A 72,089-nucleotide genomic window follows, 5' to 3' on the forward strand; every position below is an offset into this window, starting at 1 on the left:
AGGCCGGCTGGCCAGCAACCTCAGGAACCCTTCTCTCTTAGCCTTCCCAGCACTGGATTACAAGTATGTACCATCAAGCTTTTTACATGGGTACTAGGAACCCAGAGTCATGCTTTCATAGCAAGAACATTACTGCACCACCTCACCACATGTAAGCAGGAATCCCATCCTAGCCGAACCTTCTCTTGCAGCAGTTGTTACAGGGCCTCACACTTTTCACGCCCTGTGTCATTGATTACTACCAGCAGTTCCAGGGGAAAGGAGAGCAAACCAGAGAAAAGAAACTGGGCTTGTCCATTTGTTTGTTGTTCTATTATTTTATTTTACTGTGGAGTGGGCGCTTGAACCCAGGACCTAGCAACTTATACTAGTTATACTAGGCAAACACTCCATTACTGAGCAATATCCCTAGGGTACTGGTTGGTTATTTTGAATGATTGTTTTGTGCCTGACTATGGAAAATGCAGACTGTCATTTGCTAAAAAGACTAGTATGAACTCCCCGAGCTTTGCAGGTAGAAGAAGTAGGCTCCACATTCAGCTCTTGTACAGGCTGCCTAACACTGGCTACACCATGGACCTCACCTCCAGAGACACTCAGAAACACAAGGGAAGGTGCTCCTTAGAAACAGGGACCTATCTGGGTCCTTCCAGCACCCGTTCTACAGCCCACGAAGTAAAATCACACAGCTTGTTGGAAATAGTCTTACATCAATGCTGGGAAAACTACATGTTACAGGCCTGGATTTCTCAGACAGAATGTAAGTTTTTGATAAAGAAGTCTAAATCGGATTTAATAATAATAATAACCCTGTAAAACCCAAAAGGCTAAACCAGCAGTTACTTTTTTTGAGTTAGTCAAAATTGGGTCCAGGTTTAAACAGGTCTTTCAAGATGAAGCAGCCTTACCTGTGTATATCCCAGCCATGATAATAGATTCTTCCCCCTATGTTTTCTTGGAGTTCACAGGAGGAAGCAATGCATAAAAACAATAGTTAAACAAACAAGTAAAGTGTATATAATATAATAAATACATTTTTGTTTCTGTAAGATATAATATTTTTATTAAGAAATTATTAAATTAGTAATTTTATTAGATTTGTTCACTTAAGTTGTAAATTAACTCTCTGGCTTTTGAAATTCAATCCACCACTCTGCACATTGCATAAGTTTTCATGCCGGTCAGAAAAATCAAAGATCCCTGGGTTTATTCCTCTTGAGGTTTGTTAGGGACAGTAAACAAAAAGCCTCTCTGGCAAACTTTAATCCAAGCATATTAAAAATTCCCTTTTCTCTGAATGCTGTTAATCATCATTTTTGAGTTAAATTTGACCCTGGTGTTAGAGCTGTCCCAGGGAGGGATGGCAAGTTTTGTACAATTTCCAGTTGTTATTCTTCCTACCATGCTAACATCTCTGGGTATAACTAAATTATACAAAGTGGATAGTTATTTATTAATCCTATTCATGAGTAATGGGTATTAGTTAGCAATTTTGTGTGAAATAACCTGTCATTCCCAAGTTTACTTGTGTATACTTGTAAGATTTGTGTGGGCATAGGGGTGTGGAACAGGGTTTCACTACCCAGCTCTCCTTGTCCTAGAACTCACTATGCAGACCAGGCTTGTTTTTGCTTCCAGAGTGCTGGAATTAAAGGAGTATGCCACCACAACTGGTTTTTTTTTTCTTTGTATTAGATTTGTTGCTTTTCAATTGGGATCTACACAAAGACTGTTTCATGCTTTCCTTTTGGTGTCTTGGATAAATAGACTCTAGTAATGGGTGTCTACCAAGTAAAGAACACAGTTTACACAGAATTTCTCATCTGAACATCAGAGTCTTATCTGGGGGCTTTCACCCCATATTTCAGAGGGAAAAACTGAAGCTCTGGAAGGATAATCTTCATAGGGAGATAGCTCAGTTAGTGTGCCTGCTGGACAAGCAAGGGAACTTGAATTGAGTTCTCAGGCACCCACCTAAATAGCTGGGTGTAATGTGTCTGTCACCCAAGGACTGGGGAAGTAGAGACAACAAGATACATGGTCGATGAGTCTAGCCTAAATAGTGAGGTTCAGTGAGAGACCCTTAGAATATACTATAAGGTGGCTCTTGACAGAGGAAGACACCTAGAGTTGACATCTGGCCTCACATGACATGGGTAGGGGTAGGGGAGTGAGAGAGTGAGAATATGAATCAGCTAGTGATTTCATGAAAACAGAGAGCCATGCCTTTGGCCATAGTACCCTTTAACATGAATGACATCCATTTGAGAACAGAGCTTCTCCCCTTCTCCAGCAAGTGGCTCTATCTACTACCACACTGGGCAGCTATGTTGGAAAGCTTAGGACTTCTCTCACCCATTTTTGATGTGGCCTCTTGGAGTGAGACACAAAATATGGCATTTCGACTCTGAGATCTACACTTGTGAAAAGCATTTTCTTCTTGCAGGGAGACACTGAACCAAGATCTGGTTAACATTTACAAACAGTTGTAGGAAACTCATCAGCTGGAAAGGGACATGACTATGGCAATCACTCTGCAAAGGAAGGGGAGGTGTTAATTACTGACAGAGACTGCCCAAAGATACAAATAGAATCGTTAAGAGAGCTCTGGGGAATACCTAGTTAAAATGAACAGAGCCCTGGAGCAGAGAAAGGTATTGCATCTCTTGCAAGCATTCACAGCTCTCCAACAAAGGCCTCAGTGAGAACAAACAATTTGTTATTCTCATTCGGTTATGATTACAATGTTTGTTAAAATGGTAGAACCTGAGGTGAGGAAAGGTGCCTGTCACACAAGCATGAGGACCCGAGTTCAGTCCTCAGAACCCAGGTGAAACCCTGGTATCAGTGCATGCTTGTAAACTCCATGCTGAGTAAAGACAGGTAGTGTTCTCCAGCCAGCCTGGCCTTCTGGGTAGGCTCCAGGCCAGTGAGAATCCAAATCAATAAACAAGGTGGATAGCTTCAGAGGTGTCACAACTCCAGGCTATCCTCTGGCCTCTTCCATCCACCCACAGACACATGTGGAACCACATACATGTGAATACACATACCTCCCAAAACAAACCACACACACACACACACACACACACACACACACACACACACACACACACCACACACCACACACCACACACCACACACACACACACACACACACACACACACACACACACACACACACACACACACACACACACACACACACACACAGGTACATTCATGGTTAAGGTGCCACATTTTTCCATTCAACAAATTCAATTTGTCTTTGCAAAGTGCCCATGACAGGCCAGTTCTGATCCACATTCTTGGAGAACTTGTAAGAGGAAGGTGCAGAGCTGCTTCAGAGTCCACAGTCCGAAGAACACAACAAAATGGACTTCTCTGAGGGCAGGAATAGACAATGCCTGACTAACTGGTTGAGAATTAAGAACAAAAGTGAACACTCTGGAGTTCCTTACACCTACCAAGAAATATACCAAGCATTCAGTGTTACTTAATGAAATCTTTGATGTTCAGCTGCTCTAGGAATTGGGTTATTCTCTATTTTTAACAGACCGACAACCTGAGGTGTGGTGGATGCACTGACTTCCCCATAGTCATGTGGGCAAGTGGCCCAGCCAGGACCCCAACCCCACCAGATCCACTCTGTCCCTGCAGAGTGATGGATGGAAACAGGAAGGAGACAGCAAAGCACTCCACACGGGATTTAGGAAGAGACAAAGGAAGATCACAGGTTGGTACATACTGCAGAGAAGAGTAAATGTTTGCTTTGGGGATTTGTGCTTTACTTGGCAAATAATAAGGGCTTTTGCATATCAGACCATCTCTCCACAGAGGATTGGGATGTGTTAGCCTCATCTAGAACCCAAGTGTCTGGGGCTTTTTGCTGTTCTCTGACAGGGTATCCTGTAGAAAAACTGGCCTCAAAGGTGCTGTGTAACCAAGGATGAATTCGAACTCCTGGTCCTCCTGCCTCTATTCCTCAACTACTAAAATTTCAGGCATATGCTACCACACCAGACTTTAGAATTCAAGGTTTTTCTAAGAATATTTGACACAAAAGTTCAGGAAGATAAGGTTCAACAATGACTAAACTGAAATGATCCAGATTCAATAACAATGCAATAATCAATTGCAAGCCTTCTGTCATAATCAAGGGTATCATTTACAGGTTCTTGTCACAGTCGGTTAAAACAAACTGTCATGAAAGGAGCCAGGCATTCCAAGACCATCTCAGGCATCCACAGCATCATTTCCATGGATGGACATTTTCTTTTCACCACAAAATCTTTGCAAGAATGTATTGTTACAAGGCTGTGAATAAAACACTGATTGACCAATAGCCAGGCAGGAAGCATAGGCAGGGCTACCAGACCAGGAGAAGACTGGAGAGAGGAAGGCAGAGGGAGGTGGGGAGAAGAGATGCCATGCTGCCCAAGGAGTAACATGCCAGATTACGAGTAAGCCACAGCCTTGTGACTATACATAGATTAATAGAAATGGTAATGATAAAGACAGAGCTAGCCAACAAGAATCCCTAGCCATCAACTAACAGTTTATAAATTAACATAAATCCTTGAGTGTTTATTTGGGGCAAAGCAGCTGTAGGACCAGGTGGAATAGAAACCTCCATCTTCACAAGAATTTTATGATTATAAAAGTAATACATATTCACCACAGAAAACCTGGGATACTGAATAAAATCACAAATATATATCTTATGTCACTAGTTCCTAGTCATCCCTGACAGCCTGTGGTAGTTTGAATGTAATTGGCCTCATAATTTCATAGAGAGTGGCACTATTAGCAGGTGTGGCTTTGTTGGAGTGGGTATGGCCTTGTTGGAGGAAGTGTGTCACTGCGGAGGTGGACTTTGAGGTTTCCTAGGCTCAGGATACTGCCCAGTGTTTCAGTTGACTTCCTGTTTCATGAAAGCCAAGCCTCTGCCTGCATGCTGCCATGCTCCCTGACATGAGGATAATGGACTGAACTTCTGAAACTGTAAGTGAGCCACCCCCAATTAAATGTTTTCTTTATAAGAGTTGCTGTTACCATGGTATGATGTGGGATGCCCTTGTATGCTGTGAATTTATCTTATTACCATTGGTTAATAAAGAAACTAATTTGGGCAATATCCAGACAGAATAGAGCTAGATGGAAAAGCCAAACTGAATACAGGGAAGAAGGCTGAGTCAGCAAAGACTTGAGCAGCTGCCAGGGAAGCGAGATGTGAGGTAGCATGCCATGAGACTCATGGTAAAATACAAATATTTATACATAAGTGCTAGTTAATAATAAGCCTGGGCTATTAGACCAAACAGTTCATAATTAATATTAAGCCTCAGAATGGTTTTTTGAGAAATGGTGGGCAGGAAAGAAACTCATGCTAAAATGGTGTCCCTTCACAGATTAGAAAGCCCTAAGCCACAACCCATGCTGCCTTCTTACACGCACTACACTGATTTTAATAAAGTGTGAGGCATCTCCCTGTCTAATGACTCTGTTGCCTGGAGCCCCTCAGGCTTCTATTCATTCATACAAATTCATCCATCAGGTTCCCAGCTTCCTTTGAAATCTCTCATACTCTTTAAGAATGAACCATCTTGCAAGCTTTCTTTCTTTCCAAACTGAAGCAGGGTCTACGCTTTCCTTGTAGCTCTATCCATGTAGCACTTTGTGTGACAACAACTTGACATCCTATTTCCCTTCACTTATTCAACTGCTCTGTATATAAGGTTAAGAAGGAAGAAATTACAAAACACAACCTTTAAGCTGGACCTCAAATCACTAGGCATTGTATTAGTTGTGTTTCTCACTGCTGTGACAAAATACTCAAGACAAACAACTTAAAGGAGGAAAAGTTTCAGGTCATTCTGAAAGAGGATACTTCCACTTGGTATTTCCACTGAGTGAGGCTGACACCATGGCAGTATAAGTACATAGCAAGGAAGACTGCTTACTTCATAGAAGTCAGAAAACAAAGAGACAAATGCTGATACCCAGCTGGCTTCCTCCTTTCCCCTATTTTGGTTCCAGCTGGGATCTCAGTGAGTGGAATGGAAATCTGAGTACCTCAGGATGGGTTTTCCCAGTTAGCCCTTTCTGGAAATGCTCCCACACAGGTGTGTTTTCTAGGTGATCCAGTCAGGTGGACAGTGAAAACGAACCATCACAGGCATCTTGTGAACTAGGGGACATTTGAGATAACCTGGAGAATCCTTATAAGAAAGAGAGTGATGACCCTCCTTTGTCAAAGTGGGCTCTCTCAAGAAAGAACCACAGCTTCAGATGATTTTTCCCCTCTCCCTGATCATCATTTGTGTCCTGAGCACTTCTGTTGTGAGAGTTACAGAACCGACAAAACAAATGGCAAGGAGACTTTCTTGGTTCTATTGCTATGTGAAAGACTGGAACTATCAATTGTTTGATTCCTTATTCTCAGTTCTACAACATGTATGAGCCTGATGGAGATGGCTCCTTGTCTTCCTGTGGTGTCAGTCAAGAAAGCACGAAGAACTGGGGTGTGAATGGACCATTCAGCTTGTGTCCTGGTTCTGGGTCTCAGACATTGCTGTGGGCTGGATTCCCATCTCTCCCCAAGGTGATCTCAGGGATTTGTGGTTAATGTGTCTTAGGCAGAGGCTGGCCTTCTGCAAAAGAGGAAGCTGCCAGGGCTTCTAGAATGGGCACAGTGTACTTTCACCATATTCTGATGGGTAAAGCATGTCTCAGTATGAACATAGATTCAAGAACAGAAAGCTACACAGGGCATGGCTACGACGGGGAATTCATTGGGTATAGTAACAATGGGCTACTACAGAAACTCAGCATCGAATATCAACTGAGGGACATTAGCGACATTATCTTTCCTACTGCAGAGCATGCAACCCCACAGCCATTTCTGAATCTCATCAAAATTCAGTTGCTTCTCATGCCACTTGCTGATCATTAAACAGCTATCATTAAACAGCACTAGCTTCAAAACCTATCTAGCAGCCTTATCAATCCAGTATCTGGGGAAGAAAAGAGCTCATGACTCAGATCCATGGCACCTGCTGTTCAGTGTAAGTCGCTGCTTACAATTCCTGCTGTCACAAGCTACAGGACTGGAAGGAGGAAACCCTAGTGGTTCTTGGCACCTGCTATCACTTCTGCCTTCTCTGCATGCATTCTTTCTCTTCCAGGACACCCTCATCTCTACATTTCTTGGGGACAGCACAGAAACTGCTCTCCCAGTTCTGAGAATGGCTCTTCAGACCCCTCAGTGTTTTAATAACCTCTTGTGTTCTCTATCTCTGTTGATCTTTCCAGTTCCCAAACTGAACACAGTGTTCCAGGAGTGACTGTGCACAGTGAGGGCAACAGAACTGTGGTGAGAGAAGCCTGGGAAGTAAACTGGTTAGTAGGAAGGAGGAACTGAACAATTCATTCTTGAAAAAGATTGCTTTGATATGGAGACAACATACTACCCAGGCCAGTCTTGAACTCATGCCATTAAGTGATCTTTCCACTTCATTCTTCCAAATAGCCAGGACTAGAAATATGCATATTATTGCACCTGGATGCAATTTTTTATAAGAGTGATAATGTTGAGGATGGGTCACCAAAACATCAGTCAATAATTGATTAATAAAATTGTATATTTGGTTCAAACAATTAACTATAGATTTGGAATGGATGTATAGGTGAATGCCAGTGGCCATATCAGAGGAGTTGCAGACAATGGAGCTTGTGGAACAGAGCTCAGAGGATGACAAAGCCACTCTGGGTACATCATGGAGAGGCAAAGCCCCAGGAGAATTGTCTCCAGAATGCCCCTTGCTTCCACTATGCTTCCTCCTGCTTGCTGCTGCCATGTTCCTGCTATATTTGGCAAGGTGTGATTACTATGTGAAAGGATTCCCACTGTATCCAGTATAGTGTGATGGTTTCATGGGAAAATCCCACTCCTCGTTGGGCAATTTACTTGCAGATCATAATGAAGATCAGTTTTGTAAGAGCAATGACGGTTGGTTAGATCTATGATTTAATTGGTCTTTCTGAATTAGCCCAAGATACAAGTGGTTAGGACAGTTAGTAATTGTTCTGCCAATTGTTCCAATAAGAGACACAAAAAAGGCAAAAAAAAAATAGGCTAGAAGTCACCTTCCCCTTTGTTAGATATGAGATTTTCAGAGAATGAAAAATATGAACAAGGGGGTTTCGTGCATTATAGACCCATGAATCCTACCTGTGGAAAAAACTAAAGAGAACAATTATTTCCCTACACCCAAGCAAGGTTAGGCCTAGATCCTTGGTCTTATAATTTACAGAATTGATCACAGGCCCCAGTATGTACCTTGAAAAAAACAAAGTTATTAAAATTAAATGACCCTATTGTGTGTAAAGGAAAACAGATGGTGAACTGACCATTGGTTTAAAGTTTCTCTAGAGAAACTTCTAAGAATAGAAATTCTATAATTCTATTTCTTAGAATAGAAATCTGTTACACTGAACTGCAACAGCTGTCTTCTGGTAACAAAAAAAAAAAAAACAAAATAAAACAAAACAAAATACTTAGCTTGCTTAAAACTTTGTTAATTAATTATAAAGAAATCATTGCTTTGTGGACTTTTAAGAAAAAACATGTGCCTTATTATCTTCATGTGATTTCTGTGTGAAGATTTTAGTTTGTTTTTGGAGAATATGTAACTTGTGGTTGTGAAGTAATCTTTTCTTGCATAGAAATCTTTGTATTAGGAAGTATAAAAGGAATAAAAAAAACAAGAGATAGAAGAAGGAAAGATGCAGGAGAAAACCATCAAGGAAGAAATAGAAGGAAGACATCAGAAAAGAGTTAAAAGGAGAACATCAGGAAAGATGTAGAATGAGAGCAACTGGCAAGGAAAAATCTAAAAAAAACCCAACAGGGTAAAACTCAAAACAGAAAAAAAAAGTAAAAAGAACAACTGGCCGAGAGAAAAATAAAATCAAGAATTAAGCTTCAGCCCTCAGATAAAGTTCCTTTGTGTGTCTGTGCATCTGTCCCAATAGCTTTCCTGGTCCACACCTCTCTCCAGTCTCTCTGACCTGCTACAAGCTGGCCTTTCAGGAGCAGGAAAACTTTAGAAATAACCACTGATTATAAAGTCTTGGTACGTGCAGACGAGAGTAAGAATTATCTGGGTTGAATAGAAGAGCAGAAGTGGGTGATGGTGTCCAGCGTTTGTTCTTCACATTTCTAATCACCCACCAATGATTTGATGGAGAATAATTGAGCTTCGGTTCCAGAAATCAGATCACATGGATCTAAGGTCTAGTCCTACTGATTTTGGGCAAGTTGCTTAATTTCCTGTTTCTCACCCATGAAATAAAAGCTATAGTAACACCTATCCCAGGGCCAGTGAGATTGCTCAGCACGTAAAGGTGCTTGCTGTCAAGTTTGACCACCTGAGTTCAATTCCTGGAACCCACATGGTGAAAAGAGAGAATTGACTCCCTCAAGTTGTCCTCTGACATCCACACACACACACACCGAGGCATGTGCCCACTCCCAATAAAGAGGTAATAGCACCTATTGCATGCAGTTGTTGCATTAATGATACTTTCAACAAGTAATGAGAGCCTATCTTAGTTACTATTCTGTTGCTCTGAAGAGACACCATAACCAAGGCAACCTTTATAAAAAGAAGCATTTAATTAGGGGTTTGCTTACAGTTTTAGAGGGTTAGTCCATGATTATCCTGGCAGGAAGTAGACAGTCATGGTTCTGGATCTGTAACTAAGAACTTCACATTGTGATCCACAGGCAGTAGGCAGAGAGAGAGACAGAGACAGAGAGAGACAAAGACAGAGACACTGGGCCTGGTGTGGGCTTTTAAAATCTCAAAGTCCACCTTCAGTGAGACACCTACTCCAACAAAGACACACCTTCCAATGCTTTCCAAACAGTTCCACTAACTGGGAACCAAGCATCTGTCCCAATAGCTTTCCTGGTCCACACATAAGCTCAAATATATGAGCTTATGGGGCCACTTTCGTTCAAACCACCACAGTACCCAATATGTTATAAGCACTCTCAGTAAATGTCACTGTTTTTATTCTGTAAGTTATCATCATCCTGTGGATTTTTGACAATATTTCTTTTCATTGTTGGTTTTTTAAAAGATGATCTTTCATACAATGACATTAGAAGATCATGAGAAATTGAAGATACTTTGCAAACCACCTTCTTGGCATCTTGACACAAAAAGATGTCAAAAGCAAACAGCAAACCATCAAAAACAAATACACTGTTAAAATGTTTATGGTACGAATTATTCTCCCAAGCCTCAGAAGTTACCTGTTAGAAATGGCATGTTACCTGACAGACAGGAAATGAGAAAGGCACTCTGGAACATTCTACACATTAAATGTTTTTAAAGAAGTGTGTGGCTACTGAGCTGGGGCCATGGCTTAGTTGGTACAAGTCAGTGCAAGGGCCTAAATATGGCCCCAGAACCCACAATTAAAAATAAAATAAAAGAGTCAGAGACACCCACACACCCACCACTCCCACTGTTGAGAGTCCCACAAGAACACCATGCTACATAACCATAACATATATACAAAGGACCTAGCTCAGACCCAAACAGGGTCCATGTTTGCCACTTCAGTCTCTGTGAGCCCTTATGAGCCCTACTTAGTTGATTCTGTGGGCCTTGTTCTCATGGTATCCTCAACCCCTGTGGCTCTTGGAACCCTTTTCCTCTGACTGGGTTGCCTCATCCAGCCTTGATATGAGAGTTTGTACCTAGTCTTTTTTTTTTGGGGGGGGGGTTCAAGACAGGGTTTCTCTGTGGCTTTTGGAGGCTGTCCTGGAACTAGCTCTTGTAGACCAGGCTGGTCTCGAACTCACAGAGATCCACCTGCCTCTGCCTCCCGAGTGCTGGGATTAAAGGCGTGCGCCACTGACACCCGGCTTTACCCAGTCTTATTGTAACTTGTTAAACCATGTTTGTTTGATATCCTTGAGAAAACTGCCCCCCCCCCATCAAGGAAAACAGGAGTAGTGGATCTTTGGAAGAGAGGAGGTTGGGGACAGACTGGGAGGAATGGATAGAGGGGAAACTGTGGTGGAGATATAACATATGAGTGATCTAATATTTGAGAGAAGACTTGAAAAATAAAAAGCTGGGTTCACTGGAGTAGAGTTATAATCCAGTGCTCAGTGGAAGAGTCAGATCCTGGGGGGCTCACTAGCCATCAAGCCTAGCCTAATCTGCAAGTCCCAGGCAGTTAAAGGACCCTGATTCAATGGAAAGATAGATGATGCCTGAGGTACAATATCTGACATTGTTTTCTGACCTCCACAATCATGTGAATATATGTGCATACGCACACACAATTTAGAAAAGGAAGCATATACCTGTCAACAAATTTGTTTGTATAGGGAAGAAATGAGATCCGTGGAAGTAATGTAGAATTTTACTTTGGGTGCAGAGTACACTTCCAGAGTAATCCCCCGCCCCCTCAGTTGCTCTCTGACATCCTCTTTTCTGTAGCAGTCACATGAGAAGAGTCAAAGAGGTACCCAATGAGACAGCAGCAGGAACAGGATGCCCGGAGCTGGTCACTCACATGGAGCCATTTCCTCTGCCTCTCTGGACTTAGAGGATTTTATTAGCATAGAGGAACAGCAGAACCTCAGGATGATAATGGCTCTGCAAGAAATTAGAAAAGGTACGTGTGAGGGAGGTTGACACACAGGACACCGGGAGAAGGGGCACGAGTGGATGCAGCCAATGACTAGAACTGATGGAATGATAATACTGTGTATCATCTTTCAGGAATCTTGCTGTTTACATTGCCCTATGGATCCATTGCAATTGCAATACTAGCCTGAGCTATTTCAGGTAGTAGGAGGAGGTAACTTCCTGTTGCACTGCCTCACTTTCCGTGTTAAGTGCCTGAAGGTAAGGGACTCCCAGGAGAATACTCTCCTGCCCTGGCTCACTCACCAGCTGCCGGGAAAGCCTGGGGTTCCTCTGATCTTCTTCACTTTGGAAACACTGCTCCCTCCTGGGTTTCAGATACGGAACACAGGCTCGAACAGTCATTTTGCAAGCCTGAGGGAAAATAACATTGCCTTCCATTTGTCCAAACTACTAGGGAATTCTAGAATCCCAGGCAGGAAAGGTGCATCTCACCCAGTCCCGTCATCCTTTGGGGACCTGGCCTTACCTATCTAGCTAGCACCAGCAGATTTTGGATTGGGCAGAGACAGGTCAAAGAAGAAGAAGTTGGGGAGGCTGTACCCTGGAGGCCCCTTTGCCCAGCTTTATTTACATAGATACCCTATAGGTCATTCTAACGGGCAGGAACTCCAGAGCTTGGCTTCTCCACTTAGCAGAGCTGCCACCACCCCCTCTAGGGACAGCAGAGATTTCACAAAGTGAGCTAAGATTGGCTGTCTCACCTTGGCAACCTGAGGGCTTTTGTCCTGTAAATGGGTCAGGAGAGAATCCTGTGTCTGGTTAACCTGGTGGGTGAAAAATTTCTTCCATTTCCGCCCAGCAAACGCAGCCAATTGCCCAAATAGAACAAAGGCCGAGTACCGCACATTGTCATTCTCCTGTGGGTTTCCATCAATAAAAACAAACAAAAAGAAACAAAGCCGGATCACTATATCGGATTTCCATCAGCGCAGATCACAACTATCATTCTGAGCTGCACATTAAAAGTAGACATCACCAGTGCTGATAGGCATGCTGGTTTTTCTTTCAATCTGGGAGTGGCTTCCATGCTATCATCTAAAAATTTCCTACTTTCATTTCTCAATTTTTTATCTCCTTTCCCTTTCCCTCCCTTTTCCATGTCCCCTTCTTCTCTCCCCCTCTCTCTCCCTCCTCCTCATCTCCTTCTTCTCTTCCTCTCCCCCTCTTCTTCCCTCCCATCATTTTAACCTTATCTCCTCTCCCTACTGAGTTTCTTCTGCTGACCAAGAAGATCTTGTTTCTTCCCCCAACACCCTCACACTCTCCCTGACTCTACTCTTATCTGTTAGCGCTTCCTTGGGAGCCCATCAGCCTCTCTCTCCACATAAACTGTTTGCTCCACACATCTGAGGCAAGTAGATCAAGGCTCAGAGAATAGCAGGATTTGTTCATGGTCATAATACAAGATAGGCAGCCAACGTAGGCAGCCCAGTCTCCTGACTTTGGTACACAGATTTTTCTTTTGTCTTGTTTTGGTTTGGTTTGGTTTTGGTTTTTCAAGACAAGGGTTCTCTGTATAACAGTCCTAGTTGTCCTGGAAGTCACACTGTAGACTAGGCTGGCCTGAAACTCACGGAGATCCATCTGTCTCTGCCTCCCTTAGTGCAAGGATTAAAGTCATGCACCACCACCACCCTGCTGGTACAGATTTTTATATCAACACTTCAAGGTCCTGTCCAGGCTCCAGAGAAACCAGAGACAACAGGGTGTGAGCTGCTTCTAAGAGAAAGAAGCATCTAGACGTGGTCACAAAGACTGAGATAGCACTGATCATTTTGTGAACTATTCAAAAATAGATTTTAGCATAAGTGACTCATGTATATTGCCTTGGGGTGGAATTCTGTTTATTGTTCAGACCAGTGTGTAAGTAGGTTTAAATAAAATTTAGTGAGAACTTGCTGCAAGTCAACCCTCCCCTGAGACCTATGTACAGGAACGTATAAGCCAGATTCCTGTCTCCCAAAAGTGTGACAATCATCTAGTGGGGGGGGGGTACACATCTTGACAAACATGGCATGAAGCAGGCCGTGTTTAAAGTGTAACTCTCACATAGGTTCTGCCAATAGGTAGTGCTGAGTGAGGATTTCTTTTTCTACGTGGCTAAGAATTCTCCTAAAAAGAAATTACATGCATTACAAGGTAGGTTTTAAAAGTAGCTGAATAAAAATCAACTGAAGTTCAGTCGGCACCAGAAGGATTTAAGGATATGTCCTCAAGATTTGTGCTGACATCCTAGGGTGGTAATGTAGACATCTTCCTACCTCCTTCTCAGACAAGATAGGTTTGCATTCAACAGCAAACATCTAGGAAAGGGTAGTGATTCATGCCTGCAATAACATCACTCAGGACCTGAGGCAGGAAGACTGCCATGAGATCAAGGCCAGCCTGGGCTATATATCCACTGGGTTCCAGGCCAGCATGGGCCATCTCCACTGAAATATTAACATCTGTCCATGTGGAGGGAGGATGAGCACTAACAAGCACGTGCCAGCAGCCCTGATCGAAGTCCTGAGCTCTGTAAGCTCAGTGTCTCTCCTTTTCTTTGTGTGGCTTCAGGGGGGGAATTGGGTGGGAGGGATGGGTGGAAGTTGCTCTGGGTTATGATAAATAAAGGTCTGAGGTATGTCTGACAGGTGCTGTCTTTGATAGAGAGACAGTGGCAGGCTGATTGACACCTGCAAGTCAGTTATGGACTACATGTTGCACCCAAGCACTGCTTGGTAGGTGCATTTTATCTTGTGGCTAACAGGGCAGGGCTACAGGCCACTTTCCAGATGCATGCTGGCTCTGTGAACTGTAGGCGGGTCCTCATCTTTCTGGGCCTCCATTTCCTCATTTTATAATAAAGATCATTGTAGCACCCACCAAAGATGTTGTTGTAAGGACTGCATAAGTGTCCATGGCAATTCCCTGACAGTGTGAATGACACACAGGAAGGATTCACTAAATGCTAACTTGTTACATAGAAGGGCGTACTGAGCACAGGCTGGCATCATCGCCATCACTGTTGTCATCACTAGTGTGCATATACTCTTGCCTATTGACATGAAAACTCCTCAAGAGGAGTTATAGGTTGCTATGTATCTCTTATGTTCTCCATAACTCCCACCCATAACTCCTCTCAATAAAATTCATAAATTAGTGAGTGATGCAGACCTTGTTCCTAAGAAACCACACTACCCAGGATTCTCATTTCTTTTTGTCTTTGTTTTTTGAGATAGAGTCTCTTTATGCAGTCCTAGCTGTTCTGGAACTCACTCTGTAGACCAGACAAACCTCAAACTCACAGAGATCAGCCTGCGTCTGCCTCTGCCTCTGCCTCTGCCTCTCTGCCTCTGCCTCTGCCTCTGCCTCTGCCTCTGCTGCTCTGCTCTGCCTCTGCCTCTGCCTCTGCCTCTGCCTCTGCCTCTGCCTCTGCCTCTGCCTCTGCCAGGGTTAAAGGCGTGTGCCACCACCACATGACTCAGGATTCTCCTTTGTAACCCAGGATGATTTCACAGCCCAAGGTTTTATGCTTACTCTTCTCACTTACATCATCCAGTAAAGTCCTGGTCTGAAGGGTGATGTCTATGAAGAAGGAGCCCAGGCCTTGGCCCTGGATCTTGCCCAGCATGATGGTCAGGGTCTTCACACTCTCGTGGATCACTTCAGAACTCACGGGATCATACAGTCCATGCACCAGGAGGTCAAGGAAAACTTTTTTGTACCTTCTCACCTGCTATTGGGAAAGCATTAGCATCACACATACATATACCAAACACACGCACACACACACATGTGCACGCACACACACACACAAATGCACACACTCACAAACACATTCTAACACACTGACACACAAGCACACACACACACTACATACACACAAACATTCTAACACACTCACATACCACACACACTCACAAACACATTCTAACACTGACACATACTCACACATACACACGCACTCACATACCACACACATACACATTCTAACACACTGACACACACACACACCACATACACACTCACAAACACATTCTAACACACTGACACATACACACATACACACACACCCATATACCACACATACACTCACATACACATTCTAACACACTGACACAACTCTCTCTTTCTCTCTCTCTCTCTCTCTCTCTCTCTCTCTCTCTCACACACACACACACACACACACACACACACACACACACACAGTGATACATATACTTAAAGTTGAAAAGCAACTCCAGCCCTAATCTTCTAGTAGCCTCAAGTTGGGGTTGAGAGGCCCTGACTTTCTTTTCCTTCTTTAAATTACTATTTTTAGTTAATGTAAAAAAATAACAGGTTTCATATGGCTTTTTAACATCTGTATTATTGTAGTTCACTCATGTTCATCCCCCACTACCCTTCCCATCCTCCCTTCCCCCACCCCTCTTGCTGTTCCCCTTCCTCCTCACAAGTAGTTCTCTCTCTATTCACATCATCTACATATAGAACATGTAATAAAATATATAATATATATATATAATATACACGCACTTTCTTCTAACTTTGCCACCAACTCTTATCCAAACACAAATGTCTCTTGTAACCCAGCCCAAGAGCCTTCCTAGGTCTTAGGAGGACAGAACAGAAAGGACAAACAGGAATGAGGCCTCCGGGTGATGGAGTGGGGGAGGACTTCAAGAGCACAGGATTAACAAGGGTATCCCAGAACATAAAATGGTGTCAATGTGGACACGTGCTAAGGATGGGGTCTGAAAGTGTCTCTCACTAAACAAACAAAAATGATGAGGAAATCATTTAAACTCTCCAGGAGAGTGATATGAGCCAGTAGCTCCGTTTCTCAAGGTTGACAGAGCTGAAGCATGATGCCATGCCCCACCCCTTTAAGGACCTCAAGTGAGTCACACCCTTATATAATCTGTTCTTCTCCCATGTAAAAAGAACTGGTGGCTTGCTTGTAGCCTGATGTGACAAAAGTAACCAGATGTCTCTCCTGGTTGCTAAGCTACATTATATAAGACTCTCATAGAGCAGACAGGAGTGAGAGATACCTTGAAGAGACAGAATATCATGTTTTGAGAGTGAGGAGCCTGGGTACCAGGGGTGGCCCCCAGCAGACAGCCAGCAAGGGAAGACAAACCTCAGTCCTACCACCGAAAGAGCCAGTTCTGCAAAAAGCCACTCTTAGAAAAGTGCCCTGAGCTTTCGAAAGACATACAACAGTGGTTTGCAGCCTTGCGAGAACCTGAGCTCTATACCCAGGCCCCTGAACACAGATACCAGTGTTTGTTGCTAGGTCTCTGTGACTTGTTACAATGTTAGCCATCCATTGGCACCAGCTCCAGCAGGGGGGACTCCTTGCCCCGGGAGCTTAGAGTCTTGGGAAGGCTGTCTCAACTCCACCTCTCCCTACCTTGTCAGGGGCTTCACGGGCCAAGGTGCCCAGGCCTCTCATTGCCAGATGGCGCTTTTCAGCATTGGGATCCCGGGCTCTTTCTGCCAAGATGAAAACCACATTCTTCAAAGGCTCCCGCTTCTGCAACCTCAGTTTCCAAGAGACCTGAGTGGTGGTTCAAAGGTGTGTTAATTCAGAGGCTGGGAAGATGGCTCAGTTGGTAAAGTACTTGCTTGACAAATATGAAGATCTGAGCACCCCCATAAAATTCTGGGTGCAACAGTGCATGCCTAGAATCTCGGCACTGGGAAGGCAGACAAAGAAAGAACTCTGAAGTTCACTGGCTAGGCAGCCTAGCCAAATCAGTGAGCCAAATCCAGTGAGAGTGGAGTGCAATAAAACAAAAAAATCTGACTCTGGCATCTGGCATCTCACACACACATACACACACACACACACACACACACACACACAGAGAGAGAGAGAGAGAGAGAGAGAGAGAGAGAGAGAGAGAGAGAGAGAGAGAATGACAATCAATTCAAAAGGGCTCAACTCCAAACATTTCTCTCTAAAGAAAATGTTATTTTGCCTGTTCAAATTTCTCTTTCTTTCTAAACTAAGATAACTAAACATCTCTCTCTCTCTCTCTCTCTCTCTCTCTCTCTCTCTCTCTCTCTGTGTGTGTGTGTGTGTGTGTGTGAGAGAGAGAGAGAGAGAGAGAAAGAGAGAGAGAGAGAGAGAGAGAGAGAGAGAGAGAGAGAGAGAATGGGGATTAAAGCAGGGCTTTGCATGAACTAAGCCCTCACCTCACCACTAAGCTACACCCCAACCTTTAAAGACAATTTACTTTTGTCGACAAATACATTTGTCTACAGGATGGAGGGTGCTGGTGGAGAAAATAATACAGGGCTGGTGTTGAGGTGGGCTTGGGAGTTTTAGAAAGAGACACACAATGGTGAATTGTATGACGGAGGCTAAGAGGAAAGGGAAAGGGGGTTGTCTGTGAGACACAGGTTCCTTTTACAGTGTATGTTATGCTGTTATTTCTCCTCTCTGGAAAGTCCCCTGACCCTCTTCCTCCTCCAGCCCTTCCTCTTCCTTCTACTGTACTTGTAGCTAAATAAAATGAACAGCATGTTTGTATGGTACCTGCTCTATCCAATTCCTCTCTTCCAATTCTGTCGTGATACTTTTGCAATCAGGCTGATGTCCCTGCATGTCCATCCAACTGTACAATGAATCATGAGAGACTTTTCTCAGTAGTCACCATCCTCAACCCCTCACCAGGATGTGACTCAGTTGGCAACATCTCGACAAATACCAGTCACACATCTATAAACCTTTCAGGACATTTGAAGGTTGTCCCAACTTCTGAATTCATGTATCTGGGCAAAGAAAGGAGGAAGAAGTGGTAGAAGAAGGAGGAGGAGGCAAAAATAACACAATGGGGGAAACACTGACACTTCTATGCAAAATCCTATACTTCTAAAACTAAATACTGAGTAACTGCAAGATAAGATGTAGAAAAGGTAGAAGATAGATCAAGATATAGGCCACCTTTCTCATGATCAGATGAACTGCCTCCCTAGTGAGCAGATGAGCTCCAATAAAAAGAAGGCACTAGTGTTCTTCAGGACACAGAACATGGCAGCCCAATCAGACCTCAGACAATGTAAGAACCCAACAAGGGACCAGGGAAATGATGGTTAAGACACTTGCCATGCCAGCATAAAGACCTGAGATTGAGCCCCATATAAATCCAGGCACAATAGCACTTGTCTATAATTCTAGTTTTCCTTGACAAGATGGGAGGTGGGGAACCTCCAGGTGCATGAGATGGCTGCTATATGGTAAAAAAGAAGAAAGCCCTTGTCTCAAAAGATGTAGAAGGTGAGGACAGACATCCAAGATTGCTCTTTGACATGTGCATCATGTTGGGAGAACACCTGCATTCACACTGGAATGGACAGAGACAGAGACAGAGAGACAGAGACAGAGACAATCAAAGACAAAAGCTAGCCCCATCCTTAGGAAGCAGGAATGGATGCAGGTCCAGATCAGGCTGTGTGCTCAGCACTGTGGACGAGACATTGTAACTTTCCAGCGTCATTGCTATTTCTGAGTATTTATTGCAGTTCACTTTTTAAATTTTTGAATTAGCAGCAAGCTGAATCCTTCTCATCTTTTCATAAGCATCCTCTATTCTTGTCATTATATGGCTTCCAGAAGGAGCCCAGGCAAAGCAGCTGTAACCACAGAGCAAGGGGGTACACATCTTACACAGTGGTGACCAGGAAGAGACATGTTTGCTGACCTTGGAAAAGATAGATTGCACCGATGTCCTTTTCTTCTTGGGCTGGGAAGTGGGGATGGGAGGGGGTTGGCTCAGGACTCTCTGTGTTTGTTCCATGAAACTAAAAGAAAGGGAAAAATGAACAGAATCACCATATGAGCCACAAACACGCATTTGAAGTGTCTGTGTAAATCAGCCTTGCTGTGTGGAGTGTGCCCTGTTGTGGAAAAATACAAAGACAGTGGAAGACTTCACCTTGGTGACCAGCTAGCTTTCAAGAAAGATCCCCCTTCAGGCTCCTGTGTGTGTGGGTCATTCCTCTGGTCCCCACTCCTCCATCCTATAGGCTCATTGTATCACAATTATTGAAGAAATAAAATTTAGATATTTGACCCCCCACCCACAGGAACCTCAAGAAGTAAAGTAAGGAGTAGTTGAAATTTTGTGTTTCTTAAAGATCCCCCAAATTAGAAGCCCTTGAGTAGGGAGCCTCACCTGAGGAGTGTTCCTGATTGTCTTGATGGGTGTGGGAAGGCCCTCTCTGATTACAGATGACACCTTCTGGTAGCAATCCAGATTAAGGGAGATGTCAAAAAAGAAGATAGTCTGGCTTTTTGTGCTCCTGGCCTTCCTGTTTAGGAAGGAGTTCATTTGCACTGTTATTGCTGCTTCTGATTCTTACAGGGACAGCAGGGACAGCATTCCCAGGCTTCTGTCCTAGACTAGGGACCAGCGGCACCAGATGGAGACTTCAGAGACACCCTGCCGTAGACTGAGTGATTGTCATTTGTAGTCCCCCCTCCTCCATGAGAGACAGCAATTGTGGGACTACTCTGACTGTTGAAGCCTTCAGCCTCAAGGACAGAGCAAGCACCAGGTTCTCAGCTTATGTACACTTAGGACTTGGTTCAGGCTTCTCTAAGTTGAGCCCTGTGGCTGCGGGAGAAAAGCTTCTCCTCCAGGGTACACATAGAAACCTGTAGGTTGTGTATGGACATCTGGAGCAGGTCAATTTTGTTACTCAGCTCACTTTGTTTTCTTTTATAAATTTCTCTAAAGATGCTAAAATAACCAGCATTGCTATCTTCCTTATTTTTCCAGAAATGTTCAAAAGTTTCATACACAGAGTCACCATATTCCACACACCACACAAAAGGTGAATTGGAATCATCAAACGTAGTTGATAAGGTATTTAATTCATGCACACCATGAACTTTCATAAGATATTTAATTCATGCACACCATGAACTTTCAGTGCTCCCCATACTGTCTGAGAAGTCTTTAGTGACATAGGCTCCATCCAGCCAGAGTCAGTTGCACAGATTCTCTAGGCCCACTAGAGAATTCACTGACTACCAGTGAGCCCACCAGTAGAGTTCAGCTTTACAATTCATTTTCTCCAGCCCCATCCCCGATATCAATATTTGTTTTAGTCAGGGCTTGCCAAGGGAAAAAGGATGTGTGCACACCACACACACACACACACACACACACACACACACACACACACACAGTGATGGTGGTGGTGGTAGTTTGAATAAGAATGGCCCCATGGCTCATATATTTTGGATGTTTGGTTCCCAGTTGGTGGAACTGTTTGGGAAGTATTAGGTGTGTCCTTGGAGGAGGTGTGTCACTAGGGGGCAGGCTTTGAGTTTTTAAAAGCTCATGCCATCCCAGTGTGCCTCTCTCTTCCCTATGGTTGTTGTCTCAAAACATAAACTCCCAGCTACTTCCCCATTGCCATGCCTGCCTGTTGCCATGTTCCTTGCCCTGATGATTGTGAGTCTGACCCTCTGCAGCCCTAGGCACCAAATAAATGTTTTCTTTTATAAGATGCCTTGGTCATGGTGTGTGTGTGTGTGTGTGTGTGTGTGTGTGTGTGTGTGTGTGTGTGTGTATTTAGAGAGAAGTTATTAAAGTCAGCTTTAAAATAGTAACAGCTAAATAACATCTATGGTGCATGCCTTTAATCTCAGCACTTGGGAGGCAGAGGCAGGCAGATCTCTATGAGTTTGAGACCAGTCTGGTCTACAAAGTGAGTCCCAGGACAGGCTCCAAAGCTACAGAGAAACTCTGTCTCAAAAAACCAAAATACATACATACATACATACATACATACATACATACATACCAGCCAAGAAACTGAGAACCCAGTAATTACTCAGTCCTTGGGGCTGGGTCATCCCATAATAGTTGTCTCTCACTAGGGCAGGGGTGGGGGCAGAGTGGACAACAGGTAGTTCCTCAATCTGCAAGGTCCCGTGCCTCAGTAGCCCCAATCTGGCACGGGAAGCCTAGAAAGTTCCTGGAGAGCTGATGGTCTCTGTTCTATGATGACTGCTTGGAGACACTTGTTCTGCTATCCGTGAAGAAATCAGCAGCAACAACAGGGCAAATCAGCTCGGGAAGGCTCCATTAGCAAGAGATGAAACTACTTCTTTCTGACAAACCCTTTGGGTGTGGCTGCTTCCAGAAAACAAACTACACCAGGCTCGTGTGACAATCATCAAGTACAGGTTGGAACTCAGTGAGTCTTGACAGGAGCTCCAGATAACCGTGTTAAAGAATGGATGGTGGTTTTCGCTCACAGTGTCAGTACTTTCCATCCTGGTAGACTGGCTCCACTGCTTTGGACTGGGAGCAAAGCAGGATAGGATATCATGCAGGGGAGTACATGGTAGAACAGGCTGTTTACTTCACAGTAGCCAGAAAACAAAGGGAAAAGGGCTGGGGATACGATGTGGTAACCATGGGCATAACTCTGGTGATCTCCTCCCTTCAGTTAGGCCTGACCTTCCTAGTTTCCATTACCTATCTGTTGATGAATGCATTGATCTTAATCCATGGATGGGCTCACTTCCCCAAAGCCCCACCTCTGAGCATTGTTGTCTTTGAGGACCAGGTTTTGAACACACGAGCCTTGCAATGGCATTTCACATCCAGTCCACTGTATACATGAACTCCATGGGTGAGGGACTGAGTTTTAGAAGTGGGGGTGTCAGTTAAAGGGCACAGTAATAGCTACTGAGAGAAAACTGTGGGTGGGAACTGCTGGCAGAGGCCTCCTGCGGCACAGGTGAGCTGGGAGACAGAAACATACAGCATGGGTTGCAATAGGATTCAACATGTTTGGAATGACTATTAAAAGAATGTAGAAGTGGCCAAAGACAAGCAAGGGTAAAGGGCCAAAAGGCCACTATAGAGGACTCTGGCTTTGCTTTTTAGCATGTTTTACAGATAAGAGTACACAGTTAAATTCCTTAAGTTGAACTGAAATCCAGTAAGAGGTGGTTCACTGGCTTTAACAACACTGCTCCCCCCAAAAGCCCTGTACCCATTAAACAATCAATGCCCTACTCCAGCCCCTCTCACCCCAGCCCCTCACAACCATGAATCTGCTTTCCATCTCAATGGCTTTACCCACTTGATTTACATAGTATGAAATAATTTTGACCTTTTTAAAAAAGACCCATTCACATTGTAATATATATGAGCACTTCATTCCTTTCTTATGGTTAAATAACATTCCATTACATGGAGATACTACTATTTGTTTATCTATTCATCTCTTGATGGGCAATTGTTTTGTTTCCACTGGACTACCGCAAAAATGTTGCTATAAATATTTGTGTACAAATAATTGTTTGTGTATATACTTTCACCACTCTAGGGCATATGCCCGAAGTGGAATTATTAGATCGTAAGGTAATTTTATGTTTCTTTTGATGGAGTAGCAAACTCTTGAACATATCACCAAATTCAAGGACATAAACATTTACTGTCACAATCCAAGTGTTCAGTAGTTTTCATTCTTACATTTAGGTCATTGGATATGAAGTGCTCGTTTGTTTTTTGTTTGTTTTTGTTTTTTGTTTTTTGTTTTTTGGGGTTTTTTGAGATAAGGTTTCTTGGTGTAACCCTGGCTGACTTCAAACTTGCAGCAATCCTTTTGTCTCTGTCTCTGAGCGCTAGAATCACAGATATGCACCACCAGGCTCAGCTTCAGCCATGTGCTCTGAGCCACTGTCTGAATACGGTGTGTGGGACAATTCTTCTTTAGTGGCCCTTGACTTTGGAGTATTCTGCCAGCATTCTCCTGGTTCTAACAGGAGAAAAGGGCAGTAAATGTCTGCTGGTGGTTCTCACCTCTGGATGTGTCAGAATCACTGGCAGCATTTTTAAAACCTAGTGCCATGGCTGCCCCAGGTCAACGCTGTCATCACCTCTGGAGGTGGCCTCAGCATCAACCCTTTTTCTTCAGCATCTAACAGCCAATCACTGAACTAGAATGACTGGTGACCAGACACCTGCCTTGGTTTCTGGGGGCTGAGGAGTTTCCTGAAGTCAAGGGACCCAGAGCAAACTAGAACACATTCCCACCCAGCAGATCCCAGCACATTGGGCCAGCTGGTTGGGTTGAAAGGAGAAGTAGGCGGGGATTGTTTTTCCCTGTCATTTTGCTTTCAAGCATGCTTTCTTAGAAGGCAAAAGAAGCCATGAAAACATATCTTCTAGATATAGGTATGTGCCTGTCTTAGTTAGGGTTTCTATTGCTGTGAAGAGACACTGTGGTCATGGCAACTCTCATAAGGAAAACATTTAATTGGGGTGGCTCACTTACAGTTCCAGAGGTTCAGTCCATTATCACCATGGCAGGGAGCATGGCAGCATACAGGCTGGAGGAGCTGAGAGTCCTACATCTTGCAGGCAACAGGAAGTCAACTGAGACACTGGGTGGTATCCTGAGCATAGGAAACCTCAAAGCACACCTCCACAATGACACAATTCATTCAACAGGGACATACACCCTCAACAAAGCTACATCCCTGATTATAATCTCCCTATGAGATTATGAGGGCAATTGTATTCAAACTACCACAGTGCCCTGTTGCAGGATATTTGTTCATACTGACACATACAAGACTGCCAATAAAATGTACTTGAATCAAAGGGTGGAGTCAGTCACTGGCTGTCTGGAGTTAGCCAAAGAGGTTCTGGAGGACTGAGATATGGGGGCACAGAAAGTAGTTTGGAGGGGTTTAGAAAGGATATGTGGTCTTTTTCAATCTGTGGAGGTGTGGAGAGGCATGGTCAGCTGATTGTGCCTCCATTGCTCTTGGGATCTGTCAGGATTTTACCCCAATATCTGACTCCCGAGTTTTATTTAATAATAGAACAATATAAATAATCACTTCAGTGCCCAATGGCTGCTGACAAGGGAGAAGCCATTTCCTACAGAGACTCACTACTATTGGGTTGTCCAATAGTAAGTAAAGAAGAGAACATGGATTTTGGAGGGACAGTGGGGGACATAACACAAGAGGAGTTAAGGGGATAAAGAGGAATGGCAGTGATACAGATACAGTGCTAATTCATGAAGTTCTCAAAAAGTATTTAATGAATGAAAACACCTCTTCACTCCCTAGCCACTGGGCCCCATTTCTCCTTTAACTCTGGTCAACAGATCTCTCTGTGTCCCTATAATGGGAACTAAAGTCAAACATCAGAAAAATGGAGATGAGGAAATGACTCAGTCAGGAAAGTGCTTACTGCACAAGATGAGGAGCCAAGTCTGAATCCAGAGAAGTCACAGAAAAGCCAGGCATAGCCGAGTACCCTTGTAATTCTACCACTGGGGAGGCAGAGAAGAGGATACCTGGGGCTTGCTAGCCAAAGAGTTTAACCATATTGGTGAGTTACAGGTTCAGTGAAAAACCCTGTCTCAAAAAATAAGGTGGTGGGTTGGAGAGATGTCTCAAAGGTTAAGAGCACTGGCTGCTCTTCCAGAGGTCCTGAGTTCAATTCCCAGCAACCACATGGTAGTTCACAACCATCTGTAATGAGATCTGGTGCTCTCTTCTGGCCTGCAGGAATACATACAGACAGAACACTGTATACATAACAAATAAATAAACCTCTAAAAAAAATAAATAAGGTGGTGAGCAACTGAGGAAGACCCGATGTCAACTTCTGACCTCCACATGAAGGCACACACATGCATATATACACACATGCACAAGAAAACCACAGATAGACACACACACACACACACACACACACACACACACACACACACACACAGGATTTCGCATTGTCCAGTGGTTCTCACACTTGAGCATGTGTAGAAGTGCCTGGGAGTACATATTAAAACATGCACACTCCAGGCCTAGTCCTCTGAGTTTCTAATTTTGCACACTGGAACAGGCAGGTGGCCTTGCTAATCTGTATTTCTAGGAAACTCTCAGGTGGTACTGAGCTACCACTGGCCTGGGGGTCACACTTTAGAACCACCAAAGTGAGAGAAAGAAATTGCAGCATTGAAAGGCTGTCCCCTCCAGAATAAAAGGCTTACAAACTCATACTGAGGCAAACTAGAAAACAACAAAAAAAATGTGTGGTTGCTTCTGGGTTTCCTCCAGGCAACTTCATGTTTGACTAGAACCTGTTACTGCTACTGCTTGGGTAGGACGCTCTGCATCAGAGTCAACAGATACCTGGCCGTAACAGGATACTGATAACTGTAAAAAGCACTAATCTGATAGGCTGGGGCCTGCTCAGCAAGGAGGCCATGAGCAGTTGGCATCTGTGTCCCATGGCAAAACAAAGCATGAGTGGAGCTACTCTCCACTGGGCAAGAAAACAAGCTATCCCTTGTTTCTCATGTTCAACTTCTTTCTGCAAGAGCAACAGAGCCACAAGGATACTAGCCAGCCAAGGCAGTTTTCCCCAGCTTCAGAAACCAAGCAGCAAGCCCGGTCCTAATAGACAGGACTAGAATTCTAAGTCATGGAATGGTCCCAAGCAGGGCAAAGAGAAGGAAAAGCTGAACAGTTCCTCCTGGGAGATACAGCATCTACTGCACTCACAAAGAGGCATGTACTGGTTCCTTCTCTAGCTTTCCACTTGTTCTAGAAAACCCTCTCCAGTGTCCCTGCTTCCCCTCAGGAGACCCAAGCAATGATCTGTCAGCTGGCAGGCTACCTTCCAGAGGCCATCTTAATCTTGAATGCAAACTTGAAAATGTTTTCCACGCTGATAAAGGAGACTTCTACATCACCATCCCTAGGATTTATCAGACCCCAGGCCCACTTCAGAATTGCTGGACCAGAATCTCAGGGAACCAAGGGCCTGAGTGTCACACTTTTTGTACAAGCCTCTTGGTATTGCTAAACAAACACTAGAGTATGTGAATCTCTGAACTAGCAATTAATACCAAGACTGGCCCGCTCTATGGAACTGAGGCCATACCTCAGGAGAAACCCAGGAAGTCACAGAAAGGCTTGGGCCATGTTTTGAGACAGGAGAAAGTTGGTACTTGGAGCTAGTAAAGAATTGCCTCATATGTTTGTGGAACACATTGAAGTTCGTGGTTGCTATGGTTTGAACATGGTTTAGCCCTTCCAGACTCAGGCTCTGCCCTCACAAGTAAATCCATCCATGGTTGCTATTGGTGTGATTAAAGGACCAATGGTTTAGTGCTATCACAAAATGACTCTGTTGAAGAATCTAGCTTGGTTGACTGATCTCTCACCAGGGGATGTTTCTACAACACTTCAGGACTATCAGCAAGAAAACCATCCACTGATTGGGTCCTTTAACTTTAGACCAGAATTGAGAGTCCAAATCACTCTATTACTTATCACATCTCTGGTGCTTTGTTATTGGCAACAGAAATGAACTAAGATAACTATCAAGATAAAATTAAAATCAGTCCAGGACTTGACGGTATAGCCCAGTGAAAATGCATGATCTTCACATGCAGAGATCTTAGATTCTAGGATGCTTTCTTTTCCTCCCAGTACTGGAGACCAAGTGCAGTGGTTTGTACATGCTTGACAAGAACTCTACCACTGGCCTATAGCCCCAACCCTCTGTTTTTAAAAAAGCAAATCTCACGACATAGCTCAGGTTGACCTTCAATTAGCTAAGTAATACAAGCTAGCCTCAAACTTGAGATCCCCCTGCCTCAGTCTCCTTGGTGCTGGGATTAATAGTATGAGCTACTGTGTCCAGCTAGAATGCCATTATAAAATTTCCTTAAAAAGCAAAATAACATCTTTAATCCTAGCATTCAGGAGGCAGACTCAAGAGGACAGCAAGTTCAAGGCCAGCCTGGGCTATATGGTGAGCTCCAGAGTACCATCCCAGCCTACTGGAGAGATTCTGTCTCAAAACAAAATGAAATAAAAACAATTGAGAAGAAGAAGCAAGCAGGGTGTGGTGGTACACACTTACCCTCGAAGCTTTCAGACAGCAAAAACAGAAAGGTCACCAGTTCCAGAAAGGTCTAGGCTCTAGAACAATATCTTATCTCAAAAAAAAAAGGAAAAAAAAAGGCAAATAGTAAAACAAACTCATAGTTAAAGGCGTCTCACAGCCCCAGCACCAGCACACCGTCAATACCAGCAGCTTTCTTCCAAGAGCTGTGACCTTTACACCCCACCCAATCACAACCCAAGAGTCATCTCCACCTGTAACAACACAAGCTGTCTGAAAGGAACATGGTAAACAAACTACTGATGAATGTGGGACACAGAGTCCTGGTCACTTGGCTCTTCCCAGAGTCTCGAAACAGCGATTTCCTACTAGAGGTTGGCTTTAGCGTTGAGTGAGAGCTAGGCTAGGGAGCCGAGGAAGAGAAGACCTGGACACCTCGAGCTGAAGACAAGAGTGACTCACAATTGTTTTATCCATTTGCACACTGCTTAATTCACATCTACCTCTGAATGTGTATGCCATGCCCAGACTTAAAGGTTCCACTACCCCCAAGGCCATCAACAAGTCATGGTTCTGCCTAGTCCTACAGAAAAGCCATGGATCAGGGGTCCTGGAAGCCTTTCAAGCAGTATTCTAACACCTTTATGAACCTAAATCAGTGAGACTCACATATTAGCTTCATGGTGTACATACACCCTTCCATGTATTGAAACCACAAGGCATTTTATGAAGACCCAGTTTACACACAGTTGTATTTTTTTTCTCTCTCATCTGTAAAATGATGGGGGAAACAGCTAGATTTCAAACTACCCCTTGAACTCTGAACTCATTAGCTGTGATAATATGGATAGCTACTGATGGTAGATAAGGCACTTTTGTTTCCGAGGCATTAGATCAAGCACTTTAAGCGTGGGGCAGGAAGTACTTATCCACCTGTTTAACTGAAGGTTAACCATAATTCTCCGGGCCCCTCAGTGGTGACGTTACTCACTACTTTTGCTTCATGGTGGGAACAAGCGTCCCAAGAAGCAGTTCACAGCTGTAACCTGTCACTGCAACCATGGAACTAGTTAGTTTACTTGATTATTTATTGGTGTGCAAGGGATCAAACACCTGAAAGTGTCTGAGTGTACAAGCAGAGGAAGCTGTTCTCTGAAAGCAAAATTGGCTCTTCTAGGATGACTTCACGATGGGACGAGGTTAAAATATTGTTGTGTAATTAGGTGTGCAGACAGACAAAGTTTGAGGAAAATCATGCCTATCCGGGGTGACTTTTTGAATTGAAATGATGCTGTAGGTAACTTTGAAAATTTAAGTTCTTGCTAGAGTAAAACAAACCAAAGCTAAAAATGACATGACATCACATCTGTTGTTTGCATAAGAAAACAACTCAAAAAGCCAGCTAGTAGATTAATGTTCAAAGAAGGCCATGTCCTGAACTAGCAGGAAGTCTGGACTTCAGGTGACATACTGACAGTATTAGTTTTCCTGTGTCTCCAACTTCTTTATTAACTAAATCCAGCCCCACCAGCTCAAATAGAAGAATTTTTATCGTATTTCATTTAATTTTCATATTCTCTTGACAGGTTTCATTATACTCTTTTAAGAGAGAAAACAAAACCCTGGGGTTTAGGATAATATAAAATAACTCATACAAACTCAAACAGCAATGGAGTTCAAAATTCTGAAGCACTCATACAACAAGGACATCTGTTCAATGATGTTCATAGCAGCATTATTTGTAATAGCCAGAAACTGGAAGCAGCCTTGATGCCCCTCAACCGAAGAATGGATAGAGAAAATGTGGTACATTTACACAATGGAGTACTACTCAGCAGAAAAAAAACAATGGTATCTTGAAATTTGCAGGAAAATGGATGGAACTGGAAGAAATCATTCTGAGCAATTTAACCCAATCACAAAAAGACAAACATGATGTGTACTCACTCATATGTGGATTTTAGACATAGAGTAAGGGATTACCAGACTACAATCCACACTGCCAGAGAAAATAGTAAACAAGGAGGACCCTAAAAGAGACAATCTTTGTCCCTTAGAGAAGGGGAAAGGGTCACCATCCCCTGAGCAAATTGAGAGCATGGGAAGAGGGGGAAGGGAGCTATGAGAGTGAGAAGGGAAGAAAAGGAAGGATGCAGAGGTCATGAGGAAGCAGAAATTATAAGTCAGGTGTAGATTAGAAGAAAGGACATATGACAGGTAGAATTTAGTTGGGGGGTGGTAGAGGAGGAAGGGAGGGAGAAGGGAACTGGGATCGTCATGTAATTCAATCTTGTTTGTAATTCAAATATATATAAAAATAAAAATATGAATATATAGGAAAAATTCTGAAACACCCCCTCCACTTCTTTTTTCTAAAAAAAAAAATAGCTTTTAAACTTCCAAACTACCCTTGAATTTGCAATCCTTCTACCCCAGCTTCACCCAGGAACTGGGGTCAAAGCTGTACACCACCCCAGCAGGCTTACTGTCTGTGTGTAGTTACTGTTAGTATTCAGGCATCTGTACTGGCCTGCCCTTGGGGTTCTGCCAGGACACATTTCAGCTGCATCCACTAAGAACACAACCTGTGCATTCACTATATTCTCTATTAAAGGGGCCCCTGCCCACCTTCCTCTCTCTCCCTCTCCCTCTCCTTCCTTCTATCTCTGTCTGCACCCTCTCCTCCTCTCTTTTCTTTTCAGCTGCTCCTGTCCCCAGAGGCTAGTCTCCCGGCTTCCTCCCCCCTTTGCCCATTCACTTTCCCCCAATAAAACCCCCTCCACCCAAGCTCTGTCATATGATGTCTTTCTCCCCGTGCACTGCGTTTTTAAATTACAATAGTTACCGTCTGAACCTGAAAACTCCTAGACAGCTAACTCCCTGTGCACTGACCAACCGTGCAGACGCTTTAATCTGAAGCATCCATAGTTTCCCTTAGGCCTTCCTACACTAAAACTCTCCGATAAAATACAACGACCCATAACCCATCTCTTGACTGATTTTATAGTTTATTAATAGAAAAAATAATAAATGGCTCGCGGGTCTGTTATGGTCCACTTCCATCTTCCAAAGGAAACATTCCCAGACAGCAACATTCTTGGAATTCAATTCCCTCAAACGTCAGTAGCCAGAGCATATTCTAGCATGGATGTGGGAACCAGGACGCCTGCACTTTTGCTCTGTCAGGGTTGAGCCACCTGCAGTCACCTTACCTGGCTCCTGGAGTGGCTGTCACGTGAGGACTTGCTGTTGTGGGTTGGAGGCTGGTCTGGGACCCCTCAGGAGGCACTCTGTTCCCGCTGTTTTGGACTGGCCGCCAAATGTAGTGACTCGGAGAGATTTTCCCAGACTTGGTTTCTTTCCATACAATAATAAAAAAATAAAAGGAACCAGAAGGTGAAGAAGGATCGTCTGGGAATTTGGAGCCAGCAGAGAACAGGAAAGCCAAACCAATAGGAGAGGGAATCCGTGAGTACAAGGTGGGTAAGGCCCGGGGGAGAGGAGGGCAGGAAGAGGGGCGGAGGGAGAGGGGTGGAGGGGGGCAAAGGGGGATGGACAGGACACGGACCGGACTGCCCTCAAATGACACCCATAAAATGATCCCTCGCCGACCCAAGGTGCTGCGCCCTTTGCGCCTCCACATTGCCGCAGTATCTCCTACCTGCTGCTTGCTGTGTCTGCCCCTTATTAACTCCTCCTGTCCAGTCCCACCCACACTTTGTTCAGAAAGAATGGCAATTCCAAGGACTTTCACCCTCACCAAGAAACGCACCACCCGGAGTCATTTTCCCATGTTGCCAGTAGATGGTGCCATTCTTCCAGTCAAGGCTTCTAGGATTCTGGCCGCCGCTCCCCACATAATCCAGTCACAGCAGCGTTTAATCTAAGGAATGGATGCTGTCCCCATGCCAAGCAGCCTCGTTGTAACTGACTGTCATACTAACAATTTTAACTACTAATGCCAACTTTTGCTCAATAAATGCCATATATCCGGAAAGGAGCGATTCAAACACTCAACAACTTAAATCATTTATTAGTTAAAAAACTGAACAAGGAGGCTTCTACTACTACTGAAATCTTCTAGAGCCTCCCTCGGTGTCACCTTTCCTTCCCTGAACTCTGTCACCACGTGCATGAATATTTGCTGCAAATATTTACTGACTGGCTCTGTGTGGGATGAAGAGGACAAATGACCTTAAAGGGGCAGGGATAAGAGGAAAGCAGTCTTTTTTTTTTTTTCCAAAGATTTGAGAGCCTATTATACTAACAGGTAACATTCATGGATACTTCCTCATGCTAAGCTTTAATGTAAATATTACATTAATTATTCCATTTAATTCTGACACCAAACTAAGGAACCAATACTGCTTATTAACCTCATTTTCATATAGTTAGTGAGAGCTCCATCACAGGCAGCTAGGATGCTGCTTTGCAATGGACCAGTTTAGAAAATCCAATTAGGTGATGGGTGGATAAATATAAACCACATAAGTACATCAGAGGATGGGAAGGGAAATCGATGGTCTAGAGTAAAGAAAAATGAAGATAAAACAAAACCCTGTCAGGACTGGACTTTGAGGGTACCACAGATGACCTTTGAGATGCAATTTCAATAGGGCATGGATAGAAATAGCGCAGGGAGATATGAAAGGACATGCGAGTGGTACAGGAGGAGACCTCTGGGGAGCAGAGTGGTTCCTCCTGGCTTTGCCTGAACCTAGGAGGCAATCACAGGAATAAAGGCATGTCTACATGAAATGAGAATGACTGTGGATTTGCAAGTTCAGGTCTTCCAAATCAGCTTTAATCTTTTGGTGAAATTGGAAAGAGTAGGAATAGGCTTTGAAAGACATCATCCAGAGGGATTGGAGAGATGGGTCGGCGGTTAAGAGCACTGATTGCTCTTCCAGAGGTCCTGAGTTCAATTCCCAGCAACTAGATGATGGCTCACAACCATCTGTAATGAAATCTGGTGCCCTCTTCTGGCCTGCAGGGATACATGCAGACAGAACACTGTATACATAATAAATAAATAAATAAATAAATCTTAAAAAAAAAGACATCATCCAAATACAGAACATTGAGTGCTATAAACGACCCAAAACTGGACAGGACTATACCAGGCTGTAAACGACCCAAAACTGGACAGAACTAACCAGGCTGTAAACAACCCAAAACTGGACAGGACTATACAAGGCTGTAAAAGACCCAAAACTGGACAGGACTATACCAGGGACAGAGGGATCCAGTGAAAAGATTGCAGACCAGAAATGAAACTCACACCCCTGCATGGACACAGACACAGAGGAACAGTGCTTTTGCCTGTGATTAGCAAGCCTCCTGCCACTGAGCCATGCTTCCAGCCCTAGCTGGTACCCTATTAATAAGCCCTTCTTTCTAATGTTATCCTGTATCCAAATTTAAAGACATTTGACAGAGTATAATGTCCTTTCTCTTGCCAAATGGAAAACTAATCTGCACTGCTTCATTGTCTACTTAAAGTCACCAGGGAAATCGGGGCTAAAACTAGCAGTGATCCCTGGAAGCCCTGAGAATGCCAGCGGTGGTCTCACCCTGGCATCTGTACACAGTGGCCACAAGGGCAGGGGTGGGACTGGGACTCAGTGTTCCCAGCACAGTGTGTGCCAACTTGTAGAGACTCTATCAAGACACAATGTCCAAGAGAACCCAAGACTCTTCTCCCACAGCCTTACACCACTGCAAGATTCTGGGACTTAGAAAATTCTCTAATAATTTGTTTGTCACATATTGATATTTGGCTAATGTGCTGTCCTTAAAAAACTGCACACTATAATTATTTAACTTCATTATTCAATAGCTCTATTTTTATTCTCTGTTGACATCTTCATTTTGTCAGAGATATGCAGGGGCTGACACCATTAGAAAAATAAGCCACCAAAAGTGATTATTTCTCCCAAGTTACTGATGAAAAAGGCAAATCAAACCAGTAGACAGTTCACTTTCCATTTAGACCTATGAAACAGGGAGACAAATGACCTGTCAAAATGGCTTCTCCTTAGTTTGGCATTGTCAGGAGAGCTTTCTGCCTGAGTGTGCAGTGTCCAATCAGAAATGTGTCTAAAAGAAGGGACTCGAGTTTCCTGCCTCTTATCTTACTTCAGGAAATGCTAGGCCAAGCCTTGTCAAAGACTTTCACTCCTAAAGAGAGGGAAGGGCTGGGGTGGAACTCAGGGGCAAAGCTTAGCTTGGCTTCTCAGTTATTCATGCTTCATTCATCAAGTGTTTATCTGATCCTACTTTTTTTTTTCTAAGACAGGGTTTCTCTGTGTAGCTTTGGAGCCTGTCTTGGTACTCACTCTTTAGATCAGGCTGGCCTCGAACTCAGAGACCAGCCTGCCTCTGCCTCCAAGTGCTGGAATTAAAGGTGTGCACCACCACTGCCCAACTGACCTTATTTCTAATACCAAGTTGTTCAGCAGGTGAAACCAATACTCACCCTGCCACCCCAGAAACCTACCAAGAGAGGACTGATGGTGGGATATATGGTGTCCCCATCAATCACAAAGCAAAGAACCACAAAAGTTGCTGATTAAGACCATGAGAGGCAAGGGCAGTGGCTCAGAAAATATACTGTAAAGAAAGGCCATATGCATCTAGACTGACCAGAAAGATGGCACCATGGGAAAAAAGCAGGCCCAAGCTGGAGCCAGACAAATATCTAACCATGGTTAGTCTCCACACTCCCCTAGCCACTTGAAGCAAGCCAATGCCCTTGGGAGGGGCTTCTCGGACATGCCACTGTCACCTCCCACTGTCCTGTATACATGTGCTTTAGGAAGAAAGTCATGGCCATCATGGCCATTGCTTCCAACCTGGAGTAAAATGCAGGCCACAAAAAGATGTACCAGTTTCATCCTCAGCTTCAAGCACACTAACTCGGGAGTCTCTCAGGGCCCTGTCTCCTGCAGATAGAGTTCTGCAACTGAACTGGAAGCTGCTCTCTGCTGTGTCCTTGTCCCACTGCTGTCCCTCTGTTTTCCTGCCTTTATTGCTTGACGGTCACTGTTAATCCCTCCCAATCCTTCCACCCACATCTCCTTTGACCCAGAAAAACCCACACTGCCGTAATTACCAAGAAATGTAAACCTTCCTTTAAGGACATTGAGAACTGCCCAGGCCACTACTACTCATGCCTAGCAATCCACCAAAGACTTGTTGCTTTGCAGAAGCAGTGTGTCACTTGTCATCACAATACCCTGGGCAGGTGCACCAGGTCAGACAGCAGGGCTGGCACAGAACCCAGCACCCCGGGAGCCCAGAAGAGCACTAGATCACTGTTTAAAGATGCAGAGTGACACTGATCTCATGGGCTTACTATAGATCTCTCTCTCCTTTTCTCTCTCTCATCTTCTCCCTCTCTCTCCTCTTCTCTCTCTTCCTCTCCTCTCTCTTCTCTCTCATTCTCCCTCTCTCCTCTCTCTTCCTTTCCTCTTCTCTCTTTTCTCCCTCTCCCTCTCTCTCCTCTTCTCTCTCTCCCTCTCCTCTCTCTCCCTCCCCCACCTCTAGGGTCTTGCTATAAAGCACATACTGGCCTGGAATTCATCATGCCCAGCTACTAGAGAGTCTGGTCACTGAGCACATCCAGGTGAACAAAGCCTCCACTGTGTGTACCGTCCTCACAGGGCCTGTGGCCAGAGTCCCCTTATGTGTGGACTCTACTGCCTCGTTGAGAGGATCTTTGCTGAAAAGGGACAGACTGCTCCCGTGCTAGGAGAGGAGGTGGCGTGGAAGAGAAGGACATCCCAGAGAAACACGAGTCCCAGGAGTGAAGACAGTATATAATAAATGTAAATGATAGGTTTAAAAGGACAGTACTGGGGTTGTAGCTCATGTATACTTACCTGACAAGCAGGAGTCTCTATGTTCGATCCCCAGTACTAGCAGAGAGAGTAGAAGGAGAGAGAAGGAAGGGAGAGAGAGAAGGAGAGAAGAAGGGAGGAGTTCTAGTTTATGACTCTCACAGCATCCCCAGTATTCCTATTTCCCAGAAGTAATCGTGAACTTACATAGTCATTTTTTTAATCCTCTGGTTAAACCCCTACAGATCAACCGCTCGTGTTGTACCACAAATTGAACAGAACAGATGGAATCCAGAAACTGATCTGAGCAGCCTTACCTGAGCTATGCAATGAGGAGCCCTGGGCACCAGGCTTTTCCCTCTGTGCTCATCCTGACGAAGGGCGAATATAGCCAACTCTAGGAACACTGCTAGCCTTTAAGAGAATTCGTTATCCACAGTGAGCTGTACTCCATCCTTGAAGATGCAACATTGGGCAGATTAGAGAGATTCACAATGGGGCCTTTTGTGGACACTCTGCCCCTGCTAATCGCTGGAGATACAATACAGGACATGTGGCTGTGCACACTTGGAAAATTCCCATGGTGTGTTCTTGCTGCTTGAGCTGGGCGCAAGCTGCTCCTCTTTTCTGTGAATCAACAGAAAGACAGCGCAACAGAAAAGAGCCGGCCGCAGCAGAGTCCACGTGCCGCTTCCCCTCTGCCCTTAGCATCCCAAAGTGCTCTTACTAAGTGATTTTGACCTTCCAGCCTCGGGGTTGGGGTCATTCTCTGTCTGTGTGACAAGTAGGGAAGTAGAGACAGGGTGAATAGTGACATCCCCCAAAGATTCAAAGTTAGTTAATGGGGCTGGGATCTTGGGACCAGCATTCTCTCTTGCCTTGACCAGCTGGTCACTGCTAAGGGTGGAGTCTTTCTCATAGCATCCCCATCTGGCCTTCTCTGTCTTCTTGTTTCTCTGTTAAGTCTATTTTGAACAGTGCTTAGCATGTCCCCTTTGTTTTTAAAATTTAAAGTTACATTTTTACTTATTTCTTTCCTGGGGACACCTGTAGGGTCAGAAGACCTGGAGCCAAGTCCCTCCTTCACCAGGAATGGAATTTAAGTCATCAGACTTGGCAAGTGAACCACTTTTGCCCACTGAGCCACTTTTTCACATGTCTGGTTTTGGGTTTTTGGAGACAGGGTGTCAGGTCCCCAAGGCTGGCCTCAAACTCACTGTGTAGCAACTGAGAATGACTTCCTAGTCATCCTGCTTCTATGTCCCACACAGTAGGGTTACAACTCTGCAGCAACACATCTGGCTTTAGAATATTTTTTTTTTATCAGTACTGGGGATTGAGTCCAGCCCCATGACTGGACTGGCATTCTGGGTGAGCAATCTTCCTCCGAGCCACATCCCCAGCCCTCATGTCCTCCTTAGAAAAACCTTTCCCCCAGGACCGTCCTGTTCCTTTCAATGTCACATTTAAATGGTTGGACCAATAAAGTTCCACACAGGGGCACAAACATAGGTGTCATATGACAGGAGAGTGAGGTCAGACACCACTTGACCAAGAGAGCAATTAGCTGGTGTCCAGAGTGCTTTACAATGTGTGCCGTTGCCACTGCCATTCACCCTCGTACTGACACAGTGGACCCTTCCATAAGAGATGAAGATGCCAAAAGGACAGCATTACTTCTATGTACCCCATGACAGATACCTCATGAGCATGCCGTATTTAATCCCATAATGCCTCCTCCTGCCACAGCACGAAGATCTTTTCCCAGTATTGGTTACTTAAAATCTCCTGGGGAAAAAAAAAAAAGGAGACATAATCAACGCATGAGTGTTCACAAAACAACAGCATGGATCCTAAGTGCCCTGGGAAAAAGAGCAGCATCCTTTGTTGATTGATGGTGCACACACTCCTTCCAGGGATTCATTCTCAGTCACCTCCAGGAAGGACAAGGATAGCAGCAATGTGCAGATAAGTCACTGTCATTGTCTCCCCCACCCCCAACCACTGGGATTTAGAGCCTTAGCTGCTGGTTGTTACAGAAGTTTCTCTCTCTCTCTCTCTCTTTCTCTCTCTCTCTCTCTCTCTCTCTCTCTCTCTCTCTCTCATAAATATGGGGGGGGCAGTTGATTGTGACTTAAAACAACTTAAAAGTTAGATTTTAAGAATGAAGCACTAGGGCTGGAGAGATGGCTCAGAGGTTAAGAGACACTGACTGTTCTTCCAGAGGTCCTGAATTCAATTCCCAACAACCACATGGTGGCTCACAACTGCCTTGAATGAGATCCGGTGCCCTCTGCCTGCATGCAGGCAGAAGACTGCATATATAATAAATAAATAAAATCTTTTAAAATAAAAAAAGAGAATGAAGCACTAGCCTGGTCAGAATCGAGGACTACTGATGCAAGCTTTTAGCAGGGAAAGTGGGCAAGGGCTGTCAAACTCCACAGGTGAATGCCCTTTGACCAGAGGTTCTCACAGAGTTATCTACCCAAGGCCATGATGCATTGCACAAACTAGGAAAAGGAACTCCTTCCAGAAAGGATTTTATGTTCATCTGTCATAAAGTAATTGTAGTAAGTGCTTAAAGTTATAAAATCTATAGTGAAGGTGCCCACTGTGTGCAGGATGCTGCTTCTGCCTCTGTATGCACCAGCCCTGGTGGTTGATGACGAAGGATATTTATTAGAATAGCAAAACAAGGGCCCAGGCGCAGCACAGGAAGATTTGGTGGACTTTGCAGAGCCCCCATTGAGGGCCCCACCCTGCCTGGGGAGTGGAGGGTGGATGGGGTAGGGGGTAGGTGGGGGTGGGGAGGAGGGATGGGGGTGAGGGGAGGGAGAGGGAGAAGGGACTTACATGTGAAACAAACTTGTTCCCTAACTTGAACTAATAATAAAAAAAAGAATAGCAAAACAAATGTTGCAAAAGCCTGTCAGCACCGAACAAATTAAATAACTATATTAGAATCCTTTCTTCGTGGATTTATTTACTTAGAAACTATTTCATATCAATCAGTATGGCCTGGAATTCACATTGTAGCTGAGGATGGCTCTGAAATTTTGTACCCCAGCTCTATGTCTGTTTTACTTGGTGCTGGAGATTAAACCCAGGGCTCAAGCACAGGAGGCCAGTACTGTACCAAGTGACAGACCAGCCCAGTTGCTGCATAATACTAGGGTGCATTGTAAAAAGAATAAGTCAGATCTCTGCCTACTGTCCAAGGAAACAGAGAAGCTGTAGCAAGTGGAAAATATCCAGGTGCATAAGAAACTTCTTATATTGCAATTCAGCCTCTATGCATTTTTTAAAAGCAAAATAAACTGGGGCTGGAGGGACCACTCAGCTGTCAAGAGTACTACCTGTTCTTCCATCTTGGGTGGCACCCGACTTCCTGTAACACAAGTTCCAAGTGTTTTAATGCCTTCTCTGGCCTCCCCCTGGCACCTGCACACATATGGAGCACGTACATAAATAAAAATAAATCTTCTTTTAAAAAAGATAAGCTGAAGTGACTTTTTTCTCTTGAAAAGATATTAAAGAAATCATTAATAAGAACCTCCTAGGGGGAGCTGGAGAGATGGCTCAGAGGTTAAGAGCTCTGGCTGCTCTTCCAGAGGTCCTGAGTTCAATTCCCAGCAATCACATGGTGGCTCACAACCATCCGTTATGAGATCTGGTGCCCTCTTCTGGTGTGCAGATATACATGGAAGCAGAATGCTTCCAAACAAGTGAAGGAAGCTCTTGAAACAGTTCAAAGCATGAAAGCTGAATTAGACACAATAAAGAAAACACAGAATGAGGCAATGCTGGAAATGGAAAGACTGGATAAACGATCAGGAACTAAAGACGTGAGTATAAATAATAGAATACAAGAGACAGAAGAGAGAATCTCAACTATTGAAGACTCGCTAGAGGACATACATTCATCAACCAAAGAAAACCTCAAGTCCAACAAATCCCTAACACAAAATATCCAGGAAATATGGGACACCGTGAAAAGACCAAACCTAAGAATAATAGGTATAGAAGAAGGTGAAGAAACACTGCTCAAAGGTACAGAAAACATATTCAACAAAATCATAGAAGAAAACTTCCCCAACCTACAGAAGGATATGCCTATGAAAGTACAAGAAGCTTACAGGACGCCAAACAGACTGGACCACAAAAAGAAGTCCCCCCGACACATAATAATCAAAACTCCAAATCTACAGAATAAAGAGAAAATATTAAGAGCAGCAAAGGAAAAAGGCCAAGTAACATATAAAGGCAAACCAATTAGAATCACACCCGACTTCTCAATGGAAACTCTGAAAGCCAGAAGGTCTTAGATAGATACCCTACAAGCACTAAGGGAGCATGGTTGTCAACCCAGACTACTGTACCCAACAAAACTTTCAATCACTATAGATGGAGAAAACAAATTTAAACAATACATTTCCACAAATCCAGCACTACAGAAGGTTCTGGAAGGAAAACTCCAACCCAAGGAACATAACTACATCACAAAAACACAGGCAATAGATAATCTAATTTTACCAAACACAAAAAGAAGCAGGAGGGCTAAATCCACACACAATGACACCACCAACAATAAATCCAAAACAAACAAGAACCAACGAACAATGGACATTAATATCCCTAAATGTCAATGGTCTTAACTTACCCATAAAAAGATATAGGCTAACAGAATGGATACGAAGACAGAATCCATCCTTCTGCTGTTTACAAGAAACACACCTCAACTTCAAAGACAGGCAATACCTCAGAGTAAAAGGATGGGAAAAGATTTTCCAATCAAATGGGCTCAAGAAACAAGCTGGTGTAGCAATCCTAATATCTAACAAATTGGACTTTAAACTAAAATCAATCAAAAGAGATGAAGAAGGGCATTTCATACTCATCACAGGAAAAGTCCATCAAGATGAAATCTCAATCCTGAACATCTATGCCCCAAATATGAAGGCACCCACATTTGTGAAAGAAACATTACTAAAGCTCAAACCACACATAAAACCACACACACTTATAGTAGGAGACTTCAACACCCTCCTTACGCCACTAGACAGGACCACCAGACAGAAACTTAACAAAGAAACAAAGGATCTGAAAGAAGTTACGACCCAACTGGGGTTAACAGATATCTATAGAGCATTCCATCCAAACTCAAAAGAATATACCTTCTCAGCACCACATGGCACCTTCTCTAAAATTGACCACATAGTAGGCAACAAAGCAAACCTCCATAGTTACAAAAGAATTGAAATAACCCCCTGTATCTTATCAGACCACCATGCATTAAAGCTAGAATTCAGCAACAATACAAATGGCAGAAAACCTGCAAACTTTTGGAAAATGAATAACACCCAATTGCACCATTCCTGGGTTGAGGAAGAAATAAAAAAAACAAATTAAAGACTTCCTAGAATCTAATGAGAATGCAGACACAACATACCCAAACTTATGGGACACTCTGAAAGCAGTGCTAAGAGGGAAGTTCATAGCACTAAGTGCCCACATGAAGAAACTGGAGAAAAGTCACACTAGAGAATTGACAGAACAACTGAAAGCACTAGAGCAAAAAGAAGCAAACTCACCAAGGAGGAGTAGATGCCAGGAAATAATCAACCTGAGAGCTGAAATCAATAAAGTAGAAACTAGGAAAACATTACAAAGAATCAATGAAACAAAGAGTTGGTTCTTTGAGAAGATCAACAAGATAGACAAACCTCTAGCCAAACTAACCAAAAGACAGAGAGAGAGCATGCTAATTAACAAAATCAGAAAGGAAAAGGGGGATATAACAACCGACACTGTGGAAATCCAGAGAATCTTCAGGTCATACTTTGAAAACCTGTACTCCACAAAATTCGAAAATCTAATGGAAATGGACAGTTTTCTGGATAAATATCACTTACCAAAATTAAACCAAGATCAGATAAACAGTTTAAATTGACCCATAACCCCTAATGAAATAGAAGCAGTCATCAAAAGCCTCCCAACCAAAAAAAGCCCAGGGCCAGATGGCTTCACTGCAGAATTCTACCAGAAATTCAAACAAGAGCTGATACCAGTACTCCTCAAACTGTTCCGCACAATAGAAGCAGATGGGATATTGCCAAACTCTTTCTACGAGGCTACAATCACTTTGAACCCAAGCCACACAAAGATAAGACTAAGAAAGTGAACTACAGACCGATATCCCTCATGCACATCGATGCTAAAATACTCAATAAAATATTGGCAAATCGAATCCAAGAACATATCAGAAAAATCATTCACCACGATCAAGTAGGCTTCATCCCAGGGATGCAAGGATGGTTTAACATACGAAAAAACATCAATGTAATCCACCATATAAACAAACTGAAAAAGAAAAACCACATGATCATCTCACTAGATGCTAAAAAAGCCTTTGACAAAATCCAACACCCCTTCATGATAAAGATCTTGGAGAGAACAGGAATAACAGGAACATATCTAAACATGATAAATGCAATATACACCAAACCAATAGCCAACATCAAACTAAATGGAGAGAAACTCAAAGCGTTTCCTCTAAAAACAGGAACAAGACAAGGCTGTCCACTCTCTCCATACCTCTTCAATATTGTACTTGAAGTACCAGCTAGAACAATAAGACAAGAACGGGATCAAAGGGATACAAATTGGAAAGGACGAAGTCAAACTTTCACTCTTTGCAGATGACATGATAGTCTACATAAGTGACCCGAAAAACTCTACCAGGAAACTCCTACAAGCTGATAAACACTTTCAGCAAGGTAGCAGGATACAAAATTAACTCAAAAAAAATCTGTAGCCCTACTGTATACAGATGATAAACTCAATGAGAAAGAAATCAGGGAAACATCACCTTTCACAATATCCACAAGCAACATAAAATATCTGGGGGTAACACTAACCAAAAAAGTGAAAGACCTGTACAATAAGAACTCTGAGACTTTAAAGAAAGAAATTAAAGAAGGTACCAGAAAATGGAAAGATCTCCCATGTTCTTGGAAAGGTAGAATTAACATAGTAAAAATGACAATCCTACCAAAAGCAATCTACAGATTCAACGCAATACCCATCAAAACCCCAACACAGTTTTTCACAGACATTGAAAGAACAATACTCAACTTTATATGGAAAAATAAAAAACCCAGGATAGCCAAAACAACTCTTTACAATAAAAGATCTTCTGGAGGCATCACCATCCCTGACTTCAAGCTCTACTATAGAGCCATAGTTCTGAAAACAGCTTGGTATTGGCACAAGAATAGACAGATAGACCAATGGAATCGAATTGAAGACCCAGATATTAACCCACATACCTACAAACACCTTATTTGTGACAAAGGTGCTAAATCTATACAATGGAAAAAAGCTAGGATCTTCAACAAATGGGGCTGGCACAATTGGATTCGGACATGCAGAAGATTGTAGATTGATCCATACCTGTCACCATGCACGAAACTTCAGTGCAAATGGATCAAAGATCTCTCCATAAATCCAGCCACACTGAATCTTCTAGAAGAGAAAGTGGGAATTACCCTTGAACAAATTGGCACAGGAGACTGATTCCTGAACATCACGCCAGGAGCACAGACACTGAGGTCTGCAATCAATAAATGGGACCTCCTGAAACTGAGAAACTTCTGTAAGGCAAAGGACACAGTCAGTAAGACAAATGACCACCCACAGAATGGGAAAAGATCTTCACCAACCCCACATCTGACAGAGGGCTGTTTTCCAAAATATACAAGGAGCTCAAGAAGCTAGCCACCGAAACACCAAACAATGAAATTAAAAAGTGGGGTGCAGAACTAAACAGAGATTTTTCAACAGAGGAATCTGAAATGGCTGAAAGACACTTAAGAAAGTGCTCAAAATCCTTGGCCATCAGAGAAATGCAACTCAAAACAACTCTGAGATAACCACCTCACACCTGTCAGAATGGCTAAAATCAAAAATACCAATGACAACCTATGATGGAGAGGATGCGGAGAAGAAGGAACACTCCTCCATTGCTGGTGGGAGTTTGAACTTGTAAGACCATTCTGGAAATCAGTATGGCGGTTGCTCAGAAAAATGGGAATCAATCTACCTCAAGATCCAGCCATTCCTCTCTTGGGTATATACCCAAATAGTGCATGTTCATACAACAAGGACATATGTTCAACCATGTTCATAGCAGCATTGTTTGTAATAGCCAGAACCTGGAAGCAACCTAGATGCCCCTCAACTGAAGAATGGATAGAGAAAATGTGGTACATTTATACAATGGAGTACTACTCAGCAGAAAAAAGCAATGGAATCTTGAAATTCACAGGCAAATGGATGGAACTAGAAGAAACCATCCTGAGTGAGGTAACCCAGTCACAAAAAGACAAACATGGTATGTACTCACTCATATATGAATTTTAGACATAGAGCAAAGGATTTACCAGCCTATAATCCTCTTCACCAAAGAAACTAGGAAACATGAAGGACTCTAAGGGATAAATAGACCCCAGGAATGGGAAGTGGCATGAACTCCCGAGCTAATTGAGAGCATGAGGGTAGGGGAGAGGGTGCTGCCACAATAAGAGCACAAGAAGAAGAGTAGAGGAGAGGACATGGAGGAGCAGAGACATTGAGTAGGGGGAAGAATAGAGGAGAGAGAGCAGGATGAGAGATACCATATCAGAGGGAGCCACTATAGCTCCGAGAAGAGATCTGGAACTAGGGAGATCTCCAGAGACCTACAAGGATGACACGACAGTCCGGGCAGTGGAGGAGAGGAGAGGCTAGAAGCCCTTCCCCTAGAATGAGATTGATGACTACTCTCTATGCTATCCTAGAGCCCTCATACAGTGGCTGATGGAAGCAGAGACAGACATCCACAGAAATACACTGAGCTGAAATCTGGAACCTAGTTGAAGAGAGGGAGGAATGAAGATCAAAGGGGTCTGTACCAGGTTGGAGAAACCCACAGAAACAGTAGGCCTGAAAAACGAAAGCATATCGACCCCAGACGCTGTCTGGGAAGCTAGTGCTGGACTGATCCAGCCCCCTGATCATGGATGCCAATGGGGAGGCCCCTGCACTCCGGGGAGCCTCCGGAGGTGGACTGGCGTTTTTCCCTGGTGTGTGTGTGGGGGGGGCACTTTGAGAGCCCATGCCACGTGAAGGGATGCGCTCTGTCTCTGGACACATGGGGAGGGGCTCAGGCCCAGCACAGGAAGATTTGGTGGACTTTGTGGAGCCCCTGTTGGGGGCCCTACTCTGCCTGGGGAGTGGTGGGTGTATGGGGTGGGGGGGTAGGTTGGAGGTGGGGGGAGGGATGGGGGTGAGGGGAGGGAGAGGGAGAGGGGACTTACATGTGAAACAAGCCTGTTCCCTAATTTGAATTAATAATAAAAAAATTTTTTTAAAAAGTAGTTATCGGCACTGCGGCCTTTCTCTTTCTCTTCCTGTCCCAGGTGCTTCGGGAGCCACCAGATACCGTTCATACATGGCCAAGTCCAAGAACCACACTACACACAGTCAGTTTGAGAAATGGCACAGAAATGGCATCAAGAAACCCCGACCACAAAGATATGAATCTCTTAAGGGGTTGACCCAAAGTTCCTAAGGAACATGCACTTCGCCAAGAAACACAAGAAAGGCCTGAAGAAGATGCAGGCAAACAATGCGAAGGCCATGAGCGCTCACGCAGAAGCCATCAAGGACCTTGTGAAGCCCAAGATGGTGAAGCCCAAGATGCCAAAGGGCCTCAGCCGCCTTGCTTTCATCGCTCACCCCAAGCTTGGGAAGTGGATTAGAAGCTACATGGCCAAGGGTCACAGGCTCTGCTAACCAAAGCCCAAGGTTCAAACCAAGGCAGAGGCCTTGTCTCCAGCTATGGCCCAGGCTTCAGCTCCAGTTCAGGCTCCCAAAGGTGCCCAGGCACCTGTGAAGGCGCCACAGAAAAGTTTTCTGCCACTGTGAAGACAGGTGGACTGGTGTGACACACCTACACACTATCTGCAGGTGAGCGTGCCCTATGCTGTTTTTACAAATAAACTTGAGGCAAGAACTGTTTTTTTAAAAAAGTAGTTATTATTTTTATTTTTAAATAATAAAGATTATTAGAGTAAAAAATGACAGATCAGATCTTTTTTTCCCTTATATCTTTTAGCATAAAAATAAAAGCTATCGGGCACTTTTTCATTATTCTGTAATTCCCCCAGCAGAATACACTATAAAAAGAAAAAAAGATGGCACAGTTCTGAGCAGTGAAGGGGAGACTGATCTCTTTTCATTTGCCCCTTGATGCAGGCTTCTGGAAACAGAGTTGCCATGTGACCTACAATCACACATTTATTGCAGGAAAGGCGTATCATGAGGCGCATTCATATCTCGTGGACTCAGACCTAGCTGAGCGTAAGCCGCGCACAAGTGGACCTACCCACCACTGGACAGGCCAGTCACTCACTGTCCACTTCCCCCTCACGAGCTGAGTGAGTGTGGGGGAGGGGGACAGCTGTCCTCCTCCCTTGTGACTGTCCCTAGAGGAAGGAGATTTCTAGCTATGTGATCCAGAAGTTTAAACCACTATTGGAATAAAAGGAAAGGTGAATTCATTATTACAAATTCTATGCCCCAAATGCACTCCTCCAAATGAATATTTATTCAGGGTACATACATGATATTGAGAGAGAGAGAGAGAGAGAGAGAGAGAGAGAGAGAGAGAGAGAGAGAGAGATCCAGGTAGTGGTGGCACACATCTTTAATCCCAGCATTCAGAAGGCAGAGGAAGCCGGATCTCTGTGAGTTCGAGGCCAGCCTGGTTTACAAGGCTACACAGAGAAACCTTTTCTCAAATAAAACCAAAAAAAAAAAAAAGTGGGTAAGAAAAGGACTTTCTTTGATGAGCAAAAATTACATTTAATTAAGTAACCTAGCAACCCCAAATCTAACAACAGAGCGATATATATATTATATATATATGTATATATATATGTATATATATGTATATATATATGATGTTTTTTAAAGAGGAAATATTTGTGTTGCACAACATTTAATTTTTTTTTCCTTTCAGTGGTTAGGAGCACATACAATACTGCTCTTACAGAGGACGCCAGTTCAGTGCCCAGCACAGTCACAAGTGGCTCACCACAGCCTGAGACTCCACCTTCAGGAGGTCCTCTTCTGCCCTCTCTAGGCACGTGTGCTCAGGTGTGCACAAGCACGCTCACATACACATACTCACACACCTAAAAAATAATAAAATTAATCCTTAGAATTATTTTCCTTTCCAGAATGAATGTTTGTTATAAAAACAGAAAAGTTTTCTTCTTTGAATTATGCATTTTGTGGCATGAATTTGTTCCAGTGTCAAAGCACCAGACCTCGACTTTGACTGCAAACTATAAAGAGTTTGGTGTAGGCTACATACATTCCATTCTTGTACACACTACAAAAGAGGTTTTACTGACCTCTTTCTGGGGCAAGCTCTTCTCTCTGCACACCAGAACAACAAATATTTCTATCTGTAGAATTTCTGTTGGCAGACTGGTTATTTAGAGTATTTATTTGCTTATCTTTGCTGGACTGCCCTGACTATATTATTAAACAAGTATTGATTTACTCATTAAACTTTCATCGGGAATCTTTTAGGTCCCTGGGTCTAAGCCCAGTACTAGAGCCCAGGGAAAATAAAGATAAATATAAGATTATAAATTACATGGTTCCATCCTTAAAAGACTTAGACTTTTCTGTCCAATGTTCACTCTGCTGTTTGCTCTATACTCTGAGCCAGGACTATCAAGAGGTAAGAGATTAGGAAGGCATTTTGCCCTTAGGTTTCTACAGGGTATGCCGGACAGTCAGCCTGAACTCCAGGGCTCCAGTTTCAGTTTGGACCTAGTTCTGAATACAATAATTTCACTGACAGAAAGATCTTTTAGTGTCATTTTACATAAGATAATTCCAAGTGGTTGTGTGCCCTGAATAGAATTCTCTAGGCATTAAGTAGCAGAAGTAGGACCTAAACCTACGACACAGGTTCTTAGCTTCATTACAGTTCTCCAGAGACACAGAACTGAGAGGCATGTTATAAAAGGGGGATGCTTCCAGAATCCTTGCAGGAAACAAACTCCATGGATGTCCGAGTCCCTTGTCTACATATAACGTACCCACCACCTCCCATATATCTGAAGTCATCTCTAAATGACTTATAATGCTTAGCACAGTATAACTGTTTTATAAATGGTTTGTTACATTGTATTAGAGAATGATGTCCAGTACTGGCACATTTTCCCTTCAATAATTTCAATCCATAATTAATTGAACATACATTTGCAAAACCCTATCTGTAAGTGATGAGGAAGACAGGTTAAACTACACAGAAAAGGAGAGAGAGCTTAAGAAATTGGTCCACAAAGTTGAAAATTGGCAAGCCCAAAGCTCCTGTGATTAGCCCACTGGCTGGAGGCTGAGAGCTAAGATCTCAGGCCTTGACCTGGGATCAAGGACTTTGGCTGGCAGAATTTCGTCTTGCACAGGGGAAGTCACTCTTTGCTTCTTTGTTCTGTTCAGACCCTCTGCTGACCAGTGAGATGTTTATATTACTAATGAGGATAGTCTGAGGGACTCAAAGCCCAACCAATTTAAACTCATCCCAAAGTACCTCCACAGAAACAACCAGCCAGATGACAAGCCAGCCCGATGGCTGGGGGTGGGATGGTAAAGATGCTCACTGCCATGCCTTGTGACCTGAGTTTAATCCCTAGAACCCACATGGTAGAAAGCAGAGAACTAATTCCCTCAAGATGTCTTCTGTGTCCCGTCATCTCCCTCCCCATCTACTTATACACTTACATCAAATAAATAAATGACTAAATGTAAAAAGAAAAGTTTGACCAGACCATTAGGCATCCTTGATCAGCCCAACTGACACATAAAATTAACTATCACCCTAAACAGGCAAAATATTTATATCCTGTAATTTAAGGGCAATTTTTTTGTTAACTTTTCTTCCTCTTTTGTGATCTAAGCCAATTCTTCTCCCAAAAGTTACTCTGATTCAGGTCAGTTATTATTTGAACATGAAATGCCCCCCTTCCCCAGGCTTCTGTACTGAAGGTCCAGCCCTTACCGCTATTTTGGGGTGTTTTGGCAATTTGAAGAAGCAGGATCGCTGGAGGAAGACGGTCCCTAGCAACTGGTCTTTGAGAGGTCTTCTGCCACACTATTCCTGGGGAAATGTGAGCAAACATCTCTTCACCCTGATAGGTACTAGCTGCAGACCAAGATAATGATACCACCAAAGTCCAGCTTGGATAACAAACAAGTTTACTGAGGTCCTAACAAGAGTATGTGATGGGGGGGGGGCGTGGGGAGGACGGACATAGACAACTTAAAAGCAGTTTCATCACCAAAAGCCCACCACAACATGGGTGGTGACCCACAAAGCTGGAACCCCATAGCTCTCTGCATAAGTTTCAGGCAGCTCCCAAGGTTGCAGAAATCGCTCCTCAAATATCCTCTAATAATGCCTTGTGGAGGGAAGGACCTTGGTAATCTGGTAAGTTTCAGGAACTTCCTAAAACTTGTGACTTGTTTACTTCTTAAATCATAAGGACCTTCCCTTTAGAACTTCCTGAGTCTTAATGGGCTTCCATCAAGAATGGAATGTTTCAGACAGGAAGAAATTACTATACAATAGGAACATCATGTCCTAGCACCCACTCACCCCTTTCCCGGATGCCATGAAGTGAAGAACTGCCTCTTCCATACACTCCTGCCACCATGAGCTCTCTGCTCTTACACACGGAAAGAAGTTATCCATGGATTGGGCTAACTCTGAAACTGAGAAAAAAATACATCATCCCTTCTTTTAAGTTGTTCTTGTGGGTATTTAGTCACAATGACACAAAGTAGACTAACAAAGGGGCCTTCCAAAATCCCTGCCAAAGTGTCTCTACCCAGCATGCTTCTTTTTTGGTCATCTTTCTGGAGCATAAAACCATGCTACTGTTTTTCTGTGGGAGCTTGTCATGAATGAAATAAACACACTGTAGATTATCATTGCAGCCTACCAGTGCCTGAACTCTTGGCTGTCTGGTACTGGATAATTTATGTCAACTTGGCATAGGCTGAAGTCTTCTGAGAGAAGATAACCTCAATTGAGAAAATGTCTCCATAAGATTGGGCTGTGTGCAAGCCTGTAGGGCATTTTCTTAATTAGTGATTGATGGGGGTGATCCATCCCATTATAGGTGGCATCCCTGGGCTGTGGTCCTGGGTTCTATAAGAAAGCAGACTGAGCAAGCCATGCGGAACAAGCCAATAAGCAGCAGCACTCCTCCATGGCCTCTGCATCAGCTCCTGCTTCTAGATTTTTGCTCTGTTTGAGTGTCTGCCCTGACTTCCTTTAAGGATGAGCAGTGATATGTTTCTTCCCCAAGTTGCTTTGACCATCATGTTTCTTCACAGCAACAGAAACCCCAACTAAGATGGCCCAGCCTACCAGAGTTCTAGTCTGGACACTTGGCTATCTGGTCAGCCCACACTCTACTCCACCCTGCTTCTCACAGCTGCAGGCACAGTTTTTCTCACATGCAGCTCTTTCTTCTCCTCCAAAAATGTCTGCCTTCCTGTCCATTTGTCATGGCCTAGATCAGGCAAAATATCTTTGTCCCTGATTAGCTAGCTTCCAGGTCTTGCTCAGACCTCACACTGAAAGGCTTTCCTGAGATCCACCTCTCTCCATGTACCTCACGCACATGTGGAAGCCTTTACCTCATCCAGCTTGCATAGCAACTATTCCACAGGAATCAGTCCCCCATTAGCTTTTCCTGGGCCCCATCTCAAGTCTGTGATGCCACCTCAGTGTTTGAGGCATGAAGGGCTTCTAATAATGGGTCCCCAATCCTGTGAACCCTCACAGTCTTCAGGACACTCTGAACTTGTTCCTCCCCTTTAACAGAGCAAGCACAGGTTTGAAGCATTCCTCAAACTTGAATTTAATCCGACAGAAGCAAAACAACCATTATAACACTTTGCTGGCTTAAGAAAACATGTTTTCTTCTTCCCAATAGCCAATTAAAGGTAAAAAAACAGCTTGCCAGGTGGTGCACACCTTTAATCCCAGCACTTGGGAGGCAGAGGCAGAGACAGGTGGATCTCTGTGAGTTTGAGGCCAGCTTGGTCTACAGATTGAGTCCCAGGACAGGCTCCAAAGCTATAGAGAAACCCTGTCTCAAAAAATAAAAAAAGAAAGAAAACAAAGGGGCTTTTCCCCCTCTACGGAGACCCTAATCAAATAGACAGTGTTAACCAGGAACAGCACCAAACTTGAATGTTCGGTATAGGTGCTGGAGAGATGCCTGGAAACACAGAGTGTGGCTACAAGGCCTGATAAAGAGGCAAGAGGGACACAGTGTTCAGTGGGCAAGCTTCTGGAAGGGTATAAAGATCAACACCCTTTAATGCCAACAGGCTTTTTTAAAATTAAGTAACCGGCAGTTGTGTTTTTTAAAGCAAATATGGATGAAGAGTCATCGTCTTCTAGTTTGTTTTTAAGGTTTGAGCTTGGGGATTTCTATGGATCTGAATAAATTTATGAATGAGTCTCAGTTCCAGGATTCTGGAGACACACTGCTCATGTGTGTAAGTCTTTGGGAAGACTGCTCAGCTGTCAGGCCTTCTCTCTGTCTTCAATACCAGGCAGAAAGATTTGCAAAACTTCCATAGTCTTCTCTAGGGCATGTGTTTCTTTGAAATGTCTTTTGTTTGGTATGGGTTGAGTAAACCATAATGAGATACTATTTATTGAATGTGTGTTTTGGATACAATGTGGGTTACACATACAGGGATGCAAATAGATGAAAGAGGACAATGTTGCCCTTAAGAAATGCCTGGGTAGGGCTGGCAAGATGGTTCAGCAGGTAAAGGCGCTTGTCCTGCAAGCCTGATGACCTAAGTTCAACCCCCAGGACTCACCTCGTGGAATGAGAGAGTTCTCTCCTTCAAGTTCCCGCAAGTTGTTCCCAGATCTCCACATCTCCACCTGTGTGCACCCCAACCCCACTAAATAAACAAACAATATTTCTGAAAAGAGTGTCCCCAGTTCAATTCTCCAAACTCTGCACCATACTCACAGATCAAAAGAATTTGGAAAAAAAATGCATTTGCAATGAACATGTGATGACTTTCTTATCATTGTTCCTTAAGGGACACAAGTAGTATGACAACTATTTATATTCCATTTAATTTGTACAAGTTACCAGAAGTCATCTAGAAAAGGCCTAAAGTTTACTAGAGAACGTGAAATGCATTTCGTCCCATAGACTTGAGTATCCAGGATATGAGTGCTATGGTGGTTTGAATGAAAATGGCCCCCAAAGGGAGGGACACTATTAGGGGGTGTGGCCTTGTTGGAGTAAGTGTTATAGACAGTGGACTTCCTGCTGCCTTCTGGTCAAGATGCAGCACTCTCAGCTCCACCATGTCTGCTGCATACCATCATGTTCCCTGCCATGAAACCTCTGAACTGTAAGCCACCCCAATTAAATGTTTTCTTAATAAGAGTGTCTCTTCACAGCAATAAAAACCTAACTAAGACAGAAGTGATTAGGACATGTGGCCTTCTTGGAGAAAGTGTGTCACTGGGGGTGAGCTTTAAGGTTTAAAAAGCCCAACAGGCCCAGTGTCTCTCTCATTCTCTCTCCCTCCCTCCCTTCTGCTTGTGAATCAGATGTAAGATACTGTTGCCAGTATCTTATGCTTGGATTTGTAATAAGCATAAGGACAGCTTCTATTGATAGAGGATGCAAAGTGCATGGGACCTCTTTCATGAGGATGGGCTTTATAAACAAAGACAAAGCTCAGGATTTGGGAGGTAGGGGTGAGGACTCAGGAAGGCTGGCTCCATGGAATATCAAAAAGATCATGGGGTTGTTAGGCAACATCCACTCCAACCTTCCAGATGATCAGGCATTAGTCCTTTTCTTCCTTTGAAGGCCTGTGTGTTTAACAGTTCTGGTTCCTCCGATGCTTTCCCTAAGCTGTGCCTCCACAATATATGAGAAATGTAATATTTCTGAATGGATCTTATTTACCTTAATATGATAATCTACAGTCTCATCCAGCTTCCTGAAAATCACGTAATTTCATTCTTCATTGTGGCTGAATAAAACTCCATTATGGAGGTGGGAGAGATGGCTCAGCTAATTAAGAACACTTGCTGTTCTTGAATAGGATTTGAGGTTGGTTCCCTGCACCCACATCAGACAGCTCACAACCATCTGTGACAACAGCTTCTTGGTATCTACTCCTATTGCTTTCTCTGGCCACTGAGGGCATCTGCCCACATGTGACACACACACACAAATTAAAAAAAAAAAAACATTATGCATATAATCCATATTTTCCTTATCAAGTCACCTGTTAATGGACATCTATGCTGATTCCTAACTTAGCTGCGGCTCCAGTGCTTAAATAAACATGAATGTGGAAGTTCCTCTGTGCAAGGCTGAACCCTTTGGATATAGCCCAGCAGTAGTGTAGCTAGGTCATATTGCTGTCCTATTGTAGTGTTATGAGTGTTAGACCCCCGGAAAACTCAGGTATCCAGGGTCCCAGGCCACGACCACGGTCACCCCAATCACCAGGCGGATTCGAGAGGTTGCTGCAAACTGCATGAGGCTTTATTGTAATTTAACGAGCTAACCCCATGTTAGCTCGGGTCTTTCATCCACCCGCCATGGCGGATGGCTAGCAAAGACAACTCCTAGGGCTTCCCAAGAGATCTTGTAGGGCAGCATAAGGGGAGTGTCTAGGGGTACGCACAGGCTCACTATTGGTGTGCCTCCAGCCTTGGAGGGCTTCCCCTGTGTTGATTGGCCAACTGGTTGTTATGGCCCATAGGCCCTCCCAGGGTGGTTGCTATGCTTTGTGCGTCATTGCTGTGTGCTTGTCCGTAAAGCACACCCACGGTCGTAAAGCATAGCACCACCAGCTAACTTCTGATTGGTTCCTTGTCACGAGGCAGACATTTGACTTTCTAGTGTCTAGGACAAGGTCAGTCAAGCCGTTCGGCCGTTATGGCTGCCAAAAGGGGAGCTGGTCCCTTCATGAGGACCCTCTATATTGAGTCTCAGTAACTGCAGTAACTTGCATTCCTACCAAGTGTCATATGGATTCCTTTACCCCTCTGTTCTTGTCAGCATTGACTGCTTTCTTGATGAGCAAAACAGAATAGAAGATACTCTGATGGATATAATTCAATGCAGGTGCAGTCTCAGCTACTCGGGGGCTGTGAGGATCACATGAGCCCAGAAGTTCAAAGCCAACCTGGATAGCATAGTATAACTCTGTCTCTTAAGAAAGAAGAAAATAACAGAATGTGCTTTACCTAGTGAGGTAAAAATTGTTTCTTGAAATTTCTATTGCAAGTTTGCATGTGTGTATTGTGTTTCCAGTTAACATAAAATAGATTTCTTACAGTCAAAAAATTAAGAAACTTATTGAAATGTTAAAGTAGTAGGGTAACCCACAAATTACACAGTTTTGTGTGCCCATCAAAACTTTTAAAAAAAATTAAGCCTCTGTACTAAATGTGAATTCCCACAAAGGCGCTCATTAGCTACCTGGCAAATATTTGTGGGATTGAATTGATTTGTTTGTGTGTTTGCAAATTTACTTAATAAACACTAAGATTGCATCGGTGGTATTGACCCTGGCATCTTTTATTTAAGTTTATTATAAAGGAAAGATACCCACAGGCTGTCAACAGTTAATGGAAGTCAGTAAGGGTTCTTTTGCAGAGACAAATCATCCTGTTTACCAGGACTGCTTCATAATCTTTAATCCACCTTCAGCCCTACCTGCTTTAGGGAATGGAGCCTGAGGTTTCCATACAGGTGTCTTAAAAAAAAAAAAAAAAAAAAAAAAAAAAAAACAGCCCAAGAGAGCATAAGGTGCAATGATGGGTCATCAGCGAATACAGTCTCTCATTTCCTCATTCAGATCTTTCCTCACAGCATGTGTGCACTGTGTCCTATATTCCTCATGGATGACATCATAGGTCCTGACCCCCAGTTGTTCTGAGCTTGAGTGCTGAGCATTTTTCTTTGTAATGTCCTTCCACGAGGCTGCACCTCACTACCTAGTACCCAGTACCTGGTTCCTAGCAAGTCCTTGAGGCATATTCTTTCCACCAGGGGACACAGCTTCCTGTTGTCCTGAGTCACCATAGTGTTTCATTTTGTTTGCTTTTTCTTTTTTTTTCTTTTCTTTTCTTTTTTTTTTTTTTTTTAAACAATAAGGTAACTGAAGCTGGCCTGGAGCTTATGAAGTAGCCCAGCTTGGCTTGGAACTCGAGGCAACCCTCTTGTCTTAGCTTCCCAAATGCTGACATTACACAGGTGTGTGTCACCATGTCCTAACATTACCACTGATCTCAGTGCTCAAGATGGACCCCAAAGATCTTACGCTGTACCCTGGGAAACTTCAGCTTGCTGGGCCCAGGACATCCCCACAGCTCCCTTTATTATCTACTAATCCTCTCTCCTGCAGAGTTCTCTACCTGGCTGCCTAAGTGGGGACAGGTCTATCAGTCAAAGAATGCAGTAATGACTAAACCTCATCTTTGCCCTGCTGGTGAGGCTTTGAAGCCTCACCACAGTAGGTGGTGAAGCCACCTACTGTGAGGCTTTGAAGGTGTTGAGGGTGAGGAGGGCAAAGCCCTCTTCCTGTCTCAGTCTCCCTCCTCCAAAGGAACCCTCCCTTTAACAAGGAACCAGTGTCACCAGGGTTCCCAGCCTCCTCTATCGCATGCCATTGTTTCCAGAAGTTCTTTATGTGTCTCTGCCCCTCTACTGAAGGGTGGGTAAGTTGTACTGTCTAAACACTGCAGCCCTGAAGCCACACTGTGGAAGCCCAGGCTGGACCAGGCATGCTCCTGCCCCTTCTAGAGCATTCTTAAGCAAACAGACAGACTTAAAACTTACACCAAAAGTGGCTGACATTTTGAAAGTTGTTTCCTCTGCTATGGGGTTGTTCTACCCTGCTCTATTTAGGGCATTTTCCGGGCTTTCTTAGCTTTTCTCCCCAATCAGACTCGGTCTTGGGATTGTACTCCTTCCTCCTCTGAGCCTAGATTTCTCTAGAACCTAGCAGACCCATGGATCACTACTAAGAAACCAGCTGCCTCTGTTGTCTGCCCTGGTCATGTATAGTTCATTCCAAGCCCAAGAAGTCACCCTTCAGGACTGAATTTCCCAGAGAAATGCAACAGTTCCTATATCCCCTTCCTCCATAGTGATGGCTCATCACTACGGGGTTCAGCCCTTCAAGAAGTTTCAGTGGGATGGACACTAGAGACCACTAGCTAGCTGGAGTTTACAAAGGGCTATGTCTGAGTACTCTTGACTACAGATCCAAACATCACACCCGCCATTGTTTGCGTCTCAGAGCTACTTCAGATTTCTAGAATTTCAGGGCAGACAGCTCAGGAGTGGTACAAATCAGCAATACTCTAAAAGAAACAGAATCACTCAGGCTCACCAAGGAGATAACAAGATCCCCTTCAGAAAAGGAGAGAAAGTCCTGGTCATTTATTGTGATGCAGAAGACTGGTCGCTTTGCAGAATTCTCTATCCTAATGAAAACCTCTACTCAGTGATGGGTATTTAGGCTGTTGCCCAGCTCTAAGCACTACAATAAAATAGTTTTTTTTAAATGTGCTGGGAAGTTGGGGGTGATGGCTGGAGAGATGCCTCAGAGGTTTAGAGCACTTACCACTTGCTCCTACTGAGGATTCTGATCCCTTACAGGTCCCATAACCCACAGCAGCTCACAATGGCTTATAAATCCAGTACCAGATAATTTACCATTCTCTGCTGTCCTTTTATGGTACATGCATGCAAGTGGTAGCTGTAAACTCATGCAGACACATGTACATACAAATAAAGATAGGATGGATGGATAGATAGATAGATAGATAGATAGATAGATAGATAGATAGATAGGAACAAATGAAGACTTAGTTTGCCCTTCTATGAAATAGGGACACCACCACAGCCTTCCTCATCAGCTATGAAGACTGGATGAGAACTGTACTAAGCACCAAGAGTCTATCACATAGGAAGTACTTAGTGAACATGAACTATTCCTATCATTGCTGTCCATTCTGAGAATTATTGGTGTAGGGAAAGTTAATTGAGAATAAGCCGAGTAATACAGAATTCAGCAATCTAGGTCCTAACTTCGAAGTGAATATAAAGATTATGTCATATGAACATTTCTTTGCTTGGCTACTTGAGAAACCATTAAATAACAAAGTAAACACACACTAAGAATATGGATTCCAGCCTGGGGGTGGTGGCTCATGCCTTTAATCCTAGCACTCAGGAGGCAGAGGCAGACGGATCTCTGTGAGTTCAAGGCCAGCCTGATCTACAGAGCTAGTTCTAGGATAGTTAGGGCTGTTACACAGAGAAACCCTGTCTCAAAGGAGAAAAAAAAAGAAAGAATAGGGACTCCAGAGTCAGATGTCTAAAATCTATTTCTTCTACTTCTGCCATTTGGAGAGATTCCTTAATCTCTCTGAAACTCAGCTTGCTCATGTCCAAAATGAGGATGACAAGTGATTGAATAGCAGGGCTGTCCTGAGAGCTAAACAAGCCCCTGTTGTCACTCTTATCCTCTGGCCCAGCGACAACATACACAAACAGTTCTTGGTCTACTCTCTGAGAACCCTTATCTCATGGACCATAGTAGCTCCCCACTATAGCAAACACCTCATAATTGAAATGAATCTACTTGTGTGTTATATTTGGCATCCTCTTACTATTACTCCAGCACCAAAACTGCCTGCCCTCTTCCATGTTCCCTGCCTTGACTGTCACAGATTAATCTTCTGGAACCATGAGCTCCAGATGAAATGCTTTCTTTCATATGTTGCCTGGTCATGATATTTTAGAAAAGAAATAAGACAGTTGCCTTGGTCATGGTACTTTATCACAGCAACAGAAAAAGAAATAAGGTACTTGATTGATTTGGAGTTTTGTATAAGATGTGAGATAAGAGTCCTGTTTCATTCTTCTACATGTAGCTACCCAGTTTGTCCAGAACCAATTTTTAAAGATTCTATATTTTCCAACATGCACTGTTGTCTTCTTTGTTAAAAAAAATCAGGTGGCTGTAAGCATGAGGGCTTATGTATGGGTCCTAAATTCTATTCCATTAGTCAATATTCCCATTTTCATCCCAGTACTATGCTGTTATTATTACTATAGCTCTATAGTACAACTTGAAATCTGCAATGATGACATCTTCAGCAGTTTTGTCGTTATTGTTCAGGGTTATTTTAGCTACCCTGGGTCTTTTGTGTTTCCATATAAAACTTAAGATTGGTTTGTCAATTTCTGTAAAGAGATATATTGGGATTTTTGTGGGGATTATATTTAATCTGTAATTTAGTTTTAGAAGGAAGGCCATTTTCACAATATTAATCTTGCCAATCCATGAGCATGAGAGATCTTTCCATCTTCATGTATCTTCAGTTTCTTTTTCAATGTCTTTCACTTGGTTGGATTTATCTCAATATATTTTTGAGGCAATTGTGAGAGGAATTGTTTGATGTCTTTGTTTGTTTGTTTGTGGTTTATGTAGAAGAAGGCTCCAGATTTTGTGTGTTAATTTTGTACCCTGCTACTTTGCTGACTTTATTTTTTATCATATATAGGAAATTTCTGGTGAAGCTGTGAGGAGTTAGCAGGAAACAGTCAGGGACGAGGTCATAGAGAAAGAGATAACATTCCCATGGAGCAACTGTACTGTAAAGAGAGATAAAACCCAGTCTTGCAGCTATGATACAACCTCACTCCCCTTTGTTATATTCTCATACCAAGGACTATCTAGGCCAAGGAGAGTGAGTAATGGGAAATAGGAGGAGGAGAGAGCCCAGGGTCCCTATAAAAAAGACCACTCAGAGGCCACTTGGTGGTCTAGCTCTGGAGACCCTACCTCTCACAAAGGGTGCTTTCTGGTTGCTTCCGGCAATGCTTCATTTTCTCTGAATCTTTACTCCATCATCTGTTCCTTTGTGTTTAGTTTTATGCTCCTCCTTAGAACAGTGATCCTTTAGCTCTAGCTTCCCTGCTACAGTAGACTCTCTAGAGTATCAATTATAAAGTAAGAATTCTTTGACTTCTTCCTTTCCTATTTGTATCCATTGTCTCCCTCACTTGTCTTATTGACAATCTTGTCCAACTGTGAATCCTGTAAGCCAGAAAAACGACCACCCTGGTAAGCCATGCCCACTGGTTCAATAGTGTCATGATGTCATGAGAGTAACCAACAACTTTCTGATTGGACTTCACCCTGCCTCACAGTTGAAACCCGTATCTGGCACCAATATTTGAGGTCAAGGACCTGTAACAAGACATGCCACAGGCTCTAGGGGAGAACTTAGTACTATCTTTTCCATTAATGACTTCTTGTTATACCTGGAGATTAGTGCATCTCTCAACCTTCATCAGAGAAGCTTCTTTTGTAGCAGCTGGTCATTAACACAGAGTCCCACAGCTGGGCAAGGGGCAGAGAACAGAAGACTGCAAAATGTGCAGAACTGTTTTCTAGGTACAGAAGGGTGGTTGCACATGTGAACTCATAGCAGTGTACATAAGACCTACTCAAGTGCAAGCCAGACAAAGTCTGAACATGAGAGGGGAAATGGGCACAAAGTTCACCCCTTGCTAAAGTGCTATTGGCAACTGATAGCTGCTGGGAGAGGAAGAGTCAGTTTCTTTAAAGGTGCAGTCCTTGCCACCAAGGACTTGACCATGTTCCATTGGATATCCAAGAGTAGGTGAGCAACACCATCTGTATTTAATAGGTTTAAGAAAAAGAAGAGGACACAAAGTTCATAGAGAAGGAGGGGGATCTAGGATGAGCTTTGGAGGGGGTAATATGAACAAAATACCCTGAACAAAATCTCAAAGAAATGGTGATGATGATGATGATGATGATGTTAATAGTAATAGATGGCTTGGTGGATACAATGTTTGCTATGCAAGCCTGATGGCTTGAGTTCAATCCTAGGAACTCTATTTCCAAAAGTTGTTCTCTTACCTTCATACATTCACCATAACAAAGTCACACATGTGTGTGCATACATATTGTGTATACACACACAATAATACAATAATGCTAGTAATAATAATAATAATAGAAAGAAAATGGGAGGGAGGAAAGGAGAGAGGGGGGAAGAGGAGAGACTTATTTTAAGGAAATAGCTCACATTATTGTTGATGGTCAAACAAAATCTGTTGGGTGAGTTTGCATGCTGGAGACCAAGAAAGAGCTGCAATTCAAATTCAAGTTTCTTCTTGCTCAAGGCAGGTTAGTGTTTATTCTATTCAACACTTCAGCTGGCTGGCTAAGATCCACTTATGTGGGAACCCTCCGGACTCAAATTGCACTGGTTAAACATGAAGCTCATAAAAAGACATTTTTACAGACTCGTCCCAAATAATGTTTGACCAAGTATCTAGATGCCCTCAGGCAGAGAAGTTGATTACATAACATTAGCCGTGATGGACCGCCATAACAAGCTACCAAAGACAGAGGGATTAAACAACAGAATGTTACCATCACAAGTGTAGACAGCCTGGTCATGGTGTCAGCAGGACTGGGTTAATCTAAAGCATCTCTCCTCAGCTTACAGGTGACCACTTTCTCCCCATGTCTTTCAATGGTCTATATCCATCTATGTCTGTGTCCCAATTTTCCATTTTTATAAAGATACCAGTCATGTCTGATTAGCACACACCCTGCCGACCTCATTGTAGTTTAGTTGCCTCTTTAGAGACCTATCTCTAAAACTCAGCTACACTCTGAAGGACGGAAGGGCTAGAGCTATATGAATTCCAGGGGAACACATTTCATATCATGCTGCTTATCATGACTATTATGCAATTTATTTGTTTAAATGAACAGTTCAATGAGATGGGAAGATCTGCAGCTATCTTCAAGACTGAAGCAACTGAGGCCCAGAAACTAGTTCAAGGCTATGCACCTAGAGTCCAATGGAAAAAAGACACATGGCTTTGGGGCAGGCAAACATAAGGAATCAGTTTATCAAAACTGGGACTTTATTTGCTTCAGGTATGCACACCCACCCCATTTCTTTTTGTAAAGATTTATTTATTTAATTTTATGTGCATATGTGTATACTTGAAGGTGAGTATGTATACCACATACGTGCAGATGAACTCAAAGGTCCAGATAGGGCATTGGCTACTCTGAAACTGGGGTACAGAGAGTTATGAACTGTCTCATTCTTATCTTCCAAGATCGCATAGAAGAGCTCACCAAGCATTGAACACCCGATGGCTTTTTTACACAAAGTAGAAACTATCCCCTTTCCCTTTAAGCCACTTAAAAAGAGACCTCAGACCTGCTGTCCTAGAGCACTGTTTGTGGCTTCTGCTCCCATGCAGTTATCTGTTTGCCTGTCTCTCTGTCTCTCTTTTTCTCTGTCTGTCTGTCTATCGGTCTTGAGAGAAGGCCTCGATGTGAAGCCCTGGCTGGCCTGAAATTTGCTAGGTAGATACAGACCAGACTGATCTTGAATTAACAGAAATCCACCTGCCTCTGCCTCCTGAGAGCCTCCACAACTAGCTCAGTTTTTGATCCCTTGATTCCAAGGCACTGGAGATCCCTTGTCCCAACCTGGGTCCCACAAGGAGAATTTGAGTTGAACTAGAAGTCACTTGCTCAGTTGTACTGAAGGGACCAGCCCCATTCCTCACCCCCCAACCCTCCTGCCCCATGTTGGCATCCATGACAGGTTAATATGTGCTCGCCTGACCTTGCTAGGCCTGCCCTGGTCACTAGGAGGTCAGATACCCTCCTCATGGCAAGGAACCAATCAGAAGTTAGCTAGCAGGGCTGTGCTTTACAGCTCTGGGTATACTTTATGGATAAGTGCACAATAGTGACGTGCAGAGCACAGCAACTTTGCTTTTGCATCGAAATGGGCCTCTTGGTGATTTTGGGGTTCAGAATTTGGGCACAACAGTACTTCATCTTGTTTTAAGTTCTAAGATAATAATTGAATACCCTGATGCATTGTCAAAATTATGTATTTTTGTTTTGTTGGCTTTTTGTTTTTTTAGAGACGGGTTTCTCTGTGAAGCTTTGGAGACTGTCCTGGAACTTACTCTGTAGATCAGGCTGGCCTTGAACTCACAGAGATCCACCTGCCTCTGACTCCCGAGTACTGAGATTAAAGGTGTGCATCGCCACTGCCTGGCAACATAGGTAAAATCATGATGTGTGGTTTTTCCCACACTTACTCATTTCCACCCTGGATCATCAGCACCTTGCAGTCTTAACTCCAGGCGGATGTGTGTGCTCAGCTAGTGAAGGATTACTCTGTTGCAGCTCTCTCCCAAGGCTTAACTCACAAGATAAATATCAAGAGGAAGAAAAGCCAAGATACTGTTCATAAATGCTGCATCATTACCCCCGTTTGGAAGAGACAAAACAGTTATTTCATGTATTTTATTTAAAAGGGCAATATGAAAAGTCAAGGTAAATTATGTAACGAGTTCTGTGGTTTGGAGATATAAAAACAAAGAGCAGGAAGAAGGGCTTCCTCTCTAGCCCAGCCCTGCTGTCCTTCTTCCCTTTCACTTACTTGCTAATGTGACCTCGGGCACAGCACCGAGAAGCTACTCTGCAGTTTGCCTTTTCCAAACAGAGCTGCATGGCTTGAACAGATGCTCATCCAGGACTCTTTCAGATTAAAGGAAACAGAAAAGTTATTCTTAGGTGGTGGACTCTCCCAAACACACATAAATGGTAAAAGACAAAAATTAACCAGGAACAAAGTTACTTGACAGTTTGGTGTGGCACAGTAGATGCTGGTAAAAAGGGAAGCTGGTTACTTTCAAGTACACTGATTGGTTTGGGTGTAACCTAATTTTCTAGATCTTTTATGAGTCTCACAGTTAGTAACAAGATCCTTCATTGTGATAAACATGGCTGTGTGTAGTTGTCTCTTCTTTAACTTTGGAAGAACCCTAACATTATAGGGTTGCAGAATTACATGGCAAACTCAGACTAGCCTGTGGTTTGGAAGGTAAATATAGCCCAATTACCAGAGCCAAATACCTACTGGTAAGAAAGGCTTACAGACACATACTTGGCTGTGTGAGTATTTTTCAGGCCCCAATTCTAGAATCAAGCTCAATATTTCTTGAGGCAAGATTTTACTATGTGCCCCTGACTGGCCTAGGACTTGCTGTGTATGAGCAAGGCTAACCTTGAGCTCAAAGAATTCCATCTGCTTCTGGCTCCTGAGAGCCACCACACTCAGCCCTATTGCTGATTCCTTAAGAGGCCAAGAAACTGGAAATCCCCTTACCATAAGATAATAATCGTCTACATATGGGGTGGGAGAGAGAAGAGATACAGAAAGACAGAAAGGTTTATACTAGAATATATAGTAATATAGCCTATTGACTTCTTCACATGTACTGATAATAATAAACTATATTTGTTTATACTACACATCTATGGTGGTTTGAGTAAGACTGGCCCCTATAGGCTCATATATTTGAATACTTAGTCATCAAGGAGTGACACTATTTGAGAAGGATTGGGAGATGTGGCCTTGTTAGAGTACATGTGTAACTTGGGGTGGACTTTGAGGTTTCAAAAGTCAACCTAGGTCCTGTGTCTTAACTAGGGGTTCTATTGCTGTAATGAAACACTATGACCAAAAAGCAAGTTGGAGAGGGTTTCTTTGGCTTATACTTCTATATCACTGTAGATCATCAAAGGAAATTCAGGACAGAAATTCAAGCTGGGCAGGAACCTCGAGGCAGGAGCTGATGCAGAGGCCATGAGGGAGTGCTGCTTACTGGCTTGCTCCACATGGCTTGCTCAACCTCCTAGATCTGAAGTTACAGATAGTTGTGAGCCACCATGTAAGTGCTGAGAACTGCGTCCAGGTCTTCTGGAAGACCAGCTAGTGCTCTTAACCACTGCATCATCTCTCTCGCTCAGTCTTACCTTATAATACAGTCATTCAAGTTTTCAAATTCAAGCAGCAAGCACATATTTTTTTTTGCCAGAATATAACACAAACTGTCTCTACCCCAGGCCCTGATAAAGCCCAGTTCCCCTCCAAAACCTCACAAATAAAGTCCTTATCATCTTTCCTTCTACTGACACTTTGGTCCACCACATACTCACCAGAATGGCCCACAAAGCTCTGCTTACAGAATTCTAAGACTTCTCTCACCCAAAGATCCAAACTCTTCCACATTCTTCTCATAGACAAGTTCCAAAGCCCATGACCCATATGGTCCAATTTATCGACATAGTGGTCCAATACCTCAGTGTTAGTTTTTGTATCAGTTACTTTTCTCACTGCTGTGGTGAAATTCCTAATAAAAGAGATTTCAGTAAGGAAGAGTTTTCTTTGGCTCATAGTTTTTGAGGGGATAAAGTCATCATGGCGGGTAAGGAAAGGCAGTGGGAGCATGAGGTGGCTGGACATATTGCATCTGCAGAGACAAAGCAGAGAGAGAGAGAGAGAGAGAGAGAGAGAGAGAGAGAGAGAGAGAGAGATGCTCATTTTTCTCATTTTATTCAGTCTAGGACTCCAGCCTCTGGATGGTGCCACCCACATTCAGGATGTGTCTTCCTGCCTTAGTAAAATCAACAGTGGTGTGTCTACTAGGTGATTCTAAATCCAGTCTAGTTGACAATGGAGATTCATCACACAGGTCTTAACACTAGGAAGAAAAGTCTCATAAATTCGGAATGTTCTAATCTCTCACCCTTCCTTCTATTCCTGTTCTCCTGTTTTAGACCTCTTTGTGGTTTTACTAGTCTAGAGCATGTCTATATCTTCTTAAGTGGTCATCTGTTCCCATATCACTCCAGAATGCCTCAGAGTTACATTTTCATCCTGTCACTGTTATCCATCTTATCCCCTAACAAACATCACATCAGGCAATTCCATCTTCTGAGTGTGAATCTGCCTGTTTAGTCTTACAATCTCTAGCTACATATTCCTTCTAATGGAATAAGTCCTAAGATTCTGAGTTTAACTTTTTATCCACAAATTATTTCCACCTTTTAGAACATTAGGAATGGGACTGGAGAAATGGCTTGGCAGTTAAAAACACATTCTGTTCTTACAGAGGACCCAATGTTGGTTCCCAGCATCCATGTCTAGTGGTCCACAACTGCCTGTTACTACAGCTGTAGGGAGGCCTTTGCAAGCACTGGTACCCATGTGCACACATACAGGTAATTCTTTAACGATAAAAAGAAGCCTTAAAAAAAAAGAACTGTATCTTCAAAGGCTGAGCTAAAAGGGACAGTTCTGTACAAGTCTTCTGTTGCAATGTGAATGTGAAAAGGCCCCTTTGGGCTTATGTTCTGAGTGCTTGCCCCGCCTCCCACACATGTTAGCACCGCTCAGGGAAGACTGTAGACCCTTTAGGTAGTATGACCTGACTAATGGAAGTAAGTCACTGGGGCTGGGCCACTCTGTTTCCTGCCCAATGTGAGCAGCTGCCACACTCTTGCAATGTTACATACTAAACAATCCCACAGTGCCTCCCCTGCTATTGTGAACTGCGACCTTCTGAAACCATGAGCCAAAATAAATGCCTTTAAGTTGTTTGACCACAGTGACTAATCCAGCTTCTTTGTTTCCTCAGCCTGAAAGGCTTAGGTGTTTCTCGTGAACTTCAGTGAGCTGCCCTTATAGTACTCGACACCTCTCTGTGTATCAGCAACTCATGTACACACCCTACCTAGCTCTTACAAATAGCAAACTCCACAAAATCGAGAAAATGGCTTGTGAACCCTTTTTAGGGTCCTCATAGTCTCTTATATTATGTGTGAATTCATTTATCCACTGGTGGTGAATTTATACATCATTTAAAAAACACAGTTAAAGTGCTTCGACTTCAGACTTTTAAAATTTAGGTATGTCTTGTCAAGAAATGGTGTTAATGATTTCTCATGTTATCGTCTTTCAGTCCAGAGGTTAATCTATGTGTAGATGAGCTGTAATTATCAGTCCAAGTGAATGGTATTCCAGATAACATGCAGGGGTTTCTTGGTATGTCCTGTGAGAACCAATTCTTTTGTCTTCCCTGGGAGTTAGGGGAGGAAAGGAATGCCAGAAGGTTAGGCAACACATTCAAGGTCTCAGCAAATGAAGGCAGAGATTAGATTACAGCTTGGCAAGGCTCAGGGAACGTTTGTGCTGGGCACTCCAAGTGAGTCATCCACGCAGGCGTGCTGACAAGTAGTGAAATCTGACCAGCATCCCACATAAGACGCTGAAGACAGGTCCCTGTGGGCAGATGATTGTCCTGAAACCCTTGGGTGACAAGAATTGGGAGTTCATCGGATCTCTCCTTGAGGAGTCAGTCAGGCTGTGAGCTCTGGCCTTAACCCAGGAGAGGGGAGGCAGACAGGGAGTGCACCAGGTCCGGAAAGGGAGTGGTGAGAAGGAGAAACAAAGTGTTTCTCTCTCGTCCCAGTCCCACTGTATTCGCCAAGAACTATGAGAAGTACAAGGACAACAAACAGGTTTGACCTACTGGGGCATGAAATACTTCAGGCTCCCAATGGTAACATCTTGGTGGGGATGATTAAAAAGGCTCCCTCACATACATATCTTGATGGGGGTTGATTCCAGATCCCCTTGTGGACAGACACAAAATTTGTAGAGGCTTTTCCTCAAGGAGCCAGGTCTAGTCAGGTAGATGCAAAGCCGAAAGATCACACAGATAACCAGCCCAAGACTCGTCCTGGCCCCACTATTCTCTGTAAACACACTTCTTGGGGGTGTTCTCTGTTAGCAAGCTCTAGAAACCACTCGTCTGCCAATGCCATCCAAGCCTCTCTGTCCAATGCAGACTCCTCTCAAACTCATCCTGCTACCCAAGTGATCACTACAAAATCTAAGAGTGGCTGTGCCACTCCTCCACTTGAACCCCTTCAGTGTTCCTTATTGTCCCACCCTTCCATCCTCTCCAGCATCATTTCTTGCTTCTACCATTCCCTGTTCCAGCAGTTCCGAATGGCTTGAGTTAAACTGCTTCTTACATTGTTTCATCAGAGTAGACAATTTTTCCTCTTCTCAGTCTCTTTGGTGCTATCCCATGCATCCTTTACTCAGTTCATTTACACAAAGTCATTCCCAGGACTCAGGAACAAAGTCATTCCCGGTACTCAAGTCACAAAGTGTGACGAGCATTCAGAGGTTATAGGACAGTGTCAACAACCCTGCAGACCCTGTTCTCTAGGCTTCTCTGCTACCAGTTATACAGCCATCGTCACTACTTGGACTATATGTTGCTCCAGTTGTAGGTGGGCTTCATGGCACATGCTTGTATTTCCAGCACTGGGGAGGTAGAGACAGGAGGATTGTTCAAGATCAGCCCGGCTACATAGTAAGTTCTGTCTCAAACAAGCAAGCAAAACAAGACAACAGCAGTAATAATTGCCCATCCCATTACCAGGCCATATATTGCTTCTCTCACCCATACAACATCCTAACACACATTGCTCCAACACCACTTTTTTTCCCTTTATGGTACCAAGTATTGAACTTAGGGCCTCATGAATATTAGGCAAGTGCTCTACCATAAAGATAAACTCCCAGCCATGCTGGTTCATTTTAAGTGTCAGCTTGATTATATGTAGAAACATCTAGAAGATAGTGAGGTACAATTCTAGGTATGTCTATGAGGGCATTTCCAGAGAAGGTTGAGGAAGGATGGCCCACCCTGAATGGACAAGCAACCCAGATGGAATATAAGGGGAGAAAGCAGAGAACTAACAACATTAGCATTCTCTGTTTTCAGCATCATAGCCCAATGTGATGTGAGTTCACTTTGCTCAACCACGCATTCCGCAGCATCATGAATGAACTACCATGTCTGCAAAGTGGTGTTTTTAGGAATATTCATGTAAGTAATTTCAGTTCAAGCCCAAGAAAGGGAGGCTATTCTACTTCCCTTTGGCTACTCCAAATTCTTCTTGTTATTTACTGGGCCCAGTTGGCCTCCAAATGACTAAGTTCTAAAATGAACCGTTGAATTCAGCCAGGCCTCAGGGAAGGCTCTGAAGTCTTCTAAATATTCCTGAGGAAGACATTGTCCATAGAGAGAAACTCAGAAAGAAATTCCCAGCCCAGGAGAGCACTGTGACATGAAGGATAGTTTGCTTCAGAAAGTACTTGTGACTTCGAGCAAATCTCAACTCAAAAAGTACTGGGGACTGAGTGTGGTGGCACCCACCTGTAGTCCTAGTACTCAGGAAGCTAAGGCAGGAGAAAATTGTGCTTAAGGCCAGCCTGGGAGCCATAGTGAGGCCCTATCTGAAAACCCAAACAAAAGTATGGAAGGAAAATTACACATAGGAGGTTTCTTCTGTGATCTGAATCCATTTTGTTGATAAACTATGTGAAAACTGTTTTGTTAGGTTCTGACATCCCACATAACACTGGATCCACCAATTGCTGCTTAGAAGGGAGAAGAATTAGATAATTAAATCCAATATGCTCATTTTGGTGCTTTTAAATTAGTATAGCCTTTATAGCAGATTTCTTAGCTAACAGTTTTGAATACTTTATAGAAAAAAATGTCCCCTGCCGTCCCCAAAAGATAGAATTTCAAAGCTTACAAATAGTGTTATTTAAGAACTTCAACACCTGCCGGGCCTGCTACAGATTCACACAGAGTAGTGTTCAAACTGCCAAGAACATTATTTGGATGATCAAGGCAAACATTCTTTGGATTTTTTTTCCCTTCAGCTATTAGCCAGTGACTTTGTATCAATTGTATTTGTTGCAAACTTCTCCCAGGAAACATGATTCACTTCATATATAGTTCTCAGGAGGCAGAGGCAGGCTGATCTTTGTGAGTTTGAGACTAGCATAGTCTACAAGAGCTAGGACAGCCTCCAAAGCCACAGAGAAACCCTGTCTCAAAAAAAAAATAATAAATTTAAAGGCCATGATGTTCTTCACAGAGATTTTGAGGTCTTTCCTTTAAATAATTTTGGAGACAAAGAAAACTGCTCATTATAGTATTAGTTTATCTTAGCCAGTTACATTTATTTTAATTTTACAAAAGAATTGTAGGAGTTCCTTTTTTTTTTTTTGGAGGTAATTACTTCCATTTACACTTTGTTGTATTTTCACAAAACATATCTCTTAATAATAGTTCTTACCAGCTGGGCAGTGGTGGCACATGCCTTAAGTCCCAGAACTTGGGAGGGGGAGGCAGGTAGAGCAATGAGTTCAAAGCCAGCCTGGTCTACAGAGTGAGTTTCAGGACAGAAAGGTCTGCAAAGAGAAACCCTGTCTCAGAAAAACAAGAACAATAAAATTCCTTACCTCCATACAGCAAGTGTGTTCACACATCAGTTGCCGATAAGACTTGCTTCTGTGAAGCCTGGAACAGAACGGTCTTCAGAAGAACCATTCACTTGCTTTTCTATCCTTAAAGAGTTTGTGGTTTTTTTTGTTTGTTTGTTTGTTTTTTACTGTTCCTAATCTATTGCAAGCTAACTCCCAGAGGTACAGGCAACACTCATTACAAATGCCTCCTGTTCTGAGATAAATCTCAAGATGTGGTCAGCACACTGTGTCTGCTAGTGCCACAGAGTGTGGCAACCTAAAACCAACTGCCCTGACCATGCAAACCACACGGCAAAGACAATGACTTCCCAGATTTCTTGGAAAACTCAATACGGATTTTCCTTAAGGAAGCACGTTCTGGGATTTGGGATGGTGTGAAGCTGCTCAGTTTCCATGGCTACTGATAGGGAAGCCTTCTCCAGCATTCTCCTTGCTTTCTGAGAAAGGTTGAGGGAGTGTACCATCCCACAATGACTGGAACATACACACTCCTGCTGCTTCTCTGTAAGGCAGGCTTTGACACTTAGTCCAGCCTGGCTTTGAACTCACCATCCCTCTGTCTCTGCCTCCTGAGTGCTAGGATCACAGGTGTGTTACTCCGTATGTCCTACAAACATAGCACTTTTTAAAAATTAATTCATTAATTAAGTTTACATCCTAGCCATAGGTTCCCCTCCCTATTCTCCCCCCAGTCCCTTCCCACCACCCTCTGCTCTCCACTTTCCCCTCTCCTCTCCCACCCCCCAGCCCACTTCCTTCTCCATTTCTGTTCAGGAAAGGGCAGGTCTCCCATGAGTATCAACAAAACATGGCATATCAAGTTGCAGTAAGACTAAGTACCTCCCATGTTTTAAAGCTGGGCAAGACAACCTAGTACAAGGAGTAGGATCACAAAAATTAAAAAAAGAGTTGGAGACAGCCTCTGTTGCCAGTGTTAGGAGTCCCAAGACAGGACTAACCTACACAACTGTAACATACATGCAGAATGCCTAGGTCAGTCCCATGCAGGCTCCCTGGTTGTCGGTTCAGTCTCTGTGAACCCCTATGAGCCCAGGTTAGTTGATTCTGTGAGTTTTCTTTCTTTTAAGATTTATTTATTATTTATAGTGTTTTGCATGCATGTATGTCTGCAGGCCAGAAGAGGGCAACAGATCACTTTAGCGATGGTTGTGAGCCACCATGTGGTTGCTGGGAATTGACTGTAGGACTTCTGGAAGAGCAGTCAGTGCTCTTAACCACTGAGCCATCTCTCCAGCCCCGGATTCCATAAATTTTCTTGTGGTGTCCTTGACCCGTCTGGCTCCTACAATCCTTTCTTCCCCTCTTCTGCAGGATTCCCTGAACTCCACCTAATGTTTGGCTGTGGGTCTGCGTCTGTTTCCACCAATTGCTAGATGAAGCCTCTATGATGACAATTGGGCTAGGCACCAATCTGGTCACAGGAGATAGCCGGTTCAGGCTATGGATCTGCTATTGCTAGGATTCTTAGCTGGGGTCGTCATTGAAGATTCCTGACAGATTCCTTTGTACCGGGTTTTACTTCCAAATGCCCCCCTTTCCGGTAATCTCTCTGAGTACCCTTCCCCTCCACCCCCCACAACCTGATCACTCGTATTTCCATTGCCACCCACCCTCAGTCCATCCATTAAAATCTCTCTTCTATTTCACCTTTCCAGGGAGATCCAGGCATCCCTCCATGAAGCCTCCTTGTTACCTAGTCTTTCTGGGTCTGTGGATTATAGTATATTTATCCTTTATCTTACAGCTAATGCCCACTTATGAATGAATACATATCAAGCTTGTCTTTCTCAGTCTGGGTTATGTCTATCTCACTCATGATGATTTTTTTTCTAGTTCTATCCATTTGCCTTCAAATTTCCTGGTGTCCTTGTTTTTAACAGCTGAGTAATATTCATTGTGTAAATGTACCACATTTTCTTGGTTCATTCCTTGGTTGAGGGACATCTAGGTTGTTTCCAGGTTCTGGCTATTACAAATAAAGCTGCTATGAACATAGTTGAGCAGATGTCCTTGTGGCATGATTAAGTATCCTTTGGGTATATGCCTAAGAGTGGTATGGTTGGGTCTATTGGTAGACTGATTCTCAGTTTTCTGAGCAACTGCCACACTGACTGCTAAAGTGGCTGTACAAGTTTGCACTTCCACCAGCAATGGCGGAGTTTTCCCTTACTCCACATCCTCTCCAGCATGAGCTATCGCCATTCTGACAGATGTTAGATGGAATCTTGGAGTTGTTTTGATTTGTATTTCCCTGATGGCTAAGGACATTAAACATCTCCTTAAGTGTTTCTCAGCCATTTGAAATTCTTCTGTTGAGAATTCTGTAGATCTGTATCCCATTTTTAATTGGATTATTTGGTCTGTTGATATCTAGTTTCTTGACTTCTTTGTATATTTTGGAGATCAGCCCTCTGTTGGATATGTGGTTGGTGAAGATCTTTTCCCATTCTGTGGGCTGCCATTTTGTCCCTTTGCCTTACAGAAACGTTTCAATTTCATGAAGTCCCATTTATTGTCAATCTTAGTGCCTGTGCCATTGGTGTTCTGTTCAGGAAGTTGTCTCCTGTGCCGATGTGTTTGAGATTACTTCCCACTTTCTCTTCTGTCAGGTTCAGTGTATCTGGATTTATGTTGAGATCTTTGATTCACTTCAACTTGAGTTTTGTGCAGCGTGATAGATTTGGATTCATTTGCATTCTTCCACACGGTGATGTTCAGTTGGACCAGCACCATTTGCTGAAGATGCTTTCTTTTTTCCATTGTATAATTTTGGCTTCTTTGTTGAAAATCAGGTGTCCATAGTTGTGTGGATTTATGACTAGATATTTGATTCAATTTCATTGATCCACGTCTCTGTTTTTATGCCAATGTCATTCATTTTTATTATGATAGTTATGTAGTAGAACTTGAACTAGGAATGGTAATAGCTCTGGAAGTTCCTTTTTTTGTTGTTTTGTGTTTTGATTTTTGAGACAGGGTTTTCCTGTAGCTTTGGAGCTTGTCCTGGAACTTGCTCTGTAGACCAGGCTGGCCTCAAACTCACAGGAATCTGCCTGCCTCTGCCTCCCAAGTGCTGGGATTAAAAGTGTGAGCCACCACTGCCTGGCCCTCTGGAAGTTCTTTTATTGTTCAGAATTGTTTTAGCTATCCT

The 72,089-nt window shown here is 43.4% G+C and overlaps 1 protein-coding gene and 1 pseudogene across 6 annotated transcripts; one reads left to right on the plus strand and one right to left on the minus strand.

The window, feature by feature from the left end:
* Positions 1 to 11,428: 11,428 nt before the first annotated feature.
* On the minus strand, positions 11,429 to 31,393 carry Mro (maestro). Of its 6 annotated transcripts, none has more exons than XM_027397882.2 (9): positions 31,293 to 31,393; positions 30,844 to 30,988; positions 27,650 to 27,720; positions 19,433 to 19,532; positions 17,137 to 17,283; positions 15,271 to 15,456; positions 12,440 to 12,595; positions 11,982 to 12,089; positions 11,429 to 11,684 (listed from the first exon to the last, which is right to left on the minus strand). In XM_027397882.2, exons 4-9 carry the CDS (start codon positions 19,526 to 19,528, stop codon positions 11,631 to 11,633), a joined length of 747 nt encoding a protein of 248 aa, XP_027253683.1. In that variant the 5' UTR covers positions 19,529 to 19,532; positions 27,650 to 27,720; positions 30,844 to 30,988; positions 31,293 to 31,393; the 3' UTR covers positions 11,429 to 11,630. The 6 variants fall into 6 exon arrangements, with proteins under 6 accessions (XP_027253683.1, XP_027253681.1, XP_027253685.1 ...); XM_027397880.2 differs by having other exon boundaries at positions 27,650 to 27,725; XM_027397884.2 differs by lacking the exon at positions 27,650 to 27,720 and having other exon boundaries at positions 15,271 to 15,453.
* Positions 31,394 to 44,965: 13,572 nt separating this feature from the next.
* On the plus strand, positions 44,966 to 45,441 carry LOC113833671 (annotated as a pseudogene).
* The last annotated feature ends 26,648 nt before the right edge of the window (positions 45,442 to 72,089 follow it).

The sequence above is a fragment of the Cricetulus griseus genome, chromosome 2 (genome assembly GCF_003668045.3).
Source record: "Cricetulus griseus strain 17A/GY chromosome 2, alternate assembly CriGri-PICRH-1.0, whole genome shotgun sequence".
Lineage (NCBI taxonomy): Eukaryota > Metazoa > Chordata > Mammalia > Rodentia > Cricetidae > Cricetulus > Cricetulus griseus.

What these genes read in the sequence shown, in the direction of transcription:
- Mro (XM_027397877.2), bottom strand. Translation starts at nt 19,528, where the DNA reads ATGGAACAAACACAGAGAGTCCTGAGCCAACCCCCTCCCATCCCCACT. An exon ending in CCCGTGAAGCCCCTGACAAG is followed by an intron (nt 15,457 to 17,136) that starts GTAGGGAGAGGT and finishes CTTTCCCAATAG; the next exon opens with CAGGTGAGAAGGTACAAAAA. An exon ending in CCAGGCTTTCCCGGCAGCTG is followed by an intron (nt 11,685 to 11,981) that starts GTGAGTGAGCCA and finishes AATTTCTTGCAG; the next exon opens with AGCCATTATCATCCTGAGGT.